Genomic DNA, 61,906 nt, shown 5'->3' with positions numbered 1-61,906 from the left:
CTTATGATTAAGCAGCAGTTTAACTACTTATTGGGAAATTTTTGTTTTTAAATTGCCACTTGAACAGTCCCTTAAAACTAAACAAACTAAACTGCTTCAATAAAATAATTCTATTATAATATCATAATAAGAATTTATTGATTGTTATTTTATCTATTGCGACAAATTAATGAAAAAATAAATCAAATACTTTTTTTAACCAATAGAAGAAAACTGATAATGAATAATGACTACATTGTAGAGGTCGTTTGTAGTGCTGCAGAAGCAATGTGCTTAAAACCAAGTATTGATTACCTTTTGTTCTGTTTAGACTACAATGGCTCCAATGTGGTGGCAACATGGAGGCATCATGTCTAAACCAACATTGACACAGTCTCCCATCCTTCTTGCTCGCCTAGTTCTTGAAGAGAGTAGGACTGCAGGCTTGGTGCTCAGTGAGCTGGAACCTTCTCACGCCTCAGGCCAGCGCTCAGAGACTGTGAGGAGGAGTAGGGGGAGGAAGAAGATGAGATGAAGAAGCACTCTAGTAAACCTCAGAAAAACGGTGAACAATAAACTGCTTGCAGGGGGAAGATAGAAAAAGAAAAACACCGATTCTGCAAGGAGACAAACGTATCTTACATTTTGCGTGCTTTAAAGCAACTCGAACTTGTTAATTGCATACTGTTGCTTGTACGCGAAGAAAAAATGTGTGTGCACTCAGCCCTGTGTTGTTATGGGTGTCATACCAGATGGGGATGACTCCAGGGCAGAAAGAGGACATATGGTGATGTGTGGCATGATTCTGGCGTGATGCTAATATGTCATATGCTGTGATTTATGGCGTTCATGGCCAGACACCTAAGGTAATGTGTGTGTGGTGTGTGTGTTTGTGTGTGTGCGTGCGTCTGTGGGGGCGGTATCATTTCATCAGTTGAGATTTAAATCGAACCCTGCATTAGAGTGGACTGGTTACCTGTATCTATTTTCCACAATAAGATGAGTGGTGTGCACACACACACACACACACACACACACACAAACACAATATATATATATATATATATATATATAAACTCTAAGACATCATATTACATCTTGCGTCTATTTGGTAGTATGCTAATATTTACATTTGATAGATCTTTTTAAGCAAGAGTTGTTTATTTTGTACATATAGTCCACCCTGCAACTAATTGAGGCTTATGTTTCAGTACATACAAAAAAGGAGACGATCATGTTAAAGGGATATACAATTGTGTGTGATTAGACAAAAGACTGACATATTGATTCAGTGAGGAAGTGCAGAGTGAATTAAGGGTGAGGGCATATGTTTGATAGAGTGAAAGTATATGTTCTGCTTAATGGAAAGCGTGTGTTGGACTGCATGTGGGTGAGTGAGAACTGGAGTGTGGAAATAAATCCAATAAGCTTCTCCGTCATGCTCTTGAGCATTTTCTAGATCCTCTGAATGAATAAATACAATTCTTTTGGTTTAGTCACTTTGCCTTTCTCGTTTCTATTTCCCTTGCGTTCTCCAAATGTGCCGCATTGTTGCTTTTGACAACCTCTGGCCTTCTCTGCCCCTCTAATTTTACTTAACCCTGTGCACGTATACAGTCTGAGGTCATCAATGTTTTGTCGCTAAAATTTGTACCCTTGGAGAGCTGAATAATTCATGGATCTTGATTAAAAAAATGATGCTTCATTAGCGCTCACGCATGAGCTACGGCAGTGGTTCTTAAGCTTTTTTTTTATTTGACCACTGCATAATATTAAACATAAAGCGTCTCTTTTGGGATTACAGTAGAGATCTGTTTACAAATTAAATCATTTATTTATTAATAAATATTTGTCCACACAAAAGAATCAACATTAAGTATCGGACCTGATAACTCTAGATAAATATTTGTCCACAGAAAAATATTCAACATAGAGTGTCCTCTTTGGGATCATAGTAGAGCGCTGTTCACAAAATATGTCAATAATTGACAGGTAACGAGAGGTGGCACGTGACAAGTTGGGTCAAACCATTCCAGTGATAGTTAAAATAGTGATACTGAATCACATAAAATTTGTTTTATGAACTTCTATTTTTATTAAACATTTAATTAATTCATTTATTATTTTTAAAGGATTTTTGCATGTTTGTTTGTTTGAAAATCTCAAGTACCCCTGGAGTTCCTTCAAGTACCCTCAGAGGTTCCTGTAAATAATGGCCACGTTTTCCTGTAAAGTGGTGCAGGTAAAAATCAGAAAAAAATGTGATTGTTAATAAATACTGCAACAGACAACTATTAGTGGAATATGAGCCCTGTTCGAAGCATCAGTAAAGCAGAGGAGCTGTTATTGCCAACCGATGCAATGAAGCGGAGCACAAAGCAGGTGCACTTCATTATCATCAATATCCTGAAAGATATAACATCCTCCTCCTAATAGCAAAGTCGCGATCATGTTCCGTCCTCTTTGCAGAAATATCTGCTATAATATGTAGTGCACAAAATTTGCTTCCAGGTGGGGCTGTACATTTAGCTTCATATTGCATGTTCAAATTACAGAAACGCTTAAGACAAGATCATTTATATTTTAGTAGTGGTTCTACTTGAGTTGACTTGGGGAATTTCAAACAACAAAGATAATTAAACCTGCTGTTCTTTCACCTCCTTATTGTACACTTACCGTTCATTCTATCTTCCATCAAGTCATCATCTATTTCGCCTATCAATGTGTCCGCCATGTCCTGTAAAATAAAGCTTCAGGCATCTTGAATCGCGCTCAAATTACACAAACAAGTTCAAGAAAATATTTAGGATGTGCTTTTGTTTCCTGGACCTTCAGTGGGAACTTACCGGTAAATCACCCCCTAATACCACCAGGATAACGTTTCAGTTATTGATACGATACAAATTGCACATCTGTAGCAGTTCAAGAATCAATGTTATCTGATGACATGATAAAATATCTCACCGGAGATGCTGATCATCAAATCATGTATTCAGATCTGTCCATGTATTGCTAACCCTGACTTTGAGATTGTCATGTTTTGTTGGTGTTTGTTTGCTTTTTGTTGTGGGTCAATATCAGGGGTTTCTACTAATTTATGTTCTGGGTTTTTGTCTTGTTCCTGTTTTGATCGTGTTCAAATAAGTAATGTTATTCTGGGCAAATTGGAAATCTGAGTGTTGAAATTAAAAACAGTGCAGTTTAAATTGGATTGAATTGCATTTAAATTACACTGGACAAAACCGTTGCTAAAGATCGAATCTCATCGGGTAGCCCATTATGTCACACGAAAAGCTTAATAAATATCTCAGACTTAACATCAAAGAAAAGAAAATGAAAGTCAAACGTGACTTTTCATAATAATTTATTATTCTACAATCATACACATCACAGTACACATTTTCTGATTGGCGAACTATGGCACAAAACATTCCTCTACATTTCCTTTGCAGTAAATTCACTTGGCATTTAACATGTGAAGATTACAAAAATCCAAGCACATGAGACAGGAATTGACTTAAAAGGTGTGTGGGGGGAATTCAAAATAAAGAGGACAGGAAGTATAATTCATGAGAGGATGTGAGGTTGTAAGGTTCAGGGTATAGAGGGTTACACAAAAGCTAAATTAAAAAAAAAAAAAAGGTGGGAACATAACATTTCCTTTAGCTCGCTAAATTATTATTACAATTCAAAAGCTCGCAATTATGTATTGCAGTAGAATTAATTACTCTTAAAACGTGTAGATTCTCCTATCATAACGGAAGACTTACCCTGTAGACTATATATGTACACAAAAGAAGCACAACATTGCCCTCATATAATAGCCATTGACACATAGACCACACAGCTATCATCAATTCATAAACATATTATAGATGATCAGTTTAGCTCATATAGTACGAGATATAAAAGAGAGAAAACACATGCATGCATAGTATAACTAGAAACTCTAGAAATAACAATAAAGTGTGCTTACAGTATATGTCTGGAATAAGGAAATTGCACGTGGATGACTTTGAACCACCATAAAGAACACAAACAAAAAAATCACTTGTACATAATATGTGCAACTGTACATTAGCTTCTTCTAAGCTTACGAAACTGATAGATTCTAAATCGTACAGCACTTCACATAGTCGATACAAATTCACACACAGTGGTCGGGCCTGATTAAATGCTTACTGCAGCAGGAGTTGATCTCTGTAGCTCAGCGGTTGAGAACAATGCAAAAGTATATCGGAGATTTTGCCATTACAAGTTGTTGCTTAGTTAGAATGGAGAAAATATTATTTCAATGCTTTTGCCATGATGTGATCAGTGAAAACATTGTTGATGCTGCGCTCTATTGTTAAAATATACAAATAGACGTCTTTGCTATCTACTTATTCTTTTAATGGTTTTCTTTATTAAAATAACACATTTTTCTCTTTTTTGTTTTAAAATTATTTCTTTAAACTTAAAAACTCATCTCTCTTTGGACTATATTTTAAAGTAAGATTTTGGCGTTCATTTATTTTTATGCTTACTTTTTTAAATTATTGTATTGGATATTATTATAATTGACAAAAATATATTTTCTAATTTCAGTCTGGTTTACTTTTAAGTTAACACTGCAATTGATGACGATAGATGTCAAACATTGCCCCAGTCCAGAGGAGCCCATACTTTTTTCCTTCAAGATCTTCTTTTCCAACCTATTTTTGGGGAGTAAGGATTGCCATAGAGCTCAAATTATGGGCTGTCAATACACTCGGCAACCCGAAGTAATTAAAATGCATTCTAATCAGCATTAACAACTTCAGCTTAGTCCTTCAAAGGACAGTGACTCCAAAACGTCACCTAGAGACTACGACATGAATGCTAAACCATGCAAAATATTTTACAGTGGATAAATCAACATAGCATGGCCCAACTACTGAAACTTGACTCTTATTGCTTTAATCATTAGGAATATAGGGAAAGCAATATAAACCTCCTAGTTCAGCCAAATAGCATGACGTTGCCACACAACCACCAGCTTCTCACGTCAGTAATAAACAGGTATAAATGATGAAGAAAAACCATGTTCTTAATACTAATAATAAACAAGTGCTCATTAATAGTATACAATATTTAAACATATGTGCACCTGCAGTTGGCTTTTACCTCCATTTTTGGTGCCAATGTTTTTTTTTTTTTCCCCCCAATGTCGCTCGATCTACAAAAACTACCTTCATAATCTACCAGTTGTCGGTGATCAATTCATTGAGCACTCCTGGATGAGTCAAAGGAATCTTTGACATCTACAGCCATTAATGGCAGTGAGTTAAAAAATAGAATTTTCTTTTTCAAAAATCCCAAACATGGCAGGTTTAATGTGTTGTGTTTAAAACAATGATACAAGATACATATGCGCTTATGAGCAAGTGTGAGTATGGGACCTGCAGTGTTTTATAGGAGAAAACATCATTGTTCTCCTTGTTACGCTTGATCTAATAATTCCAAGTCTCAAGCATGCTTGTACAATATGTCAGTATATAAACTACATAGCAGTATAGTGCAGTGCAGGGGGTATGCTGGCATTATACTGTAAAGTGGCGCAAAGCTGGAGGGCGGATTTGCTGAATTTGGAAAAATGTGGCCTTGAACCCTCTCAGATTTTGCATCTTCTAAACGTCACTTAGTCAATATGTGCATATATTTACGCACGCACAGGCAAATGTGTTGGAAGGGAGGAATCAGCAGCCTTGCTGATGTTATTGCTGTTTGCAAAATGGCTCATTTGGGAGTTGTCAAAGCAGCTTCTCAGCCACTGTGTTTGTGTGTCTGTGTGTGGGCCCGATTGGTGACTGCCACAACCTTTTGACATCACGTCATTTGCAGCTCCCCAGTGGGCCTGAACAGAAGCAAGGATTACTGAGCAAATTGAAATAATTAAAGGGGGGGTGGAAGAAAGAAGTGGTGGGGAAAAAATATAACAGGAAAAAATTCTTTCAAAGTGTCCTTAATGGGTATTTTCCTCAGTGATGTGTCAGCACTTCCGCAGTGCCATGAATGACCGCTGAGTGATAATGGACAATGGCGACAAGGAATTCTCAAGAATGAAAAAGTGAATTTGACACAAAACGGCTGTTTTGAGAGAAGCGGTCCTGGCAACATGCAAATGAGCCATTGTTCATCGCGCCCCCTGTACTGATGAATGCTAAGTATGGCTATTGTTACCATGGTCACCAGGGCGTAAGCAACTCACAGCCAAGAAAAAAAACAAAACCTCTCAAAGTGTGTTTTCACGACTGTAGGCAGCACTTCATTACCAAGCTGCTGAATTAAATGGACGCTTTACTTCATTACCCATTTCATCTGTAAAAAGTTAATATTTTGATGTTATCATTGTTGTTATCATTTGATACCTGAAGTATTTTTCTTGCACAATGCATTTAAAAACACATTTTGCCACTTGTTTTCAACTGAAAATAACATCACTTGTGTGCAAGGCCCTGGTAATGGCCAATCACAACTCACCTGTCTTTTGGGATTGGTCATGTGATATTATCAAGCTCAGAGCCTTGAGCGCGTGATGTAATAATTTACAGTTGAGAGCAAGTGGCGATATGTGTTTTCAAAGGTATTAATTGGAGATAAAAAATAATTTAGTCATCAGTTTCTTTTTAGACAAGGTAATGTTTTTCCTGCTGAAAATGGCTAAATAAAAGTACTGTCCCTTTAAGAGGACTGTTTGAACATTACTACCCATTGATTTTGTTACCATGTTTGACCACGGAACTGATCATTTTTATTATCATCAATGGGATTTTTTTTTTTTTTGAGGGGGCGGGCATCCAACATCTTGTAATAATGTACGTTCAACTTTTGAGGTTTCACTGAGAGATGTTGTAACAGTAGAATGTCTGGCTAAGGATGATTTTTTTTTTCATTTTGTCTATCATATTTTTCAGTAGCTCACAGTCTTGAAATAACTGAGCTACTTGCTCGACCTCAATATGACTGTAGCATATTTCTTTAGATCATCTTGTAAAAAAAAAAAAAAAAAAAAATCTATGCTGTAAACCTCTATTTGTATAATTACATAGTGAGAACATATGAACGGGTAAAGGGAACTATTACCCAATTAACGTTTTAAGACTAATAACAGTTTATTACATTCAATATGATACCCCCTCTTCTATAAACTTTCTTTTTTACACAATACGTTGAAAGTCTTTGGTATCCAGTGTATTGTGCAAGTTTTGCTGGCAAATACCATTTCGGTGTTGTCAGCAGTCCGCTTGCCTTCAGTTAGCGGCCTCGTATTCCGGGTTGGTGTAGGAGAAGCCCATAAAGTCATCCTGGTCCAGGTTCATGATGACGAGCTTGTCGGTGGGCGTCAGGTCCACCGGCATCTTGGTGAACTCTTTGTCAAAGTTGCATGTGTCCCGACGGGTTTTCTGCAAGGCAATGTGATGCGGAAGGAGAGCAAATGTGGATGGAAACGTGATTTAACGACGGGATGAGTAGAAATGGATGGAGAAAAAAGTGGATAATTCATTAGGTACACCTGCACCCTTCCAAAAGATTGACTCTGCTGTCAAACCTAACATACCTAATATAATTTTTAGTGGTCCGACAATCTCACACAAATGTTCGCAAGGATGATAAAGCTGCGCTTGTGCCGGTGCACACTAAACTGATGAATTAGTATTCATTCAGACATGATTTTAAAACTCATATTAAGCATGAGCGTTCATTGGCTTGACTTCTTCGGCTTTTAAGCATGTAGCCAGTTCTATTTCAGTCATCTTGAATTTACTTTATATTGGATGTAGAGTAAATTATGAATGAATGTAAAACTAATATATAATATAAGGGGTCCTCTGTGGTTGTGTCGTGGGCGGTGATGAACTAGAGTGCACAGCATGCTTTAGTAAAAATATTTTGGATTGATGGCATTGGGTGGAATCACGGCCCGCCCAGTTAATATGGATCTTGGACATTTATAGCCATCAATCGCATTGAAAGAGTTGAACGTGTTTCCACCAGATAGAATAGAATAGAGTAGAACAGAGTAGAATAGAGTAAAATGTCATTGTGTAGGTGTGCAACAGAATTGGGGATTCGGGTATTTGGATATTGGTTATTTTTTGCCAAACTAAAATTGGGAACATCCTGCGTTAGAGCAGGTATGCAATGGACAGGATGGATGATGTTAATTTCTAATTATTTAGTGATTGACAAAAGACAAAAATCACAACTCCTCCTGCTTGGAACAACTCCTGATGGTGAAAACTAAAGTTTGTATGAGTAGAGCCACATTTTTGCTGTTTTTTGACGAGATTTAAGAGATTAATTAGATAAAGTAATTACAGATCTTGATTAAATTCAATCTATCTTAAAAGTTGGGAAACACTGATGTAAAAAAAAAATGCCTATAGATTACTTGGTTCCAATGCATCTTTTTTTGTTGTTGTTGTAAGAATTAACCCCATTTGGTCATGTGCGTTTTGAACTGCAGCTTTTAAAGGGAAACCTTTTCAGATTTTGCAAAGGTACCTCTAAGTCTAAAGGGAGATGCAATAAGAAACACATTTGCAAGTCACTGAAAATCGTTATTGCGACATTAACTCTGACTGTGCCTTCAGAAAAACTGTAAATAAATGGTTGCTATCTGTATATAGAGTATTAGTGTATATCCTGCAGGGTTATTGTAAAGAATGTGTCAACTCATCAATTTACTGTCATACAGTCTCTATACAGGGAGGACTTTAAAGACACACACGCTCACTCACGCACACGCACAAACACACACATAAAGCTGGCAGCCATGTAGGGCAGCTCCTAATGTGTTCCGTCTGAGCACGCTTGAATGTCGCTTAATGCTGTGAGGCAGAAAGATGGAGATATGAGAGAAGGGAGAAAAAGAGATAAACATCAGTGGCCTTTGGTGGAGATGTGGCGATAGATCCCACATACAAACCACAGGCTCGCAGGATTATTACATCGAAAGTCATCACTCCAAGTCGTCCTTCTACTTCCTGCCTCCCATCACTTTCCAGGAAGCAGAGGATTAGCGGTGAGTGTATGTGTGGGAGGCACCGAGGAGAGGAGGGTGAATGAAAGGCGGGTATCGAACGCTGACCTGTTTTGGGCTGATAAGCGCTGGCTGCTTTGTGCCGAAGCACTGGCTTTCATTTTTTTAGGGCCGCAACATTTGGAATTAATTGTCACATGCGCTGCGCCGCTGCGGCGGCTTAGTGTGTACGCTACCTATTACATGCACGCCAATACAAACTTTAGACAGCGTCCTCTCCTACACTTTTTCTGTTCGAAATTATTTGCATTAAGTGCGGCCGCCTGTCAGTGAAAGGCACAATGACAGCTGCCCCCCCCAGCTGTGTTTTTTTGTCCAATCGGATTCTAGCGTTTAAGTGCTGTCATGTAAACTGTTTCTCAGTTTCTCAGTCCTGATATATATATATATATATATATATATATATATATATATATATATATATATATATATATATATATATATATAAAATGTTGCCTTTCTTTGAGGGGTGCTTGCCAAAATATAATTGAGACGCACTGATGAACGGCATTGAAGATTTTGGGAATTCAATATCTTTGTACACATCTTTGTGCAGTTCCTTGGAACGAGACACTAAACAAAAACTTGCACAATGAGCCACATGCTGCTTCAGTATGTCTCGAGGGAGAAATGCGTTATTACCAAGTCAAATGTCGAAACCTCCTGTGGTAAAAAGAGCTGATTACTAGAAATCGTATACATATAATCACTGTTACTGTTTAATTAACCTTTTGCAAGTTCCCACTTTCTGGAATTAAAACACAAAGGCTTTGAACATGGGCTCTATGGAGAATATTTATAATATTTGGGCTGTGAATTTCAGACAGATGACTAAAAAGATTCCTTTGGTTGTTAAATCCAGCACATCACCGATGTACAGAAATATTGAAAAAAAAAAATCTAAATGGAAGCTAAAGCCTACAAATGAGTAAATGACTTAACTGACCAACAATGGGGCCAAGAAAGAAAATCTGCCTCCCCGAATTGCTTGCTCGAGTATTCTTTAGACCGATTAGCATGTCTGTTTCAAGGTCAGTTTCAAGGTCCCGGCGACCCTAGTGAGGATAAGCAGCTATAGAAAATGGATGGATGAAAAGCAAAAATGAATAGGCCTGGCACAATTTTGCAGTTAGGAACAAAGAGCTGCCCGTATTACCTTAGCATTGAGATTAGAATTGTTCCAGTTTTGTGTGTATCAATGACTACAAAATATGACAGGTTAAAAGCCAATCGAGCAAATCGAGGGCTGTCACTACTGAATCTTTTTATGATTACATCCCATCAAATAATCACATAATCACCCCCCACACACATGTTTCAACAAATGTTGAAATGAGTGGCTATATCTACTCATTAGTTATGATCTTCGAATTGCGATCAGCATTAACATGTGTGTGACTTCCATTGAAAGATGACAAACTACTGTTTAGTTCACACATACATAATATTCTATGTACTTTACACATGTAAAAGTTTCCTTAAAATCACTTAAAGACGACTTCAACAATATTCCATCAGCAAACTTGAGAGTGTAGGTGCCTTAGCTAGGTCAACAACTTCCTGTTTTTCTTCTTCTACTTAGTCTTCCACTTCTTGATGAGCAGACCGAACCTGTTTTTGCGCTTGACTGCTTCCTACTGGTTAAAATTTGAACACCCAAAACTGGGCCACTGTAGATTGTAGTGACAGATTAAATTCTCGGATAATCCAGCCTTACTGCTTTTCGGGAAGTTCTTTCTTTCATTTTTGGAAAGCTCCATGTGTTAATATTGTCTTTAAAGAAAGCCAGCTACCTACTAAACCAGTAAGTGCTTTTAAGTGCCCCAAGATAAGCAATGGAGCCCTATGTCAAGACCAGCTTTGCACGTTTTTTTTTTCTTCTGACATACCACTGTGTTATGCTTTTTCAACCGCAATAATTAAACATTATTTTTTTTCCCCAGCCCTACTTTTTAATGAGTGTCTGTTGCAATAGTCTTATTCAGTGCTTGCATTTATCTTAGATTTGGAAGTGAAACAAAAATAAATATTCCTCTCTGGATAAAGTGCTACTGCAGGTGTCAAGCATATCATTAGACCATATAGCGTTTTAAACAAACAAAATCTACTGAAACAATTCATGTTTTATAGCCATGCTGGTCCACATAGGTATAAAAAAAAAAAAAAACAGTTTACAAATTATGTTGTGTACCCCAACTTTGGTTTGAGAACCAATATGTGGTTATAGTGTGTACTGCAGCCATCGAGAACAGCTAGCGACTAGCTTTAGTGGCTCAGCAGGGCTGTGTGTATGTAGGCCGTGTTGTGCATGTTATTTCCTTGAAGTCATCAAACCTGCGCTTCCCCCATCAAGGAAAGGCTCTTATGATAAGTGGCAGCCATGAAATATGCACAGCCTGTCGTAGCCGCCTGCCTCGCTTGGTTTGCCGCTCCCTTACCCCCCCTCCCTCTCTGTGCCCTCCGTCATTGTTGCATTGCTTCTCCTTCGTCTCGTTCCTTTCCTCTCTCCAGTCCCATCTGTCAGCCTCCATCACTCTAATCTCACCCTTCCACTGCATCTTGCACCAGTTCAATAAATATAGATAGAAAAGGAGCATAAACACTGCAGACCACTATGAAAACACACACGACAACCCCTTGCGCACATCTAACTCTCTTTTTTATTGTAAGCCTTGTCTTGGAAAAATCATAGAAATTTGGCCCACGGACAATATTGTAAAAAGCCTTTTTTTTCCCACATAGTTTGCACACCAAAGAGCTGTTCACATTTGAAGCGCTGTGGACACAAAAACATGAGGAACCCTGATGGGTAACATGGAAATACTGTAAAAGCGCAATGATTAAACAAACTTTTTCATGCAGAAACTCTTTTGTCTATGTGTTTGTGTGTGTCTCCTTGTTATTCAATAATACAAACAAACCTTGTTGAACTTTACAATACTGACCACAGAGTACATATTTCTCTGCATTAAAACCTCTGACACAGTTTCTTTGTGGTATAAAAGCATGGAATGACAATAAATACCAGCAATGGTTGCATTATAGTGCTTTTTAGCTGCATCAAGTGATTGCACATTTATTTACACATTCCTATAAATGGAAGGGGAAGCTGAGCAACTAAATAGTTTTCAGGATTGACAAATATTTTATATGAACTAAAATAATATTTTAAAAAGTCCACCTACCATAATTAAGCTATATTTTGTTACTTCAAACTGACTAGGCACACCACATGGCCAATTGCACAGCCCACATGGATGTGTCTAGTACTCAATTTGAATTCTCTATAACAGTTTTACTACATTAAAACCACTTAAAAAGGAAATATTTGGCAAATGAATACTCAGCTGGAAATGACACGTTAGCAAAAGACATTGAGAAAGACATGAAGAAATTGTGCAAGAGAAATTAATGAAAAATTGGTTCCATTCACATATTAAAAAAAAATTAATATACAGTAGCTAAATATGTAGAGGCCAGTTTGTACATTATTGCGGTGGGTCTCGACTGTTGTCATTCTTGGACCTGTGTTGCAAAATCGCAACCTCCTTTTGTAGCCAAAAATCAGTAAATAAAAAAGACGCGCATTGTAGTTCATAAGTTCAAAGGGCAATTCAGAGCAACAAAAAAAAAGCATGGACATACCTGCATGTGTATATAAAATATGAAGTAAAATGTAATATAAAATTGTCACATATCTCAACAGTTTGCGCCATGCTAGTTTTCTTTGGTGCTGCAAGACACTACATTAACGGGACACTGTGTAAAACCAAACCAACAATATTGTTGATGCCATGATGTCTCCTTGTCTGAAGCTGAGCAGCATTTTGGATATTATAGACTACAATCTAGTTCCTCTCGCTATTTTCTAACTGCATTGCCTGCATTCTTGTAGGTATATTTTAGTTAGTTTAGTCAGTTTGATTTTCTTATTTACGACTGTACTATTATAGTTTAAATTGTTGTATTATTTTTAATGCACACAGCTTTTTTTTTGTAAACTGTAGATTACTTGTCCTTTGAGCAGCAATCCTACAGATGTGAACGTTGCTGAATATAGCAAATTTTGTGTTTATCAAGTGCGCGCCAGGATTCAGAATTGGTCGCCAAAGTGTTCATAATTAGTCTTAGTTATTGCAAGGACATTTTGAACATGTTTAAAATGTTCAAAACATGTTCAAAATAACTTTAGGGATCCATTGTGCAACGTGCATTTATTCATTATTCATAATACCGTTGTTATCCTTTGTAATTATTTCGGCAAAGTTCGGCAAAGTTCTTTAACAACAACCTCACAATTGGCATGCAACATTCACTGGGTTCGTCAGGGTTCGAAATTAGTGGCTGTTGTGTTCGTGATGACACTTATTACCGCAAGGACATTATGAATACGCGCATGTTTCGCTAACATGCACGCTTGTTCGCAATACTGTCATAATTACAAATATGTCTGCAAAGTTCTTTCCATAGATGGCGAATTTAACTTTGACTTCAGCAATGTTCGCAGCTCAGTATAATCTTTTGCTTTTTATGTGTCATTTCTTAACAGAACATTTGCATAAAAACAAACACGTGAGTCGTGTGGCTGAGTTGTTTAACCTCAAGTCTAACTGTAGCCTTAATGTGCATTACAGTAAATACAATGCTTCCATTTTAACAGTGCCGAAAAGAAAAGTCAAATGTGTTGGTATACCTAATGTTGTGGCCAACCAGTTGGAAAGTCTATCAATGAAAACATAGCCTTATTAGCATAATTAGCAGCAGATATGGACAGCGTAAAGCTGTGTGATATGAGGTGTATTTCTCATATGAATGAGTTGGCCCGGGTTAAAAAAAAACAAACTAAAACAACAACAAAAACTAATATGCGTCAGTTCCAGTGAGGTTGTTGGTTCAGTGACAAATGTGACCTTGTGTCCACAAGATTATTGCTAAATTGAACAAAACACAAAGGACAAATAATATTCTGCTTCTGTGACCTGTTGTTACATTCTGTGCTGCTGCAGTTAGAAAAGACACCTTCATTGCACATGCAAACGTCGCACTTAAACCGTCTTTTGGTGAGCGGCGGGGGGAATTTCAGTTCAGTCGCTAGGCAACACAACAAATTGTCACAACACATCAAACCCTCTTTGGTGCTTCCACCTCAGCAAAATGACATGCAAGCGTTCATTCCAACTGCTTTCCTTTTCATTCCTTTTCCACCAGCTGTGGAGCAACAAGTCAGATAGCGCTCCATCAATATGAAGCAAGACGGAGCCTACGGCCGTCCAAACAAACGCAAGCACGGGGGTCAGCCAGGCGTGGCGCTGGGAGGTCAGGCATGCAAAGTGCATTTTCATCCATTCGCTCACATACAGTATATATTATGTAAACAAGTGTCGGAGCCATGCTTGTCAAACGCAAAGAAAAGAGCGGCTAGTCCCCTACGAAAATTTGTGTCTATTCAACACGCCACCCAAAGCATATTTTACCATCATGATCCCTCAAAAGTCATCCTCAACTGTCTCTGTGGGCATGAAGGTAAAATACAGTGTCAAGTCCCACTTATTGATATAGTACTGATATAGAAACTCATGCACGAGAAGGTCAAGCATTCCAATTATAGATAAGAATAAAAATACAGACGCTAAGATTAATATCGACGCGTTAAGGAGCACACCAGAATTGCAAGCCAAACTCAGAGCGTGCCAGAAGAGCCAAGGAAGGCGATAGGGGCGGAAAAAATGAACATAAAAAATGCTCCGAAGGAATGCTGCCGTATGTGCGTGTGTGTATATATATATATATATATATATATATATATATATATATATATATATATATATATATATGCGTGTTCTATTATATGTATGTATGTATGAGTGTTCTATTATATGTATGTACCACATCGTTGATTTACACTGCACAACATTGCAAGATCAAACTGCAGCACAGCCAACTCTTTGTTTTTGGCCAACCGTTCAAATGTTTCTCTTGGTTTTATGAATTTAGAAGGCTTTTAACAAGCAGTGAAATAATAAGAGTGGAAGGAGACATTGGATTTGTTTTGCATTACTTGGAAAAGTAAAATGAATTGATTAATCGGAGGCTAATCAATTAGCATATAAATCAACAACTGTTTTAATAGTCAAGTAATCGTTTAGAGCCTTTGTTTAACATCAAATGATCAAAATCTTCAAATTTCAGCCTCTCGACAGTCAGTACTAATACCGATTGTGTCATCTTCTGTGAAAGCTATCGTTTCCGTTTAAAAAAAAGAGATTTGCATCAATTCCACTTATTTGATGTTTAATTGTTGTTAACCTGTTTTTTCTACTCATTAAACAATACTAAAAAAACAATAATTGGTAAAGAACAGTAACTGAGAAAAACGTGTTTTAATATATTCTTCTTCAAACTGAAATTTTACCAAATATTTGATTAAACCGATAGAACAGCTGACAGAACAATTAATAGAATAATCGATTATAAAAATATTTGATTGTCTGTCCCATAGTAAAATGAAGTTGGAGAAACAAAGAATTTTATTTCGATATAAGTAGAGCTTGTTCTGGTATCTTGGTGACAAGGAACTAAGTTGAAGTGAGTTGAAGAACCTCATTTCAATCGAAGTCGTGAGTGCTACCATCTTGTAATATCTGGAATCAATTATTAACCTTTATTGGAGTGGAAGGCATCAGTGTGGATTTCCACAGTTTTGCTATCTATCTACTAAGCGACTTTATGCATACACTTTTATACACTTTGGTACATCACTGCTTCTGTTCTCCATTTTTGTTTTGACTGTGACATACACTTTGGTGCAATCTCCATTTTGACAGATGATTATTACTTCTTAAACTCATGGCCAATTGCCAAAACAATTTGAATCCGATTTCAGTTAGTTTTTGTCCAGTAAACGTTTACTACCTCTATTTAGACCTTTACATGGAACTGGTTGCTGCAGTGTGAGCGAGAAATGTGTTTATTTGTGTATGTAACACATGATTTTTTGGGGGGTTGAAATGTCGCAAGGTTGATACCTGCACAGACTTGTACCCGTGCACTGTATACAGCAGGTGTGCATGATTATGCGTGTAAGTGTGAATGTATCCCCATGTCCATAAATGAGCTTCAAATCAAGCCTGCTCGGCGGCAGGGGCCGTAGGCACGCTTCCTGGGAAATCTGGGTTGATAAAAGAGAATCCTTGGAACTCGTCCTGGTCCAGGTTCTGAATCACTTCCTCATCGGGAGGGGTCAGCACCGGCGGGTGGCGCGTGAAAAAACGATCAAAGTTCTCAGCGTCCCGTCCACACTGTGGAGGAGGGAGGGGCAGGAGGTTGGGAAAGAACAGGGATGGAGAAGAATGGATGGATAAAGGGGAGGGGAACAAAAGAAGAAGGGAGTGGCGGGTTGAGGTAAGGGAGTGAGATGACATCACTTGAACATGTTTTCAAATAAATGCTCCTACTGTGCTTTATTTACTGCGGATTTGGATCACTCTGGACTACAGGGGTACCTTGACTTACTATTTTCAATTTTTACATAGGACAGCTTGTAATTCAATTCAAATCCACTTTCACCATTGAAATGAATTGAAATGCCGGTAATCCGTTCCCACCAAAACCAGCTCGACATTTTGTTACACACCGTACATTTTTTTTTTGTAAGTAAAGGTACCATTGTACATTTCAAGTGATACAAGATCACTCGGATTAATCCTGGCACAGCTCAGGAACGCAAGTTCCTTTTCTTTTGCAAATATTTGAAACACATTTAACTTCATTTTAAACAGAAGGCCACTTAAATCTCAAACGCCCTGTGGAGATGCACTTTTGAATTCCAAAATTGTTTCACAACATACCAGTGACAAGAGTTATAAAATATGAAAGCTCAATTATTGTGAATTCACAAGAAAAGTTATTATTGGCTACTTTTTACTTCCTCAGCGTGATCATGAGGACCTTCCCAAAAAAAGCATTTAAGCCCAGGAGGTGTGTCGCCCTCTAAGTGCATGAAACAAGTTATTAACTTAAAAATGATACTTTCCCGACAGCATGCCTCATAGGGGCTTTAAGACAAGCAATTTTCTGTGCGTGAGAGTGTGTGTGTGTGTGTCTCCATCACTGCGCTTAGCTTTAATTAAGAAAACAAGGATACGATATCCTCTGACAACGTCACCCGGAGGAAAACTCCAAAACTCATTAAATCTGTGTATCTCTGAAGGCTAAATGAAATGAAGCCACCGTTTTTATAGTTTAGGGAAATATAAGAAATACATAGAGGTCAAACGGGGTTTCTTTTCAGTGCCTTTTAACCTGTTTGGGAAATCAAATGGGGCAATGCTGCCCTATTGAGGGTGCAATTTAGAACATAATCATGTTGTACTCAAAGCATGTCACTAGTTTATGTTTGTATCCAAAGGCACTGAGAATAGACCGGTTATTATTTCAGAAGGTGTCTGTTAAAATGCGCAGTGCACTCCAGGGTAGGTTTCATTTGAGACTAAGCCTGTGAGCATGCAAATCAAAGTTACAGACGTGATACAGTCAAAAACACTGAGAATTGGACAAATAAAAATGTGAGAATGGATGGACGGATGGGTTGATGCATGGACAGATAATGTCCGTGAAGGGAGGCTGGATGGAATGCTGGTCAAACAAATGAAGACGTTTCCACAGTCATAATAAGTGGAAGTGACAAGCCACATCAACCGTTGTGCTGTCAGACTAACCAATCAGTCAGATGCTTGACGTTTCAAAGCTGCTATTCCACACAACCGTAGTTTTATGTGACGCATACGGTTGCATTGTTTGTAAATAACACCAACATCTGCGCCACACTACTACTGTAGCTCCAGTGCATTGAACCTGCAGCGTGGGACTTGGACAACAACAGCTGACAGCACAGAGGCACACTCACCAGCCACTATATTAAGTACACCTTACTAAAGTACAGTATGTTACTCTCAGCACCAAGGTGTTCTTTTGCAGTGGCATTTTTTTTCATGTCTTCTCGTCATACCTTCATACTGGAACTAGTCTGCCAAGAAAACTAATTCAATTACACCTCCCTACTTCAGTCGTGGGCAGATTAAAAGCTCTGATGTGATTGTCATCATGTATCAGTCTTTAAAACAAAAGATGTATTATTCCAGGTATAAAGTCTATTCTTTCTTATGATCGAGATGATGATCGGTTATCAGTTATTTTAAAACTCACTGATGGGCCCCAAAAAATCCTCATTGTGAAGTCTCATTTGGAGACTATATTGTTGTCCTATTAATTATCCGAGTTAATCTTTTCCAGAAGAACTATTTTAAAATTCCCAAATTAAAATGACTTAATCGCTCTATTAAACTTTGACTTTAACACTGTATTTTCTGAATTAATCCTTGGGAAAAGTATGAATTTATGTCCACCGTAAAAAGTACAAGCTCACTCACGGTAATATTTAATTGGTTTTAAGGGTTCCTTGCAAATTGTAAGGGTTCTACAGACCTAAAAACCTTGACAATGTACTCACTTGAGGTACTGTATGTTGACTTTTTCCCCCACAATCTCGCGTCAAACCTTTTGTGTTTGTTTTGAACCCAATAAAGTGGCCAGTGAGTATAAAACCAAGCAGTGCTGTTTCAGAAGCCTTAAAAATAGTATCGACCTCTGCCCACTATCTTAAAAGATAAAAAAAAAAACAACTCTAAACATTTGTGCACGATTCCGCAATCTTCCTAAAAAGAAGGCACTTCCCCAGTATACGAGTAAGAGATATGTTAAACGGACAAGAGAAATTGCTAGACAACAAACATTAGCATTCTCGGTGAATTGCCGCAGGGACAAACTTGACTTTTATAGGACTAGTACACGAAGAAACAAATATGCCCCTCCCCTTTCACGGCTGTAGAAATACATATTCAAATACGCGCGCCGCAGTGACACACACATACACAATCAAAGAGTTAAACACACAAAGACACACAAAAGGGCAAATCGCCCACGCGCAAAGCAGCAGGTCAAGACAGCCACATAAAAACCCAACAAGCCAGAAACACCCTTTACCAGCAGTGGCGCTTCGGGCTTCGTGAGTACGTGCGCTCATAATAATGGCGCGTGTGCGTGAGTCACGATGACATCATCGAGCTGCTAGTTCTGATCCAACAAAATTTATTGTAGTGAGAAAAAAAAAATAAAACAAATTCAAGGTTGTTTTAGGTCACTTTGTCTGACTAGTATCCTCTCACCTTTTCCCCGGAGGACGACTGTCAACTTCGACTGACCTCAGAAATGAGTTGCGCCCACTTTAAGTGTGGTCATTATGTCTTAACTTACCTGTGATTGTCGCATTCAAAAGACAGGAAAGAGACAGAAAGTGTTCAATGACAGAAGAGAGCTAAGAGAAGTCAAATGCCTTCATCCCTTCAACGCTACATCCTTCAGAGCGGCTCAAACTTACAGCTTTGGGTTTGAATGGCGGCTGCACTTCCTTGTTCTCCAATTTCTCCCAGTCCATGTAACGGAAGAAGCTGTGGTCCCTGATGTCTCGTTCCCCCTCCGGAGAGCAGCCTAGTCGTTTGGCTGGATGCTTGGTCATCAACTGGCCGGACCCAAAGAAAGAGAGATTGAGGATTATTAGCTTTCGGCTCTCTTGGCGCATGCAGGATTTGTCTCATGTATTGTTCATTCTTGCTTGTTTGAGCTGTTGACATTCAAGTGTTATTTCTCTCATAACTGTGTCCCCTTAAAATTCCACTTTGGAATCATCCGTTTCATTTAAAAGTACTTCTCTTTCTGTCCATTCCTATTGATCTTCACTGGAAATGGATTCATTCCTTCACATTTGGATTTTCACTTCTTATGAGAACCGTTCCACTTTTTATGACCTCAAGTGAGCAACCACAACTTTAGTTTTTTTTTTTCCTCGTCTTTTACCGCGTCTGCGATCCCGCAGGCAAAATTAAAGAGCATTTATGACGTCTGTCCGGGCAAAAACCTTCAGGAAGGCAACGAGGCCGAACGGTGACATCACTGTGTATGTGTGAGTTTGTGTAGGTGGGGCGTGCCTCCCTGAGGAGCAACAGTCATAGCTCATTACATTAGAACTAAAATAACATTTTTCACGGGTCAGTCAACACACACACACACAAGCAGACGCGCGAGCACAAGCATGCGTGGTGGGCTTACACATACACACATCCTAAATAAACCAAAAAATACAGAAAAAATTGTTTACTCTGGATATTACACACTCTGCTGCTTCCGTCCTCGTTTTTCCTGGACGGCAGACAGATAAAAATGTTCTCAGGCACCACTGCACCTGTGCCTGCAGAATACATTTGTTTATTTATTTATTTATGTATCACATATTTTTGATACTGTTGCTACACGTAAACTGAATTATACAATGAGATTATCATTTTTCTTTACATTATGTTTTTGTATTTAAGACTGACATTGCAAAATAGATGTTCATACACAGCACGTACATTGAGTGAAAAAAGTTTAAGGAGGGAATTCCAATTGTTTTATCCCTTCAAAGTTATTAAAAGTACCATTTCTAGAGCTGCTCATCCTCACAAGGGTCACAGGCTTGCTGGCGCCTATCTAAGCTGGCTTCGGGCAGTGGGCGGGGAACACCCTGAACTGGTTGCCAGCTAATCGCAGGGCACACAGAGACGAACAACCGTTCACGCACCCAATCACACCTAAGGACATTTTAGAACTCTTGCGGGCTCGGGGAGAACACGCAAACTCCACACTGAATCGGGAGCTTTGAACTGTGAGGCGGACGTGCTATTCACTGCCCTACCGAACCGCCCCGGTATTAAAAGTAATCTTTTTAAAACATCCTTTTAACATATTTGAGCACAAAAACTGGCACACATAAAATGTACTGAAAATACTACTACTAATAACAACAACAATAAGAATAATTGGATTTTACATTTATATGGTGAGTATAATCTGTGCCCACTATAATTCAGTTTACCAGAAAGCCTTTATTATATTCACTCATGAGAAGTCACTGCTTTAATGTCGATGTTAAGATCAGCTAACAAATTTTGCTGGCGTCATCAGGAAAAAAAAATCAGATTCTTGCCTGTAACTTCAATAATACAATCATCTGGTTTCTTATAGCGTCACATTTTGAGCAACACTACATGCACTCTTATTTTATTTCCTACGTTAGTGCTGCTCCAATTCATAAAAAGTGAATCTCATGTCACGTGCGGGTGCGAGAGAATGTGCGTGTGCTTCTGAATATGTAGGAACAAATGTATTCAATTAGTCTTTGCTGTAAAGTCATGTGAAGCCGAATATAGTGTACCTACCTAACAGCATGTCGCTATAGAACATACGCGTCTGTTAGCTTCCATGTGTGTGTGTATGTGGTCCGTTGCTAGCTATGAAATATAGATGTTGGCTAGGACCGAATCAGGGAAGTGGAAATATCTCTGATCACTCCTTTTACACACATTGTATATAGACATACACACATGCACGGTGTGGACAAATTTATCATGTGTTATGTTTCAATTTACAGTACAATCAGGAAAATTCTCTGTACTCTTGCTTACAGTGACATAATCTTTGAAATGATGGGTTGTGTGGAGCAGAAAACCTTGCACCTCCGCGCACAGGATTTCGATAAGCAAAATAAAAAACATGACAGGATTCCCGCCACCGAGTTAGCCATCACATTTGCACGTTGTCTTGACTTCTGTGAAACGCGCTACCGACGCAGATTTTTCTTGCAAATGGAAATATCATGTCAGGCTTCAAGTAGTCTTCATGCGCGCGCACATGCATTGCGTTAACCCCGGCGCTGCTGGCGCGGGGCGCGGTGGGATCTGTGGGGGTGGACGGAGGCGAGCTTTCACGCTCCAATGGTGATCCATGACAACCCAGTAATCATCACTAATACATAACATGGCCTGTATACACTACTGTATGTGTGTGTAAATGGGTGTGCATATGTGGGTGTGTCTGCGCGCCGAAGAGTGAACATTGTTGTCGTCAATTTGCTTGCAAAAGCACGGCAAACGTCTTGAATGCCTGCACGGCGGCGAGAATGTATCTGATTCATGCTTGCGCAGTGTGTGGTGATGCGCTCACGAGACACTGCGTTAGGTACACCCACATTATCCGACGACAACTCCTGCAATCAAAATTCTGCCCTTGCTGAATTAATAATGGTGATCAACATTTTCAAGGGTGATTATTTTGGCAAAATATTTTTCTTGTTTCACGAAAGAAGATTCAGGATATGAAAGGCGAAAATTGAAGGTGTGTGAGATTGAACAAGACTATTGTTAAAAGTCTTCAAAACCCGCAATGTCTCCCCTCCACTGTTGGAGCAAACCATTAGAAAATGGGGGACAAAATCTTTAGACACGCTAGCATACATTGGTCAAGCACAACGCACAACTTTTTTGTGAGTTTTTCATTAAAATGTTCATTTCTCTCAGCTGGCAAAGGTTTGACTCTTCCCCCCCACCATACTTTTTGCTTCTCACTCACACTTCTCTTTGCATAGTCACACCTATTATTCCTTACATTACATACTTTGATTTCCATGATTATTATGAACGAATGTAATTTTATGTATTTGTTATTTATGGGCTTGGAACAGATTAGGCTATTTACATGTAAAAAGCGACTCTACTTATGAAAGATTTACGTGACAAAATGACTTCTGGAATGAATCAATTAGAATCAAGTAGATGAACCACTGTACTTCCCTGAAGTTAACTCAGTTTTAAATTGTTTTATCTTTTTTTTTTAACAAAACGGGTGGCAATATTAATCAAAATACCAAAAATTGGCATTGATAATCAGTCAATCCTTAATAAAGATACTATAAAATTGAATAAATCTCTATGCCGCTAGGGCAATCAAACGGGGCCTTATCCTTTGGAAACGGCAGCTTTACTGAAGCTCATAAAAATTGCGGAGGTGTATCTAATGTTATGGCCAGTATGCGTTTCATTAACTAAAAGAGTATCTGAGAGCAGAGTTCAGTTAAATATGCTGAATAGTGATGAAACTCGGGATTACCTGGTCCGTGGCCAAAGCTTGTGTGTGTGTGTGTGCGGCCACAACTTAGAGCAGTCAGTGATGCACAAAGGTCGAAGACGATATAGAAGCTTGTGTATATTGATGTGGCCGACCCGCTTTTACCCGTTGAAAAGTGGTGCGGCCCCGTTAGGCGGCTTCATTTTAAGCGTCCAGTCTATTGTGAAGAGTTCCCACAGCTCAAGCCATTTCATTAGTGCAGTGCAGTGCAGTGCGTGTGTGATAGAGGATGTGTGCAATGAAAGGGAAAAAAAAAAACAGAAAAAAAAAAAAACAATGAGCAGTGCAGGCGGAGAGAAGGACGGGGAAGGAGAGCGCTTATGACAGGGAGATGGAAGCAGGACAGATAGCAAAAGCGAACAATGTTGTTTCACTGCACATAAATGTTCCCTCACAATGCTTTTAATTATGCAGATAATTTTGATGTCCCACTCTCTCGCTCTCTTCATCCGCTTACCTCCTCCCGCCGGTTCCTGCCTGCCTTTCTCAGACAAATGTCATCTGCTGCCAATTGTCTTCTTTTATATATGTGTGTAAAGCGGGGTCAGTGATAGAGATGGCACTGTGGTTTATGTGGACACTCACCCCTTTACAGATAGCCACCGCCTCCTTGGACATCGATTTGGGGTAGGAGACATGGTGCTCCATGATGGACTGAAATAACTCATCTTCGTCCTCGCCGTCGAACGGAGGCTGAATCAAATGCAAAATCGAAAAGTCAAAGGTTATTGCTACCGCCGGTAATTTCCCCAATTTTCAATAATCACCAATTTGACCATGTGACCTCAGTATTGCTAAACCCACATCAGGAGCTCTTTCAAACAAAGTTGTATGCTCATTGAATGATTATTTCATATATCACTCACAATACGGCATATTATGACCCTTAGTATTTTATCATTTTATAACATTGAGTAGTTTTATTTTAGTTCAGTGTTGGGCCATTGGTTTTTTTTTTTACTTTTACTACATTTTATAGTATTGCCACAAACGTGACGGTAAAAATTGTACTTCCCCACGGTGTTACCTTTCCAAATCAGAATCCAGTGAATCTCCAACAACATACACATCTCTCAATGCAAAGCAAATGAGATGTGCAGCATTTGAACAATCTCCTGCTAACAATTATTACTGCCTGAGTGAGGAAAAACTCATTATGGGGTGTAATTTAATAACTCAACTTCTCATTACACACTGTCAAATAATAAAGGCTAGAAAAGCGCGAGTGTTAGTTTTTCTTTTTGGAAACCATGGATACAAATGGCTTTTCACTCTAGTCTTATTAAAATTACATTGTTTTCTTGGACTGAAGCATTCATCTTTTCTTACATAAATGCACACACACCTGTCCAGCCAGCATTTCATAAAGCAGAACGCCAAAGGCCCACCAGTCCACAGATTTCCCATAAGGCTGATATGCTATGATCTAAAACATAAACATATAGCATTATGCTATTGACCGGAAAAGGTGACAGGGTAATAGAGATACAAAGTCATCAATCAATCTTGGTAAAAATACATGTAAATCTCAGTAAAGGCCAACATCCCGCACAAAGAATGACATCACCTCTGGTGCAATATAGTCAGGTGTTCCACAGAAGGTCTTGGTGGTAATGCCATCGTTCATATTTTCTTTGCACATGCCAAAGTCAGCAATTTTGATGTGGCCTTCACTGTCCAGCATCACATTGTCCAGCTTGAGGTCTCTGTGTTAAAATTCAGAATGAAAATAAAACTCATTTATTAAGATCTTAGTAGGAGGAGATCTCACGAGATTGGAATGTCATCATGATAACAAGCGGCCATTGTCTGGAAATCACCTTCTGTTGTCAATTTAAGGCACTTTTATTGTATGGCGCCTATTGCCAGCGTTTAGCGTAGCTTCTAGCAAAAATTAGCCACTTGCTAGCAGTGCTCCATATCCACTTAGAGAGCAGTTGGATTGCTTTTCAAAGGCAGTTTAATCGATGTAAATGACTGCAAACTTTGATCCTGGCAGCCGGACACAGTTGCCATTCCCACTGATCACATTTGAACAAAGCAGGCTGGCGATTTTGTGAATCTATCGTCAATCCATGCACAGCAGCTAACACCAGCTGCACGCATCTTGTTAAACTATTCAGTAAGATCTTAGCTGCATTATTCCACTTTTATGGTTACTTTTGCACACTAATTAATTGTGCTGCGGCTTGCACAGTAAAATGAAAGCATTTTGAAAACTGTAAAATGTATTCAGAGAATAATTTTCCAAATTTTGTGAAAATCTTGTCTTGTGATACAACTCATCTTGTGGGATTTGTTCCTCGTCCCATCACTAGCGCTTTGTAAGACATTTCTTGAATAAATTTGTGAGCATCAAATGACTTCTTTTCACTTTTGCTGTTGTGGTGAACGGGGCAACGATCAATCAGATCCACCGGCTACAGTATGACCTTGCACATAATGATTTTTCAGTCCAACATGTCAGACTGACATGATGACAGATGCAACTTGCCCCCGTAAATGAGTTCAAGACAAAGTTTAATAATGCTGGAGCCATCCATCATTGTTGATAATTACATGACCTTACCGGTCTGTCTTTGGCACAGAATGGCTTCATTCTTTTATGCGGATAATGGTGTTGTGTACTCTTTAAGTAATAAAGTAAAATGCATTTTAAAAATTCCTTTTTCCAAACAAACACTAGGCTGATTAAAGTATTTTAAATGATTAAAAAAAACAATTATTTCCCAAATAAAAGGCAACATTTAGATGTAATGCATTTTATTTAACTGAACAAAAAGTAAATTAAGATTAAGTTATATGTAAAAATACTCTTTTAGAATGAGAATTAAATACTTTACTACAGTATACAGTATTTACACTTTTAATATTTTATGACCCCCCCAAAATACTATATTTAATACACACACTTTTTTGTCTCCACCTCATCAACAAAGGTCTTGGCCTATTTGTCTGATTTGAGCACCCCAGTTGAACCTGTTTTAAGATTGGCATTCCTCAATTTTGTGGTCAGTTAGCCTCCACGGACCATTGCGAATATTATGGATTTCTTGTCTTGTGCCACAGACGTTACCTATAGATGATGCCCTTTTGATGCAGGAAGAACAAACCGATGGCAATCTCTGCAGCGTAGAATCTACAAATGAACACAGAAAACTGCCGTAATTAGAAAAAGGCAGAATGACAGGGTGTGTATGCGTGTGTGTCTGCAGAAAGGTCAGCGCCGTCTCTTCAAGGCCAGCTGATAAGATCAACAGTCTGGACACACTGACCACGGAGTCAAGCGCATATGAGAGGATATTTCTCAGGCCGTGCGCAAATCGACATCTTGTCGGCAAAAGACAGCGGCGGGCATTTCGAGTGTGTGCAAAGCAGTGACGAATATGCACAGTCTATTTAGTGCTTAATCTGTGAACAGAAAGATACCCAGAGGGCCACCGCTGTCGCGCAAAGCTAACGTGACCTTAGTCCTTTAAACAAAAACATGTACAGGGTTTAAGGCGGAATGGAACCAAATACTGTCAGTGGACTAGAGAGAACCCATTGAAGACCTTTAGCTCCACTCATTATGCGCCTCAGCAGTTAGAAGGGCTTGATTGAATAAAATTCCCCATAGCAAGCGCTAAATTGCGTGTTTACTTTCATCATAGTTTACACTTTGTTCCAGATGGCCACAGCAGCCTATTAAAGGACAAAACAGGATGGGCGACAACCCGAGTGGGCAACAAAGGCCAAGTGGGACTGACCCCGATTGCCATGGATGCTCAATGGAATGTATAAACTGTAAAAAAAATAAATAAAAAGCCACAATAGTCACAGTACTGTATATAGACTATATTACAAATAGGAAAACTAACGAAAAGAAACATTGGCTCTAGAAAATGGATTCTTCATTGTCCTCAGGTGTGATTGGGTGCATGAATGCTTGTTCGTCCCTGCAATTGGCTGGCTTCCAGGGCATGCATAGAAGTGGACTAAAAAATAGTATAAAAAAGCAACGTCAATGTAAGGAAAATAGCCTGATCTAGTAAATTAAGATCAGCGTTTTTTAGGGGTGCTTTTGATTATTCCTGCTTGATTGTTTTGGGCACGTCAAGAAATCCTGCCTATACATGATAATAAAAAAAATGACACACCACACCAGTGAACAATGTCTGGTTAATTCCTGGGTACAAGGGTTGGATTTGATTTATCACACTGCACCTGCTTAATTCACATTCCCAAACACTCAAAATGGCAATTTAGCATTTAGCAGACGCAATCCTGGGCGAGCCAGGTTTGAAGATCAGCTTCAACATCTGTTTGAGTGAACAGTCAAATTTTTGCGCACACAAGCCTGAAGTAAATCCGGCCCAAAAGGACTGAATGCCAACGAAGCGCATGAAGGGCAAACGCCAACAAAGCTCTTCGCCTCTCTGACAGCAAGCTTGTTAACTATGTCAGTGTGTTGAGTTGGACTTGACACCACAGATCTTTCCAGCCACATTAATTATTTCCTGCCTTTTTGGAGGTGTTTGAGTTCACTGCTGGATACACTCATTTCTTTGAACTTCTCCACAGTGGTGATGTTCAATGGGGGAGAACAAAATCTTTCACCCCCAGGCTTTAATAGTGTTTCTCATCCCTGCGGACAGCCTTGTTCAGGATGATGTTTTCAAAAATTGTGAGCGTTTGCAAAAGTCAATTATTATTATATTTTTTTTTGGAATCGGCGTGCGCCTGCATCTACTCACACAGCATGAGGCTCCTTAAACTTGCCGACCTGCTGAATCTGGTACATGAGATCGCCGCCATTGATGAACTCCATGACAAAGTACAGGCGATCCTGAAGTGAGAAAGCGGCGTTAGGCAGAGAAAATAAGGTCGAAAAGGGTAAATGAGGAAACGTATCTCAAGGATGAACAATATCGGTGATGGGTCAAACGGCAGTCATGAAAAAAGGAGGATGACACCGCTAGCGAAAATGGACGGATAAAGACTTACTCTTCTACTAAATCACTTCAATTTAAGACGCCATACTCTTCCATTACCGCCAAAAATTGCCAATAAAGATTCCTGTGCGTGAGGTAGTGTGTGGAGCTTTAATGTGTGTCCATGTGTACGTCACTATTATTCTATAAATCTGAGAAACTGTCATTTTTGTGCAGCGCGAGCTTATTGTGCACGCATGTTTTAACAGTGCTTGATCAAAATATACGACGGCACATTACAGCTGACAATAAATATGAGTGTGTTGGAAGTGCATAAGTACCGTATGTAGGGAAGCAGTCTGCTGCGTGAAGAATTAGTGCTGCAGAGGATTAACACATTCGCTTTTGCCGCGCGTGTGTGTGTGCGAGCGTCAACTCGATTTGCCTTGAACAACAACCGCAAATACACTTCCAAGCGCATTATTCTCACTAATCAATGCACATATGAAAGTCTGCACACATATATTAAGCACATAGACGGAAATGGCGCGCTCTCGGAGTTGAGCGCAGTGTTCCTGAGCTATATTTACTCCACTGTTGACTCATCTTTAGTGCAATATTATGGATTATACGTCACAAGATGAGCACGACACCACCGTGAATCTGCTTTGTGTATTAACAACTGTGAGACGTAGTTGAAGACCATCAGTGGTGCTGATGCCTCGCTCTGATTGACTGTTTTATTTGTACGTGGTGCGGCTCCATGCGCGCTTAAAGGGAAAGAAAAGCCCAACATATTCTTACAGTAAGACAAAACAAAAGAGGGCTAATTATCGGATATATTTAAGCACTGAAGAATGCCATTCCACACAACGATACAATTGTACAAAAACCTTCATGAGTTGTTGCTTAGTTGATCATTTGTTTCCACGACACGATAATTCTACTGTATTACATCAGTTGATTACCTTCGTATTTCTTCCTTATTTGCAGGAAACCACCCACGCCTCCAAATAATACAATCCTCCCAAATTATTAAAAAAAAAGACGCAAAACCCTACCATTGTTTGGAATGTAGAATGCAGCTGTGTTAAGAAGGGTGGCTTTCCCGACAGCGCTAATACTCTCTTCTCCACCATGGTGCATTCCACGTCATCATCCTGTATGACTACATCCTTCTTCAGGATTTTGATTGCATACAGATTTTCTGTCCCTTTATGCTCGGCAAGCATCACCTAAAGAAACGAGATGACAGAGTTGAAGCAACGTTTGGAAACATAACATTCTCAATATGAATGTAAACTAGGAGCAGAACGACGGCTCTCTATTCCGAACGCTGAGCCGGGGACTCAAAGAGTCTCCTAAATCAAGGACAGCTCAAAATGCTTTATCAGCATTTAGAGTCTAAAAACTATCCCTTCAAACTCTTCCTCTTATCAGTAAAAACCAATATAAGCATGAACGTGTTTTATCTTTAAAAATGGCAATGAAAGGAAGAATATTAAAGGCACTGCAGTATTTCCATTAACATGGATAACATAGTGTGTGTGTTCCCCAAAAGGCTAATTGAGTTTTGGGCCCTCAATAGTATATTTAATGCAGATGTTTTTCTTTCTCCTTCATTTTAAAACTTTCTAACATGTTCGTTGCATGCGTTAGTATTGGAAAGGAAAAATGCAAGTGAAGCAAAGTTGAAGTTCTTGAAAGCTATGACTGACTTCACACCCACTTGGTACTTCATGATACCTATGAGATCAGAGAATTAGCAGATTTGCTGTTTATGCCTTATAAATATTCAGGTATGATAATACAGGGGGTTTATTAGGCTTTGGATCCTATGGGGAGTGCTGCGCAGATGGACACAGCAGTGTGTGTGAAAGCGTGTGTGTGGGGAGGGCAGCCACAGTTCAAGAATATGCAGTATATGATCTTTAGCATAAAAGTTCAGCGAGCAGTTTCACTTCGGATACGTGCGGCTGATTTTTCACAAAAGCAATGAGTGCGTTCACGTGCGTTTCCATCTGGTGTCAACGGGACTCCGGAGAGATAAAACACGACAAACGCCATCTGGTCAAGGACAAGGATACCACCGTAGAATAAGACAAATTTATTTTCCTTTAACTCATTCAATGCCATGGACGCATTTTCACGTTTTTTTAAGAGTTCGGACATTCAATCCCAGACGCCTAAGTATCAAATCGATACTTAAGTACATTAAGGGCATTAATTTCCAGATACTTAGGTATTGAATCAATACCTAAGTATCTGGGAACGTGAAAATACGTCCCTGGCATCGAATGAGTTAAGTAGAAAAACCGAGCAGGCCCATTGTTTCAATAGATTGATTTGTCCGCTTGGTTTGATGCCAAAAATTGTGCTTGAGGCTTCTTATTTCATGTTCCCACCACTGCGTCTTAAATCAAGGTCATGTGGCTCCAGTATCAATCATAAACTCAACACTGAATGGAGGCGTGTTATTATAGTGTCAACGCGGTTTTATCCAATAAAGTTGTTCAGGGTCATTTGACAGAAAAGCGGTCCTGGGGACACAAACTGTCGTGTGTCGTGAATGATGCCACAGTCAGTGTTCCGTCTGCTGACCTTGCACGGTGGATGCACCCGGGGAAAGCCGGCGAAAACCATAATCTACTGCACTGCGCTGCAGTGCATCATTGCGCAATATGTTATAACACACGGCGCCGTGTTGCATTGGTCGGAACTGTCAGGTGTGATAATATCCGCCGTAGCGGTGTGTCCTCCTGTCTACTAAAGAAGGGCGGGACTGATGGATAGTGTGCCTTATGTTTGCATCATCATTTCATTATAACCTTGTCCCGTCAATGAATTTGTATTACAATTGTTTAATACCATTCACCAATATGACTACCTGACTGTGATTCTCGTTCCAGCCCCCCCCCCCCCAAAACGTATTTGTGGTTTAGTTAACTGATTAAGTGTATTAAAAATGTTTTAAAAAATGGTATTACACCCACATGGCATTTGGACCTCTTGTGGTGTTGCCTGTGAGACAGCACATATTGTGCTTTTCATGAATCCACGCAAGCGTTTGTTCTTGATGCATGTTCGGCATTCCAACAATGCTAGACCCTCGACTCGGCTTTCAGCACTGACACGGCAAAGTGGTGCCTGTTTCCATGGAAACAGGCATCCAAGGTCTAAAACACAGTCAATTGTCCCTCTCTCATTGCGTATCTGTCACTTTCTCCCCGCTGCTATGGCTGTCGCTCCCTTGCAAATTTTCCTCTCTCTCTTTTGCTTTCCTGCCTTGATTCTCATTCATCGGCGTCAGCCGCCACCCCGCCAAGGTGTCCCTCTGCTAGCTCGCTCACCTCGCTCCATTCAGTCTGTTTTTATACAGCCCCTTCTTTAAATTCATTCACGTCGACCACACGCCCGTTTGTCTCTCTCTCTCGTTTCATCGCTCAGCCCGTCACATCATCTTTGGCTCTTTCCTTTCATTCGTCTTTGTCTACCTGCGCTTTATCGCGATTTATTCCTTGGATGTCTTGCTTAAACCTTGCGTTCATCTGCACTTTTCCCTTCCTGTCTTGATACCCACTGCATGAAGAGTTGATGATATGTTGACCATATAGCCTTGAGACATCTCTACATCAAATATGCATCGTATTAATATTTTTCAATGAAAGAGTAGAAAGTACAAGAACATGAAAAGATTCTTTGTGAAATACAGTCCATGAGCCAAGATACTTCACCTTGCCAAAACTGCCCTTTCCCAGCACCATCAGGAACTCAAAGTCTGACAGCTTCATGCGATCTTGGTTGCCGTTGGAGTCGAAGCGGGCGGCGTTGGCGGATTTGCCTTCCGTGTTCTTGCTCGGACCAATTTTCGCCCTCTGGGTAAGGAGGAGAGACAAATGTGGGGACATGATTTTGGGGAATGTCTTCAGATTTAAACAGTCAGTTAGGTCTTTAAGAGGATAAACATAAGTCATTAAAAGATTAGTTGGATCGGCCAGTCATTTAGGTAGCAATTTAAAAGTATTTACTGGAGGAAGAGACACGCAGTTAACCCTCACAATTCCACTTTACATCAAAAAAAGCTTTGCTACAACTAAATAGCACGGAACAAGGGCAAAATGAACAATTATTATTAACTATTTTTTACTCTTTGCAGTCATTGTATTCACAGGTGAAATAACATTTGAATGCGGGGCCTTCCAGCAGCAGTTTCAGTCATTTCTGTGCGAGACAAGCTAAAAAAAATGACGTCTTTTTATGAACGTGTGAAACGCCTCGCCCGTCCCAACTCTTCAGTAGATAAACAGCTCTGTCAGTCTCCATCTGTTCTGACATCATTACCAAACACCCTAATACACATTAAACACAAAGCAGAAAATGCTAGATCGATCATTCCAAAATCTTTAGAGATGATATTCACTTCGACAATAGAATTCAGTCCCCGGTTTTCTGTTTTTTAAGTGATTAACAGATCATCAAAGATGTCGATGAACTTGGTTTTCCATTAGTTGCTGACTAATCATTGCATCGCTACGATAGATCACTTAAAACTGATAGGGTAGTACCTAATGAAGTGACCAGGGTGCATCAGTAACTTTTTCATCTTGATTATTAAAAATTTGCCTGCCAGCTCAACACAACAAAGTGCAACAATTCGCCCCTGTTTGTGTCACTTTTGGGATTGAGTGCAAGTGTTTGCGTGTGTGTGTGAGATATGCCCCTGTCTGGGAATGGCTCTCACAGTGTGGCCAAAGACCATGACCTTCAAGAGATAAAGAGTCAGAAGCTCACAGGAGGGCAACAAGGACAAAAGTGATAAGCAAAAGAGAGAGAGGGAAAACATAATGAGGGGAGGGAACAGAAGGGGGAGTAGCGAGACATGCACAAAATGTATATTGAGCGGGCGGAAAGCGACAATAACGCACCAAGGCATGATTTTGCACCACTCTCCTGAATAACATGCGCAGAGCTTATTGTGCATGGAATAATCTAACGTGACTGGGGAGGTTGATCTCTATAAATCAAATTGGACTGAAAAAAAGAGAAAAGACATTCCATTCTATAATTGAGCAGACATTAAAAGTACACCAGCAATTTATTGATATATTTAGGGCTTCTCAACTTGCCACTGTTCCTTGCACTTGGGTGGCCCGCCATGAAGGAAGAAGACGAGTCGATGGGAATCTAGATGTAGGATTTATAATCTTATCAGAACGCGCACATTGGACTAGTGTGGCATGCAATGAGCTGGATAAATCTGTGAGATAAAGTTATTAGCCAAACTTGCATGCCGGATATACTGTATCTGTAATAATATTAATAATAATACTAAAGTGTGTGTGGGCGCGTGTGTAAGCGGCCTCGAATTTAGGACAGTGAGGAGCATAAATAATTTCATTTTAGATGTTGGATTTGCCATAGCACGTTTTGCTAACACAAGATGGCAAGGGAAATTCTAATAGAGGCCACACTTTGTATGGCCTCAGGGTCTACACACACTACATTACTCAAGCATCAACAACAACATTCGGTAATCACTGAGCATATTCTGATGTTATCCATTCAAATATTTTGCCTCTAAAAAGATAATATTGCTCACCATTGACTAATATTAATAGAGGGGGATTATTTGTCAATCATTACTGTATTGTCCTTATCAAATTAGATTTTTTCATCACTGTCCCACCTGTATCTGATCCATGCTGGGGCATGTCAAAGGGAGTGACCAGTTAGTCAGTCAGCTGTACCAGCTAGTTAGATGCAGGCAGTGGCATACAGGCTAAAAATCTGCCCGCTGGCTGTAGTTCACCGCATTATTTAAATGTCAAAGACAGTGAAGGAGTGTTAAGTTTTTTGTTTTTTTTTCACTGTATTTTCTGCAAAATCTCTGTTTTGAAGTGTGAAATACCAAGTAAAATCGAATAGTATGCAGTGTTTTTACTGGAACTATGAAGTTCAATAATTTGTGAAAAAAAGATTTTGATCTCAGTTTTGACACATTGTTTCAATATGTACAATGAAAAAAAAAAACCACAAAAAATGAAAAGAAAACGATTCACTAAGTGGTCCCATTCTATTGGACCTTTCCCATCCATCCATCCATTTTCTAGAGCCGCTTATTATTACAAGGGTCACAGTCTTGTTGGTGCTTATCCCAGCTGACTTCAGGCAGTGGGCGGGGGACACTGGTTGCCAGCCAATCGCAGGACACTCAGAGATGAACAACTATTCACGTACCCAATCACACCTAGGGACCGTTTAGTATATCCAATACATCTGCCATGCATGTTTTTGGAGTGTGGGAGGAAGCCGCAGAGAACCCACACAGGCTCGGGGAGAACATGCAAACTCTACACAGGATGCTGGATCGAGCTGGAATGGAGTTTTTAGTGAGGTAGCTTTTGAGTGTAAACTTCATTTTTACAAGGGCCAATGCTCACTCCAATCAAACGGCAATTTTTTTTGTCCGATTCAGCAACAAAATGATTATTAATTTAATCAGCAGCCCGACTGTGCAGACTAGGCCCTGAATGATCTCTTCACAGTGGGATTAACACGCTTCCCAGCAACTATGTGACATTTAGTAGTCAGTGTCAACAAGGCTGAGAAGAGGAAGACCAAGCAACATTAGTCTTGTGCCCAACGTGTTAATAAGAAGTCCTTGAGATCAGGCTGGCACATATACACCCATTTGTGCACGCAAACACTCACAAACACACCCCTGCAGTGTGCCAGACTGGATGGTTAAGTGTTTGCCTGCCAACTGCTAACAGCTCTCCCTGAGAGTCTCTCTCACACACACACACACACGCAAACACACACGGCTATAGTAAACAGGCCCACCTCAAATTTCTGCCGTAGCTCCTCATTGCCTTCCTCCCCCTCTGGCGGAACTGGAACGTTGAAATACTCGCCTTCTTCCTGGGAGAGCATCTTAAACCTAAGGACAGAGCATATTTCCACTTAAATCAATTCCCAATTAGTTTATACAATTTAGACATTAACTGCAGCCATTAGGCAAGGCTGCCGACAGTTAGTAGGCTAATTTAAAGTGTGAAAGAATGATCGGCTCATTATTTAGCAATTCCCTCTCCTTCATGGTAATCTTGCAAAGCCTGACAGAGGAGCGAAGACGCTTCTCATTTCACACAATCGATAGAAGACAATTTCACATTTAGTCCATTACTGATGCCACGTTTGACTCCTCAGAACTCACCACCTGACCTCTCTATGCACAGTCAATTACACTGGGGAGGATTTTAGCGCTATGACCTTAACTCTTGTAATATCATTCTAATGTATGCCTTGAATTATTTACACCCGATTGAACTTTTTTCCACTTTCATCTACTGGTGGAATGCCAGTCTTTTTAAGTACTTATTCAACTTGAACTTACATGCCGGGAAACCACTACAATGAGAAGAAAGATGAGAAACATTTCTTTACTGTGACTCACTCGTGGAAATTCACCGTGTTTCCAAGCGCCACGGAATCCATTAAAGGTCAATGCGACAATACTAAGTCTCACTATTGTCTTTCTGAGCGTTATTTCATTGATGCTACTAAGGCAGGTGCATGCTACTGAGCAACATTTAGATGGAAAAAAAAGCATGTTTATGATTGGAATTAGATTATTTTGACCAAATGAGATTCACGGAACCTGTAAACACCTTCAATAGCATATGGATTGAACCTGGCAAGGTTATTTTGCGCTGTATTCGGATGTCACAAAATGGTAGAAATATGGTAGAAATATTTCTAAAATCCACTATGTTACATACATTCTATTAAATTAATTAAATTTTGATATATATATATATATATATATATATATATATATATATATATATATATATATATTATATAATAATAATAAATAATAACAATATTGTAGCAATATAAAATTCAATATAAACTTACACATAGTTTGGCAGACATAGTGGAAAAAAAAAACCTTTACAAAGGTACAGTTATTTGAAGGACACCTCCCAAAGGGGACAATAATAAAGAAAAAGTGATTTTGAGCTTGCGAAAGCATACGCGATGTTCATGTCATTGAAAACTGCCTACAGCGTCTCTAGACCAGCATTTTGCCTCAAATGCTGGCATCTCATTAAAAGCCCTGACAGTAGTGTCAGCTGAAAGACGGGATGAAAGAAGGCTAGAATGGGTGAGGCGTGACTACGGAAGAGAGAAAACAAGCAATAAAGAAGCAGAGGGAGGATGTTTTGGCACCGAGTGTCACCACAATAAGAAGAGGCCCAACCAAAGTAGTTCTCCAACAGCGCACTAATGAACAAGGTCACCTTCATGCTCCCTCCTCTTCCTCCTCCTTCTCACCATCCATCCACTCCCTGTTTTTGTAGCTCTGAGATGCCAAAGGAGAGCGATCCCATGAAGTCGTTGCGGCTGGTCAGGTCCCAATCCCACACCTCCACGGAAAGGCGGCGGTCCTTATCGCACTCCTTCAGGTGGCTTGAAGAGAAACAATGCCCATCAAACAAGGATCAAGGGTACTTTGTGGCCCTGATTCAAATCCTACATAGTTATTTGCCAAGACTTACTCCACATATAGCATGTAGTTGGGTATTGTTCTAAAAAACAAACAAACAAACATACAAAAGCATGTACTTTGTACATGTTCTGTGTACAATTACATTACATTAATATTCTTTCAAGTTTTTATGGAACATGATTTTTGTGTATTCCTGATTATATCATGGAGTTAATTCCCTTTTATAATACTGCTAAAGAATATTGAAAATCTGGAAAAGTTTGCACTGGGTTTTGCAATCACTAAATACTGCAGTTTGAACTAGCTAAAAATGGGATTCACAACAGGTTTCTGCAGGTATTAGCAAATCTAATTAGATCATTTTAATGCCATTGCAGGGAGAATACGTTTCTTTTCAAATTGAGAGCAAATTCATTGGAACATGAAACACAGTTCTTCGTTTGTTTAGTTTTATACAAATGCACATTTTCTTTAGTGACGCAAATGTTACAGTTGCTGAATAAAATCACCATCGATATGACTGCAAATATAGTTCCGAAGTGGAATAAATCAAACATGGATGGCACGGCACCGGTTAGGGGGTACTTGAGTGAACGGATATTTCCGAGTACATTATTGAAAAAAATGTTGACAACCACTATTCTAGACTACCAGCACATTCAAATCGTATCGAATTTGTGTGATGAAATCCTGTTTATGCATGTTTTTTATTTTTAATTTATGCAAAATAATGCCCCAATATACACCCTTAAATGATTCATAATTTAAGACCGTCTTCTTCCAAAGAGTGCGGTGATGACGGTTTATTAAGTACATAACTGGATTCAACGGCAGGAAACAACCCCAAAAGCGAGGTTTTATGAATATAAGACGCCAGATGTTGTTATCTGAGCGCCAGCGGTCACATCCAGTTGGAAAGCGGCACGTAATGTGATGCTTTTAAAAGACTACTGCACTGAGTGAGTGAGAGACTAAATGAGGAACACAAGATGAAAGAGGAGGGAAGCGATCATGTTGGGAGAGAACTGATGGAGGCAGATGAGAAGAAAGGCAAAGATGGAAAAGCAAGCCTAATTAATAGATAAAATAAAATATAAAAAACACGATCAAGGGTGGTGTGAAAAAGAAAAAAAAAAGGAGGGGGTGCTCACAATTTAAAGGTCTCATTCCAGACAGGGTTGAGACAGCACTTAATGGTCTTGGTCTTCTGTTTACTTTCACTGCGTGGATCTGGGATCAGTTTAAGCTTCACGTATGGGTCTGACAGACCGTTGGGATCCATTGGGACAAGATTTCGGGCCTCTTTGACTGCAGGGAAAAGAAGGGAGAAATCCATGTATCGATATCAAAATGGAAGCGTATCAAGATGATAACGCGCAAGTCAATAAGATTCCAAAATGGAGGTGGGTGGGGCAACATTCACATTGTAAATCAGCCATGAAAATGACTTACAAGCCTTTCCAATTACAAATTCTATTTGATTTGGAGAAAGCAAATAACTGAAAACATTTACCATTTACGCTTTTGTCACAGTATCCAAATGCAATCACATGCAACATTAAACATCATTTAACAGTCTGTTTTTTGTGTTTCCCTATTGTCTGGAAAGAAAACAAAGTGGGATTATTGCCATGGATACAGACGTTGAACTTTGTAGCATTGTTTTTATTGCCAACATTCTTTCTCTCATAGAAATTCTGAAAATGTTGCCATCCAAAACTGCACTCTGTTGGTAAAAGTCTCATTGAGGTAGCCTTGACGTTCTAAAGGCATAATCAGTCCAGCATTTACCTGTAAAACATGTTTCATACCTAAAAAGCACATCAAAGTAGTAACAGGTGATTAAAACCAGACAAAACCTTCTCATCGTTAAGCTAGTTTAAATTGATTAAAAAATTAAAGTGTGTGTCTATATATATATTTTTTTTTTAATGGAAGGCCAGAAACGTGAGCATTGCACCAATCAATGATGATGCTGGAGATAAAAGCATGCATTAGCACCTTTGTTTTCTCGAGAGAAATGGGCAACCCCGGTAATCCTTTTTTAGGTGGTAAAATCCCCTTTTCACCATGTTATTAACATGTGGGATGAAATTTTGCAAGATGACGAAATGAAAAAAAGTAGGTAAAATGTTTGTGGTCTGAGATTGCCAAGTATAAATGAGAAATGTTTGTTTACAGCCCTAAATTGATTATATGGGTCCGACATTTGATATTGATGGTTTGACTTATATGTAGAGTTAAATTTATGCAGTTGAAATTGTGTTTTGAACCCCAGGTGCAAATGAATCTGATGGACTGTCAACATGTCCTGGTAACTTAAAACACATTAAATGAATCCTGTGCAAAATGATATTGGGCATTGCTAAAAACAAAAGTCGGTAACACACCAACCATGACCCCTTATTTTTTTTGTTATTCAGTTTAGAAATGAAAAGTTATATCTGGGAGGAGATGCTATAGCGGAACAGATGGTTCTTCATTCACAAAAGACATGACTTTGAGTCTTTGCACCTCAATTCTACTAAGTGGAGCTCTTCAGATAAAAAGAAAGATGACTTTGTATACAGAAGATGTAAGATGGTAAAACCACTTTCAAGAGGAAAAAAAAAAACACATACATGCAAATCATGACTGAGTGATGTCATGATTTCACATGATATCCAAAACAAGGAAGCAAAGGTGTATGATCCTCCTGTATGCGGATAAAACAGAATGTTTAACTAAATCTGAGAACCACAGCACAGGCCCGATAGCCAGCATGAAACCCTCAGCGGAGCGAGCCAATAAATATTAGATGATGCCTGTTAAAGTGACCAGCAAATTCTGGCTATAAAGAGGGTAGCATGCCAAAGAGTCTCAAAGGACTCTTACAGTAAATAGAACACACGTCTTTATATGCTTGTGTGTTGTTTATTTTAATGTGTGTAATGGCAACGTGATTGCCCATATACTGTCGTATAAGTGAGATAATATGTATTTAAGTGTAGTTTAGATAAGAGGATCGCGACAGTGGACTATATTGTAGGTACAATCACATGGGTAACCACCAACAATTGGCCTTTCGCAGATACGCTGTATCATGATAATACTATATATATTTTATCACTGTGGAATAAACAGAGGATTTCCCTTATCAACTCGAGCTTTTATAAAGATAACATCCATTGTTTTTAGGTGTAGAGCTGCACTGGACTATATTGATAGTAAAAATGTGTGTACAATGTGCAAAGAGCAAGCGGTTTTGCAAGGGGTATGTGAGATTCTACCAGGGTTTCTGGGAGGGATATGACTGGCACATCTCTAGTTTCTGGAGGTATCATCAAATCTAATTTAAGGCAATTTAATGAGGTGATGGGAACAGGATACAGTATTTCTCTTTTTGAAAGAAGAGCAAATTAATTGGAACATAACAAAACGTGTATTGATAAGTTACAGCAATGTATTTGCAAAACGTTGTAAGCCTTCATTTTGTTCAATTTTATGAAGAAGCAATCAATGACAATTTCCCAGCATGAGCTACCACTATAAATGTACTCCATGATTAATAAAACACACAGATTGCACAACACTCTGTTAAAGTCTTAATTTTTTCTTTCAAAAATGCCAGGTGGTACTCCGCTGAAAAATATATTTCATAGAGGTTACATGATTGAAAAACGATTGCGAAGCACTGCTTTAAATACTACTCAAAGTCTGCATTTGACTAATCATTCTGATGTCAAATGGGTGTCACGGGCCTCTGAACCCAAGTCATGGCTGCGGTACCAAATGAGGATAACTTCCAACGCCACGATCATAAAAACCGCATTTCCCCTGCTGGTCACTGTGTCCTTGAGCCAAATGCTTGACTGCCCTCTATCTCCGTGGACTTTGCTCTGACATTCACTCTCATCTTGGAGCTCCCCGAGAGGCTAAAGAGTGACCTAAAAGTGATCAATAAAGTGTTACTTTGCACTCATGTCTGCAGCTTTGATTTGAGTTTCACGGCGCTAATGCATTTCTCGATGCGGCAACCGTCGCCAGCAGTCTGCAATGTTTAGGTGCTCGGCCATTTCTGGTGCTTTTCCAGCCTGTTCTCATCTGTACGACGATCGCTCGCAAACTGCAAACAGCTGGTGTGTACTTACTGACCCCTGTGGGTGTAAAAAAATATTGCACCAAAACGCTGCAAAGTGACAAGAAATAAAAGCAGCCAACAAGACATTTTGTTCCATTAAATTGTTATTTCATTTCATATCGCCTTATTCACTTGATTTGGAGTATTGCTCGTATCTGCACATGCGTTCAAGTGTTCAATGTGATCGTAAGATTTTTTTTTCTTTAATAATAGTTCGAAGCAAACCTATCGCAAACCTCTGCTGCCGTCTAGTGGGTTTGCATTAGTTTAACATTTCCGTTAGGTTCACTTGGACGATTGAGTCAGATGAGATATTTTACCAGAGGATTTTCCTGTTTGAAAATAAATAAATAAAGCATAACGCAATAAAACCATCGTGACTGCTTGGGAATTAATTACACTTAATGTGCGTTCTAAACAGGATGACAAGCCTCTTATTTTATCTTATACACTACAATGCTAAAGGAGCCATATTAAGACCACTTTTTCTGTTGGATGTATCATGCAGAAACAATTTTACGATTTGCACTGATTTGCCCTGTGTGGGGCAAAAAAAAAAGGGCAGAACATTGTTTGAATAACCAGAACAATTGCGAAATTTTCAACTACTATAAATCTACCGCTAGGGGGAAGCACAGGACATTCAATGGATGTGTGCAGTTGAGAGCAATACTTACTGGTAACAGTGAGCACATTGGTCTTGATTTCAGCAGTGATGTAAATACGCCCTCTTCTTTCAGTATGGTCTGTTCCACATAGACTCGGCACATTGGCCACACAGCGCTTGTGTATGTTCATCATACAGTCTACAACAGACAACGTGAATTCATTCAGACAGGGCAAAGGTCTATTTGCTATTCTAAAAGGGATTGTGTGCTCAAACATAACCATAAAACATGCATGATTACACTAAATATGCTTTTTCGAATAAAACTACTCTGTACAAGCGAATTTCACAACAAAATATGATCATTATGTACTTGCTCCAGGTCAGCATAATCAAATTATTATTATTACGTACGGTCACATCTCATGCCCTGGTGAATGAGGCCATAGAGCAGAGAGCCACAATGGTCACAGAAAGTTGGACTGGAGTAGGTGTGGATCTTAAACTTGTGCTTCGCCCTTGGATCCTACAGACAGAACAAATTGTCAACATTTAAGATCAGAAGTGAGCATGAACCCACAGACTTTGACTAAATGTTCAAAAATGAATATCATAATGGAACAGTCATCCTTCAGATTTTTAAAAGCAATAGAGTGAAGAAAAGGTGCTGGCACACAAGGGAGAGTTGACAAATATTTTAATCGTTATTGATTGAGATACTGAATGTGAAAATGTTTCAAATAATAATGTGACCAAGACATTTGATTGTTTAAAAATAAAAATGAGCAATTGTCCAAATGTACAATGCAAATACAAGTACTGTAAACTTGGGAACTTGTGTATCATTTCCTCTTTTAACAACACCTGTAAGGCATAACTGGGGCAGAAACTTGCTACGCTATTTCTGTCTGAAGTGTGTGTGTGTGTTCCTGTGTGTGGTACACGTGTGTAAGAGACAGACATCTGCAACCACGGGTCGTCACACCCAGATCTAATTATCTAATGTTTTGGTGGTTGACAAATTTGATAGTCAACAAATTAAAGGGCTATTTCATTAATCGGATCTATTGTATAGCCCCCCCCCCCAAAAAAAAATTAAAAACAACACTACAGAGAAATTGTCAAAGTTCAAACATTTCAAATATCATATATACTCGAGCTGGGAAAAAAAGTCAACCAAGTCAGGTAAGTCGACTTTAAACCTTGCCGGAAGGTGGACTATGGTTTAGGTGTTCACATTTTAACCAGTAGGGAGCAGTCTGCTCGTCAAGAAGACAATGACGACAATGAAAAAGAAGAACACAAAATTATTGTTATTACCAGGCAGCTTTTCTCTCAAATTCATGAATTGTGTTGAATGTGTTGAGGCATCCTCCGAGTTTAAGGCCACTATTGCATGTGTCATTTTCAGTTTAATACACATTGAATAGAGAGTGCATATCTAGGTGGGACATGTCTTTTCTTTTGATATCAATGACATTAAATTGATTTCTTTCCTGCAAAATTGTCTTTAAATGAGATGGCTGCTGCCTGAATTCTACTCAGACTCCACAAGGTTTCTTCACAAGCGTGTATGTGCTTCTTGTTATGCCTAAATGATTGTGCGGCTGCCTGTGATTTCCTTTGCGTGGGCGTGTATGCGCATCTGTGTGTATTTTTGTCTCTGTTGATTCTCATCTCTTCTCAAGGGCGACTGCATCTCCTGCTAGTTTCTTTTTTTTTTTGTTCCTCTGCAAAGTGAAAAAGTGATGTTGCCGCAGTCGTGTTCAAAGAAATAACAGCTGTGCATGCAGCGTAGAAATAGGAGAGAAGATGAAGATGAAAACATTAGGTGCTATATGATGATGATAATGTGTACTTGTGGACTGATGACAAGAGGTCAAAGTTCATATTCCATGTCTACCTGTCAAATGAACTGTTGTGCAAACATGTTCTGCTGGTTCAAGTCAGGTCAAAAATAGTAATACTGACAAAAGCCTTGAAGAGAAGTGCTTTACACATGTACATTTTTTCTATTACTGTACACTCACTTCTCCAAATTGTCCTCACTTTGTTGGTAGAAAACTCAAAGCGAATCTCACAAGTATAGCAATATAGGAATACACACACCTACACACAAACAAGGAAAACAAAACAAAATGTGATGTGTCACGTTATCGCACGAATGGCACCTATTAATATTTCATTTGTGTTAAAGTGGCCGGGACCACGAAGACAAATGGATTTTGCATATAATGTGCTGCTGAGTCTCTAAGCATGAAGTAAACTCATAACATATTCAAACAATATAAGAGTCACTATTCACTAATGAGCGGTACAGTACAAACCACACACTTTGTCGTTTCGCAATGTGCATGCGCTGCTTGTCATTATTTTTTTGGCCGAATACATCTGGACGCGGATGCAGCTTCCTTCGCGTTTTATTATTCTTCAATTGTTGGAAAATACATGCATTACGCAGAGTACATTAATTGACATTTCTTTTTTCTTGCTCACATCATCCACACGCAGCCCCAAGTACCATTAGCAAGCCGAGGACCTTGGATGTAGGTTTCATTAGAGCCTCATCTCATCCCTCGACTTGTCCCGAAGGACAAGTATTCTATTAACCCAGATCTATAATTGACTTCTTCTTTTAAACGTACGTCGTTCTGAGACGGCGGAATTTGAGAGGGGTGAGCTTAAAGTGGGAAACAACGTAACTGATGATGCGCAGTAAATCTTCAACAGCTGCAGCAATCCGCCGTCCTTGACCAACATTTGGCCTTACCGCACACGGACCTCATCGACTCGCGTGGGCTAAGAAGTGATGAATCAATCTAAGCATGTTCCATTTCTGAAATGTTGCCCTGCAAATCAAATATTTACAATTAAATGAGACTTAACATATCTTAGGGTTTTGTACTATGGCCCTGAAGTGCAAATCTCACACACACAAAAAACAAAAATGCCAAGCAAGAGAGAAGCACACAAGAAAACAGAAGCAATCAAGAAAATAGATGCAAAGACAAAAACCAACCAAAACAAACAAACAAAAAATACACAAACAAAACAAAAGAAGCAAACTATAAACAAGAAACCTGCCAAAATTTCCTCAAAAATGATATCCCCAATTTATACTTTAAGATTTATAAACGACAAAATTAAAAATTCTTTAAAAAACATCCAGTACATTGAAAAAATAATGAAAAATGGGGGACCCGCTAAAAAACAAAATATGAGTTTTTTTTTCATTGGGGAAAAGAGAAAAAACATAATTGAATGTGTAAATTAGAGGGCCCTCTGAATTCTCATCACTTTTCCTTCATTTACAGAACACTTATGGGTGCAGAGGGAATTGGGTCGGACACGTCTCCGTCAATTTCATAAACACCATGGCCCGTCCCTTCAACTTTTGCCAAGTAAGATGATGGACATCTCTGGCAAAATAGACAATTATTTTTGATTATTATTATTATATGATTATGAAATGTTCTGAGCCAGAATTTTAATCAAGCAACTACCTGAAGTTGGATGTGCAACTCAGCGGGGGAAACATAGAAATGGAATTCATCTTGTAAACACCAAAGTTACATATTTTATTGTCCATTTGTAAAACTGGAAAACAAACGGAGGACGCGTTTCAAGCATCACGGTTTCATGTGCTCGAAATTTGGACTCTCAGGTGAAAACAACGTTACAGGAACGAGTATTATCACAGCCAATTCGTTTTCCTGAAAAAAAAAAAAATCACATAAATGTTCTTTGATATCTTTTTTTCGGCTTAGTCACGTGATTTATTTATTCATATTTTTTTTACTTTTCTCTTTCCTTGCACAGGCAGAGGAGCAGACTACCCGTTTCCTCGATTTAAATTTGGATCAAGTTTAAAAGGAAACTAGCTTACATTAGCCCTGCGTTGGAAGTGAGGTCACAAGTCCACAAACTCATTAGAAAAATGACATAGTGGGGATGCTAAGGCCCCGTAATTAAGAGCAGCCCACCAACCCCCCGGGGTAGAGTGGCATTTAAATAGAACAGGTAGAGGCAACCGCAGTGGGTGACAGTTGGAGAGCTTTTCAGAGAACGGAGAGTGCTTGATAATAAGCAGATCTGTTAAATGGGGAAAAAAAACAGGTGTTTTGTCACCGATTGACAGTTTTATCACCTGTGAAAACACGTAGGGGAAAAAAAGCAAACAATACAAACGCCAATCAGTCATATACAATAGTTTAAACACATCAAGCCAAATAATGAACAAAATTTCCTCTGGGGTTGATTAAGTGTACTTGTCACACTGAAGGGTCCTCCTGAGGGAGGAAAGGACATGGAACTTAAAAGACCCTTTGGGTCCTTGAAAGGATGACGTTGACGTGATGAAAGCGCTCTGAAGAGAAGGAAAGGGGACGCCATATTGTTCCCATTGGAAGAGCAAATTAAAGAGCCTGTCTGCAATTCAAGAATAGAAAATCAAAGGAAGGAGGCTACCTGTCAGCTCTTTCAAAGCCTCCGCAAGTTCGGATAAAAGTAACACTTAATAGCACTTCCTGTAACAGCGGGTGATGTGGTGAAGGCCATTATTAATAATCTATTATGCCAGCTGGCTTGATTTAGTTTGATGGTAGAGCACTGAAACCTGGTGAATCATTGAACGTCGCTCGCAAGATGTCTCATAACTTTTGCATATTCATTTCTATCAACAACCAGCACTAATGAAACTTCATTTCACATCCAAGCCATTAGAGCTTCTTAAGTCTGCATGGACTTGGATTAAGAGATATTTTAAAACCAAATCTACCAAATCCTTCCTAGCCAATCAAAGGGCAGGAAAATTACCTCAATTGTGCATTCTGACGCCTCCATTCCTCCATAGTGGGAGATGAGACATATTCTAAACATGTTTAAAAAACACTCTGGCATGCAAAGTGACATGTTTTTTTAATGGGCCATATGGCTCATTGCACAAAATGAAATCTTGTGGTAATATACTACAGCATGCTATTTTTCAAACAGTGCTTCTCAATTATATTTTGCAAAGCCCACTCCGAGAAAGGCAAAAATGTTTCGCCCCAACCCCTCACTTGGAACGATGGATAGAAATAAGATCATTATTTATAAAAATTGTATAACTAAGATTGTATGCTCTTTAACATTAACAAATGACAAACGGTAATATAAATCAACTTCACATGCGAATAAATCTCAATCGTGACTTCATCCAGAAACTTTTGATGATCTGAACCATTTGATATTATGAAAAATATTAAATCAATAAATAATACATGTAACTTGATCCATCATATTAATATACATGCATCAATGGCTTAAAAATTTTAACCTCAAGCAAAACACTGTGCGTTTTTTTTTTTCTTCTAAACCACATCATCAATCATTAATCAAAATGTTGCGTTTGAAAGGAAGGCCAAAATAATAAAAAAAAAAAAAAAACTTTGCTTTTTATAAATCCGTGCATAATTCACGCTCACACGTTTGTGAATCATACTCACATCTGAAGCTGGACCTTTATCAGCTCCTGGGCAGGAGAATGTGACAAACTCATGGCAACGTTTGTGCACCACAAAACAGCACACTGTAGGGAGAAAAGATTAATGAGCATTATGCACAAAAAAAATGCCAATACAATGAAAAACAGAAAAACAAATCTTCCACCTTCAATATGACATATCTGTTCTGTTATGTTCTGATTTGTATTTTGTTGGAGTTGGTGTCAAGGTTTTCTGTTTTGTTGTCCTTTCTGTTGTTGTTGTTGTTGTTGTTTTGTGTCTTTTTAAGTTCTGAGTTTATTGGCAGGGTCTTGTAATCTTTTTAAATTCTTGTTTCTGTTCCCCTTTTGTCAGAGTCTTTAGTTTGATTGCGTCCACCTGTCCTCGTTAACCTGCTTCCCTTGTTTGTGCAGATCAGCTCCCTGCACCGATTGTGTCATGCCCAGGTGCTCCTTGTTATCTCGTCAGTCTTGAGTGTATTTAGTTTCCAGTTTTCGCTCAGTTCTTTTTGGCTCATTTTAGAGGTGTCATGGTTTGAATAATCCCGTTTTGGTCGCTGTCACCTCGCTTTCATTGTTTATACATTTAAGGATACAAGGTTATGGCTATGGATATACGTGTAACTTTTTTTTTATAACGACAACAGTGTTACTTGTGTACAACTACTGAGAATGGTTAAACTATACAAAGGTAAAACGTAAAAACAATGGGAAAATATCGGCCATTAGGACCGTTCATTTTTGAAGGCCCATATTCATCTGATTCTATCAGCTGGCCGACTATAAGGGCCACAAGATCTGCGTCAAAGTTTATTTTTTAGTAAATGTCATGGACCACTAACATAATGGGACACCAGCGGACCAGACTTTGGACACCCTTGCAGTATACAAGCGCAAAAGGCTCCTCCTGAGAACAAGAGTGATGATGCGTGATGCTGTTAAAGCTGCCATGTAGCTCAATTATGAAATGGCTTCCAGTGGGAAATGTACAGAGGGTTCTGTCTTATTAACACCCACACACTCTTATTGTCAGTCGTGCACCACTGAGCCATTGTCAGCCGCTCTGGATAAGTGCTTCTTACATGTGGCTGCGATGCAATAAAATGTGAGGTGCAACAAAATGACCTAGATTTAATATCTGCTATCAGTAAAAGTCACATAGGCAAATAACACTTTTTATACTTTTTACCATTTTTAATAGGTACAAAGCAAATTTGCGGATGGGTTGACAGCAGCTAATGGTGCAGGAACACTTGAAAGTCTCACCGCACAGCTGCCATCCAGCCCGCTGTGCCCATCAAAGTAATCAATGTCACAACTACTGGCAGGCGTGATGAGGCCAGTTGGCTGAAAATAAGCTTGCACACTGACAGGAGCAACAACATACTATATTGATTCCAATCATTTATTTGGGGAAATATTGTGCATCTGACAAAGCTTTTTTTTTATCTTTCACATTTTTGTTTGTAGAAGTCTTAGGCTGTAACTTTTTTGTTGTTGTTTTTAAAAAATAATTCAGCAGTTACTCTCCTGTCACTGCATTCTTAAGTAGTTTTTCCATTTAATACTTTCATTACATTCCTAGGTCAAGTAATAATTTGGAGGACTTGAGAACTTTTTCCTGCTACTATTTATTTTACTAATTAGCCCATCTACAAATCACACATAAACACAAAATTGATTGCACTTTACAGTACATGCACTGTAAATACAATTTGTAAAATTAGCCAACCAAAAAAAAGTTCTTTCAGGTCCTGTCCTGCTGAAAACGACTCCAACCCCACATCACTCATTTTGGAGGCCAGACACATAAAAAAAATAATCACAATAAACCTGTATGCGGTTTTCTTTCACCTCTCACGCTAAATTTTCAGACCATCTCTATTCCGCGTTTAAAGGTAAAGTTGACTCCTGCGAGATTTCTGTGACCAGACCCGGTTTACAGAGTGAACCGTCTGAATTAGGGACAAGGTTTGTAATAGTTTTAACTAGTGATTTATTTTGTAAATTCATCCAGTAAGGCTTAATAATGGCACCACAAAGGTCACGTCCTCCAAGCATGAATCTCTCCTGTTCAGAACTTCAAGAGTGATGCCAAACCTGCACTGATGAAAGGATATCAAAGTTTTTTCTTCATCTGGCTCCATCACACACACGTGCACACACACACAGCAACGTGCACCTCAATGGTACTTCACTCCCACGCAATATCCTCCTCTTTGGTCACACCTCCCCCTCACTGATATGATACAACACACGTATCAGACCACCCACTCATCCCAGTCATATCGCAGATTGAATACACAAAGCGAGGGTGGAAAGAGGCAAGGAGGTAGGGAGGGAAATGGAGAGTGCTGTACTCACATATTGCTTGGAGGCAACTGCTCTTTTGGAGTACCACTTGTGCCAAATCCTTTACCAAAACACAGATTGTATTGCAAAAAATAGAATTGCGCACTATGCAATGAAGTCACCCCGGGGCCAAAACAAACAAAATCTCATTATATAAATATTCCATAAGAGAGATGCCGAGAGCACGTTTTTGTTTTGTCAAAAAACAAAAGCTACGTTCTGCACTCTAGTTCAAATGCAAATGGTGCCTCAGTTGCAACTTTGCTTCATAAATGTGCATCAAACCCAATTAATAATCTCCCAGCATGTGTTTATAGGAAGACAGACGCATTGTGTTTCTGAATAACTTGATTTCCTGACCCCCTAGGCAATGTGCCCTCGAATTTTCGAGGCATCTCAGCATTCACACTGACTCCCTAAGAAGACCTTGGACCACGGTGAGCAACATCAGACATGCACACCGTAACCAAACAAAGATCACACCGTTCCAAAATCTGAGAAAATGACATGATGTAAGGTATGTTACAAATAAATTAAAACCACGTAAACTGCGTATTAAAATAAATTGGATAGAGATTTGTACTACAAGTAAAATGAATCAGACAATCAGATTACGGATGAAATATTTTTGTGTCACTTTTATGTGTTGAATTGGCCCGAATAGTTTTGAATTATTCAGAAACCTCTGAGTACATACATGGGAATTTTAAAGGAGAGCCAATGGGATTTAATCAGGTCACTGCAGAGAAAAGGAGGCATACGATGTACCTGTAGCTCTCGGAAAGCGTTACCTTGCTGGCTGCGCGAAATTGTTTCTCAGACAGCAGGGTGCTCCGTGTTCCCCTGACAGCTTCCAATAAGAGGGACGAATTAAGCTTTTCACAATAAGGCGGAGCAGTATTGATCCCGCTCCTTAACTGGAAGGTCAAAGTGTTTGTTGGTCTTCCATTTCTAACTTTGTTCACTTTTGGAGTCGTTTATAAAGGACACTTCACGGGAGGGAAGATAACAGGCGTGAGGTAAAAATGTTCATGGTAAATTTTTCAATTCATCATGCGCAATTTCCTCACCATACAACAACTGTGTTGTTTTTTCCCTAGCAATATTTCTGAGAAATGTCTCGAGTTTGCACAGCCCTCATCAAAATTCACTTTCTATTATATTACATAATACCCAGCGTGTCAATCAATATTGAAGGTTTGTTGTGCTTAGAGCGAGCAGAGCGAGTTGTCCTCAGCTAACCGAGCACCCCATCAACTCAACTGCACAACTTTTCCCATAATCCTCATTATTTAAATTGTATAAACGCCAGCAAAAAATGCTATTACTTTGTGACCGCTTGACCAATTATATAGTAAAGCTTTAGAATGCTCTTTAAAACAAAACCGTCTTTCACTGTTTCCCTCTTTCAAAGCCCCCCCCCCATCATATTTATTTTCTTTGTTTCCTTTCTCTCATCTCCACAGCTCTCTCATATATTCTCTTTATAAAATGTTGGCATAACACCAATGTTGCACAGCTTTTTCCACTAATGAGCTGCCAGAATGTGTGTGTGTTTGTGCATGTGAATGAGAGAGATGCGATGACACGGAGCCCGGTGATGGCCCAGATTTAGATGTCACGTCAATGCAAAACACACCAGCTCATGTAGATACAGTATAGATTGCTACTGTACCTTACTAACTGCTTAGCTGTTTGAATTCGAACTCGCTGGAAAAATTAGTCTATCATCTTTCAAATATGCAGAACCAGATTTTGCAAATGATGATGCAAATAGAAGTTATAATCGTATCTAGCAGAGCTAAAGTATATAAGTAAGTAATCATTTCAAAGACTTACACCAAACCAACAACAAAAAAGAAAACCCATGTGGTATGAAAATATGCAATACAATTAAGACAAAAAAGGATAAATACATGGTTAAAAAAAGACTTTTACCATATGTTGTTATTGTCTGTAAGAGCAGACTAGAATATTATGAAAATATTTTGGGGGAAAATGACAAATTAACTGCATTGCACATTCCAAATCATGCAGCATATAACTGGTAACAATTCATGTTTGGAAACGTTACCACATGACTAAACCGAGCCGTGAATGTTGGCTGAAGTTGGCTTGTGCATAGTGCAAGTTGAATGTGTACATGTTCACATGGAGCTTTTCTTTGGGCTGGGATTCAATAAGAGGCTCGATGTTTTGACATACATATATTGTATACACACACATAAGCATATATGTATATATACATATATATACACACATATATAAATACTGTACATACATGTACATAAATAAGTATAGATATACTGTATATTATAGAGATAGTGGAGACATTACAGTATATACAAGCTAACACACACACATCAGCGTTTTCAGAAAGCGAGCGAAGAGCCAAAACAGACTGTTGCTCGTGTTTTTGTGCTCTTCTGACTGTCTCGCTGAAGAAAAACACCCTGGTGAGCAAGGTGGGAAGACAGCGATACAAGCGGACAAGGGGCAGGGTGATAAACAGAAGGTAGAAAGTCAATAGTCCAAACAAAATACACCATTCTCCCTGGGTCTGTGTGCGTGTGTGTACGGCCTTATATAAAGGGGTTGGACAGCCTACGCCACAGTATAAATACCCACAATGCTTGTGAAGATGGGAGAAGGGTCAGAGTGAGTCAGCACACCCCTATCAATCCTCCTCTTTCCATCCCTCTATTGAATCCATCAAGCCTCTCTTCATCCGTCCATCGCATCTTCTGACACCACTTGGCAGGCCAACTGCGACCTCTGCACGGTGGTGATCATAGGAAACGCAAGAACGGTGGATAAAAGAAAATCAATAGCAAACGCACCGTTTCCGACGGCAAGCCTTTGAGGGTTCGAAAGGAGCTGTGTCTTGCTTAGATGAAAGTGATTTATGTCCGCGGAAGACTTTCATATTGTGCTCTATTTGCACCTAAAGTGGCTGTGCTGTGTTTTGAATTCCACAACTGTCCATTGAAAAGAGTTGGTTCATTTCTATCCCGCCTTGACATGCAGTTATATTGCTTTATGTAATTTCTAATTAGATTGAAGAGTAATAATTCAAGATGAAGTCTTTGATTTGGTTTACCCACTGTCCACTAAATCTACTTCACAAACACAATAATGGGCATAAATCCCTCAAAACAAAATCAAGCAGTTTAAATATTAGCCCTTTTTTTCCCCAAAATGTATTTATTTGATTTATTAAGATTGAACCTGTTTGAATGTTTTAAAGCACACAAACACCATTGTCCATTTTGCCACTAGGTGGCGCACCAAGACAAAAAAATTGAGCCATCATTCAAGACAATCTTTGTATACATTTTCATCAAGTACTGCACTGCTGTGGTATGCCGTTTCCAATTTGTAATGATTAAACCACTATTTTTTGTCAATCTTTTTCAATTGCTGTGTTGAGGCATTCTTTCATCCTTGCTGCCATTGCATGAATTTCGATATAATGTCAGTGGTGCAAACACGGTAGCAGCAGAGCTTCAAGGCAGATGAGGTAAGTGGACCCGTATTTAAGGTCAACCTACCCGACTTGGTCGACTTTTTCCCACAGCCCTCGTGAAATCCTTTGATTTTTAGATGATATACATGGTCCCTTTTCTTTTTGTTCCATTTCAGCTTGAGCTCAGCGCAAGATGTGAAAGAATATTGGCAGAAGATGGTTTTACGTGGTCGAGCCAACACCTCCGCCATCATTCATCCCTTCCTCCCATCTTCCTCTCATTCAACAACTTTCATTGACGCCATCTCGTCCTTCTCTCTTTCAAGCACTGTGGTGTTTTATATCCTGCAATGTGATGAAGCACATTTTCAAATCTAAAGAGATTTGGATAATAGCGACATCAACTTAAAATTTGCATTTTAATTCAACTGAAGCACCTTTGTGTAACTGTTTATAGAGAGACTATCAATAAAATGTATAGACTGTTCAAAATCTGGATTCGATTTGTTGTGTAAAGAGTATGGAAACGAAGTGTGAGTTTCCCATTCCTGCACTACTGAGAGAACAATCCATTTACAGCAGAAACTGTAGAGCCATAATGTCCAACATGAGATTACATTGGGATTACTTTGTTTTTAATCATTTTTGTGCATTGGTGGAAAAAAAAAATCAATACACCTGAAAGGCTTCATCATATTTTTCCTCTTTAGTCCATGGACATTGACAGACCCAGAACACACATACACACAGAACAAAATCAATACTTTATGTGGAATGTCACATGGCCAAACCCAGAAAACAGGTTAACAATCTACACAAGCACACACCACAACTACAGAACAAACACGCACAGGTTGAGAAGAGGCAGCATGCATCAGCTCAGGCTTTCCGCTTTCTGTTCTCCTTCTGTTTGTGAGAGTGTGGAGGGCTCTTAGTTTCCTCTTAAAACAGCAGTACTCCAGCCTCCACAATGTGACCTGAACAGTCGGCTACTGAACACGTCCAGCCAAAAACACACACACACACAGACGCACACACACCTCTTACACCATATATCAACTTTGGACCACTCGCTTGCCCTCCTCCCTCACACTTGCCTCACAACTGCCACTTTGTCTTTTTACTCCCCCGCAAAACTCTACCTGTGCTTTGGAACAATGAGACAAGAAAATTAGAAGTGAGGATTGGAAAGAATAATCAGTAGAAGAGTACAGAATATGCCTATACCACTACTGGCTCGTCTTTTGACAAAAAGAGAGCGTAATAATCCCCGATGCGCTATTACTTAATTTACCAAAGTGCTTATGAATCCAGAGAGTGAATTTATGGTGCAGGTGCATAATTCTGTAGTCAGTTCATATCCCTGACAAATGTCAATAATTTGGCTTTGGCGCAGGATAAACAACAGAAAAAATAACTGGAAGTAAAAAAGAAAAAAAAAACAGAAAATACAGGAGTGTGAGGGCTCTCGTGTTTGTGTGTCTACTGTATATAGTAAAGTGCGCTGAAGCTTGGCAAAGCAGGACAATGTCTACAACAGTTGGCTCGATGCTTGGCAACGGACCAGCGCTGTCTGTCTGTGTTGGTCTTTTAACGTGTGCGGTTTCGCGCGCTCACATCATATCGCTCGCTGCACAAGGCAAAAATGCTACAAGGTGAAAACATTGACTCACGCTGAGGATACTGAGGGGTTATAATCATGCTAATAATATCTTATAATTGAATACAAATGGTCAACATTCAATGAAAATGAGACTTTCAATTCTTCTGCTAGTTCTCAAAATATAGAACAAAAGAGGCCAAAAAGGTTGATCTGCTACTGGTTGCAAGGCAAATGATAAATGAAGAGGCAGATATGGGAAGAAAAAAAAAAGTGGTACAGGATGACTGCTCTCTGCCCCTGTTGCTAGGTTACCAACTGTGTATGAAAGGGTTAAAGCGTCTCAGGAGCAACAGTGACATAGTTAGCTGCTCTCCATCAGACTAGCAAACACAAATCTTGAGTTGACAAAACATGACGAAAATAGCTCAAGTTTCAAAGTAACGCCACATGTCCCAATTTGCTGCTATGGGTTTGGCAACATAATACTCATCATTGGTAATTCGAACAACAATTATGCGTATATAGTTCCATGAACCTTCCAAATTTCAGAAATTTTGCTGGGGGGGGGGGGGTATAATCCCGGATGCGCACCTTTATTCATTCTGCGATGAAATTGTTTCTGAGGGCATGCCAACGATGAAAAAACAAAAGGGGCTGAAAACAACTTCTTTGGTGGACCTAATGGAAAACTTTTTATGTTTTCATTACATCTTCTCATCACACTGAAGCGCAAGAGCTCGGGAAAGCCCCGAGAAACAATTTATATTCTGCCCTTTGGGTCACGGAGTTCAGTAGAACACAGTTGATTTTTCCCAATCATGTTTTCTGTCATTTTGATCACCTTTGTAGCTTTTGAATGATTGCGGTTTTCCTTCCATTTTCTCTTCACACCTACACACTCGGTCTCCCCTCCTCCATAAATCCATCCAGCCAGGCATCCATCCATCTATCCCATTTGGTGTTGTTCTCAGTGGAACACTTAGGCTATTTATAAAAGCATCAAAGCCCACAGCTTCTAACACATTGCCTCGAGAGAGAAGAGGGGGAGATGGAGTGCGAGATGGAGAGGGAATCGGGAGAGAAGGAATGAAGCTGGGGGACATTGAGAAGATACCCAAAGATCGAGGCACACAAGCAGCGAAGTTATGATGGAGAAGCGGCGGTAATCGCAAAGGGAGAAAACGCTAAATCTGGGGAAACCGAGAAAAGGGAAACTAAAGAGAACCCATCCGCTCCCTTTTGCTTTGGGAACTCATCAGTGCACAGGTGCGTAGGAGGCGTGTTTTTAGACCCGGCGCCCACGCAGGTTGCAGCTGCAGAAGCACCTGAGATATGAGAGGCACTGCCAATAGACACCAACTGTTTGCAAATGTTCACTTAGTCATTTGAACCCGGACGGGCTCGTGAAGCCATATTTGAAGAATCCAGAGGAAGTGCGGGCACCGTGCCCGCCAGCAACTCCGTGGTTAACAGCAAACACAAGAGACGGGCGATTAAACTTCAAAGACAACCTGAGTCAGAAAGAAGTAGCGGCAGACCTTCGAAATGAAAAATACAAAAAAAAAATCGTCTGAAAGACGCTAATGGCTGAAGCAAACAACACATTTGTGGGCTTGTTTTAAGCACGTCTCCACTCACGCATTTATCTCCTCATTTCTATACCACTTCTTGCCTGTCCATTATCTCCTCTGCCGGAAAAAAAAAAAAAAATCTCATCCACCAACTTCCGGCTCGAGTGTCATTGCGGCATTCACCTCTCTCACTCATTTCCCACCAGCTGCCTCGCCGGACTTGCTCTATTTTTGTCAATATACTGTGTAATTGTCATTTGCCTGCGGAAACCACTGGCTTCGCTCACAAAGCAAGATTTCCAAGAACATTCTCATAAATGACCCGGTATTTGTCAAAAAGATACAAAAAAATGCATCATATTATGTTACACTGTGAAGGGATTTCATTTACAGTAGGGCGGTGTATGAAATAGTACACTGAATACATTATGGAAATTTGACTGCAGTATGTGATGCATTTATCTTTAAATGAAGCATCCTTTGTTTTCCCAGCACTCTAATCCAAACCTCAAGATATACATTATTACATACGTATATTTCCAACAGGGCACATGTTTCTTTTGATCTTCTGAATTTCCTTTTCATTTGCTTCCTACACAATGCCAGATCTCAGCATTATCATCCATATTTCTTTTGTAATTGAAGTGTATCATCAATATATTGTTAGCAGGGCCCGACTAATTAAATCAAATGATTATGGCCCCTTTAAACATCATACAAAAAAAATATATCCAACCATTTACAGCAGTTGTATACAGGTAAGACTGGTTTCATAATTTATTTCACATAATATAATATATATCATGAAATTTATTCACTCAAACTGTGGACCTGTTATTCAAAACAAAGCAAATATTCACATTTGTAAGCAATGATAAGGTGAGCAATGCAAGAATGCTGTGCAAAGAAAAAACCTGGATAGCCTGAAGTCTGTTTGTTCCAAAATAAATAAATGAATAAAAATGTATTGTGCAACAAAATTAAGCATAAATGTGTTATGGCATTAACTTTATTCATTGCACACAATGCATTTTGTGAACCCTGTTTGTCTTTTTAAATGTATAGTTCTACAAATGTAATCATAAATGTGTCAAATATGACAAGCGTTCCACTACAAAACTAACATTATCCAGCGTTTGAAGTCCTTTGGAATTGTGTCACATTTCAAAATAGTACAAAATTAAATACTCTTGTAAGAAAAATTTGCTTTAATTTTACAATTACATGTAACACTATCAGTGGTTGATTTAGAAATATTCATAACCTGTAATATCATACAAAGTTCACTTTTTTTTTAAGTTGAATTAACACAAAAAACACCCCACCACCCCAACACACACACACACACACACACACACACGTGCGTCCCTCTTAAGCTCTTAAAAGAGAACATTTGTCCATTAATGCAGGGTAGGAACAGTGTAGGGCACTCGACAGCCTGTTATACACTGAAACTCATTGTTAACGCAGTCATTTAAAATTTCACACAATAAAGCACACACACACAACTGATCGAAGCATGCGGTCACTCGATATGGTCTCACAGTTTGTAATGGCATAAAGCACATGTACTCGGCACATGACACAATGGGCCCGATTTCCAAGGATTCCAAATAGCAAGCGCTAAATTGCATGTTTTTTTTTTTCAACTTCCTGGTTGAATTTGATGAAAAGAAGTCTCTTGCTCCAATTGTTTGATTTTAAATCTTAAAAGTTAAGCTACATTGCCTTTGCAAAGTCACTACGTATAATATATCTCTATTATTATGTGGGCGCACCAAACGTAATGGAGGATGGAATCCGAGTTGCGGCTGCCCAAAAGCAGTGTCAAAGGTACTGTTACTTTTCGAAGCAACGAGTATTGTTGACAGCGGATCTATTTCTCAGAGGAGCCTCTGCGTGAACCTTACGATTGCACGTAATGAATAAACCAACGGGCTATCAAATCTCTCCAATTTTGTTGTGTCTACACGTAAATTGAGGCGAGGACCTTATTCTCACTCCCTGACCTCAATGCACATTGCAGGCATGCCAGATACTTGTTTACAGTAGCAACAATACTTAGAAAGAGAACGAATCAGCAACAGTAGACACGCGATACAAAACACAACCGATCTCACCGTGCTGCATTTTGCAAACGGTGACATTACAAAATGTTGTTCTCATTTGAATTCAATTTCACGTGGGGATTTTTTTTTGACCAGTTGGGGTATTAGAAAAGGCTTCCAAAGTGACAAAGTTCCGCTGCTGCAGATATGCCGCAATGAGACGGCAGATTTTCTTCACTGTACTGTAATGTTTCATTATTTCCTCTTAACTGTCCAGTCATTGTCTTCAGTCCGCGCACCAAAGTCGATTTGCAAACTATGATGCCTACTCTGGTCGTGATGATCGTGTTCCCATTTGATCAGCACGAAAGTCATTTTTTACCTTAAAAAAAGCCTCCCTTGACCTGTTTCGATTGGAGGCAAAGATTTGTCCGATTTAAAACGAAGACTTAAGCTCCAAAGGGAACTAGTCCAAGTCATTCATAGAAAACTATCCAGTTACAGTATATCCCTCTATCTCCTTCCATCCCAATCTCCAGCGTACCATATTCCCCTCCAAGCAAAGCCAGACCCTCCTGCAGCGCAGCGGATGCATTCCTAAAGGACACTATTGACGTAGCACATATTCATCCAGGCTAATTATCAGCTATCACACTGTTGTGCGGAACAGCGCCTCTTCCATCTTACGGCATATAGGCATATAGTTGTGTTCCACAGTTGCTAGGAGACACCAAAACCCTTGAATACATCCAGTTGATGATTCAATAAAATAATATATACAAAAGAAAAAAAGGCATCAGAGGAGGGCGTATGCGTTGTCGGCCAACAATGCATTTGTTCATCATTTGTGGTCATAAAAGACCCCCTGATTGATAAGATGATTTTGCCATGATTTTGTACTATTTTTGTCATGTTTAAACTAGCGGGGGACCATAGAACATATTTGAAAGAAATCTTTGGTGCTAGCTTCCACCTTAGGTTGCACCAATTACACAAGATCACAAGATTCTATCAGTTATTTGTGGTTGAATGAGAGCTGCAAAATATGGTGACCTTTATGCTTCTGCATTGAAGGAAGTAACCGGTGGGCGCAGGTTCTTACGAGTTTCAGAAGAAAGATTGTTTATAACTACAAACCATAATTTCATGCAAGCAGTTTTTTTTAATTAAAATCAAGTTTTCAATGAATATAGACAAGTCACTAAATCGAATGCCAATCGAATTCCGTTAACAATTAAAAGGCTTTTCCCCTATTTTCTGCACATCTTGCTCTTAAAGTTTCACTGTCCTGAAATCAACAGAGTACCTCAGTTGTCAAGTGGTGAATTTAGCAGTTTCTCTTCCTTCCCTACACATTAGTAAAACTACACCTACAGTTTGATCCTCTGTGTGACTTAATAATCACATCCAGCCTCCACATCCAGACTTGCGCCTCCACCAGCATACTGTTCACACACATTCCATGCTTACTTGTCTATCTGAAAATGCATTTGTGAAAACTGTGTGAAATTATGAGATGGCGGGGGGTGTCTCTTACCTTGACATTGGAAACCCTGCTTGCCAAAACCCCTGTGAAAAGAAACACACACAATCACACAGATTAGATGGATGGATGGATGGATGGATGGATGGATGGATGAGATAGCTAGATAGATAGATAGATAGATAGATAGATAGATAGATAGATAGATAGATAGATAGATAGATAGATAGATAGATAGATAGATAGATAGATAGATAGATAGATAGATAGATAGATAGATAGATAGATAGATAGAGTCCACAACCATTCACACAGGCACGCTTTTTTCTAGGTCGAATGATGTGTCCATTATCAAATTAAAAAGCTATCAACGAGGTTTGCATAATTGTAGTTTGGGGAGTACCACACAACAAAGCTAAAAATAAATGTGGCAAATTAGGACAAACTATAGACAGAAAAGCATTTAAAAACTTGAGTGCAACCCTGGTGGGCTAAGGACACAAACAATCGGAGAGGGAAAGCAAAGGAAGTTGTGTCAGCAGCTCAATATATGGGCTGTTTGATTATTTTTGTGAAATAGCAGCTTTTTCAAATGTTGTTTTTGTCAAAAAAGAAGTTTACCATTCAAAACAGGTGTGTTGAAAGGGATACTAAACGTATTTAGACATTTAAATTTCCAATCATTTCAGAGCTCAGCTTGCGAATGTCACATGACCAAACAGAAAACAGGTGAACCATGATTGGTCCTTAATTGAGTCTTGAGCACAAGCTGTCAAAATGACTATAAACTTTAGTTATTTTATGTAAAAAGATCATTAATTAAACTAATTGATTACTCATTTATTTTGCATGTAAAATATTAGCTTTAAATACATTTTTTTTTCCACTTGCTGTCAACCGGAAATGATATCACTTAGGTGACCAATCACGGCTCATATGAATGTCACATGACCACACCCTGAAAACTAGGTGAGCCTTGATTGGTCATTACCAGATCCATTTCAGTCCAGAGCAAGTGGGAAATTTGTTTTTAAGAATATTAATTGTATGTGAACATAGTAATCACAGCCAACATGTTATCTGTTTGAAATATGTTTTAACCAGTGCAAAAAATTTGGGGGTTAAAAAAAAAAAAAGACTTAAAATGTGCCATCAATGACAGGTTTATTAAGTTTTAGAACCTTTCAAACTTTGTTTGAAAAAAGTAATCAAAACAAAGTGTCCTCTTCGAAATAGAAATAATTCCACAGAAAAATATTCAACGTAAAGTGCCCTTTTTTGGATTACAGTAGAGATCTGTTCACAAAAATAAATCATTAACTTAATTATCTATAAATATTTGTTCATAAACTCAACAACTTGTTGAGTTTTTTTGTACACAAAAAAATATATTCAACATAAACTGTCTTCTTTTGGGATCATAGAAATATGCTCACAAAAATAAATCATTAACTTGACAGGTAACGAGAGGCGGCACGGACAAGTTGTGACAAATCATTCTAGTATGGGGGAGTATCTGAGTTTTTAAATAACTAAAATTAATAACTTACTGAAAGTAAAATGTTTTTGAACTCATATTTTTAAAGGATTTTTGCATATTAGTTTATTTAACATCTCGAGTACCCTCTGGAGTTCCTTCAAATACCCCCATTTGAGAACCAATGTCTTAGATAGTAGTAGCAATAATTTTTTTGCACACATTTGGCCACAGACATACTTGGACATCAACAAGTGCAAGCCTAAAATGGAATTTGGTGATCAGCTCCTTTTTTTTTTTTTTTTTTTACTTTTAGTCACGTTATCACCTAACTTGAACTGACATCTAGTGAACGCAATCGAGTTGTTCTTTCATAAGTGGTTCATCGCTCACCAGATGAAGTCGGTGCAGTGGCTGCAGAAGGTGGGCTGCTTGAAGAAGCGCGCGATGAATTTGTGGTCCTTCACCTCGTGGACGTTTTTCTGACGGAGGGCTCCTTGGCGGGCGAAGCCCCTCATGGGCTGCCGGGGTCCGTCCTCGCCGTCGCTGTTTGCCGCTGCGCCGTCAGCCATGCTACCTGAGCTTGAACTTCAAACTGTCGCCGCAAGTTTGCGCCGCACAAAATTAATGCTCACAGGTGTGTTGAAAAAAAAAGTCCTTGTTTTTGTCTCTTTTTTTTTACGGTTGCTTGACTTTGCGCGAGTCAGAAAGCAAATAAAAGAGCGACTTGCTGGAGCAGAATTTTTAATTGTTTGTAAGACTCAACGTAAAGTGGAGATGACGAGCCGAGAAGTCGCTCGCACACAAGGCTTCCTCTTTTGCCTCCCTGCGCGGGCACGACGAGTGACGGGCGCGCGCGCCTGACAGAGCGAGGGAGAGAGAGAGAGAGAGAGAGAGAGAGAGAGAGATACTGAACCTTCCCGAACACATTCGTACTACAGTTAATTAGTATTATACAGAAATAAGTGTTCCCTCGTTTATCGCGTGGCTACGTTTCTTATAGCCATAGTACCCGTAAAGATTTCAGGTTTTTTTTGTTGTTGTTGTTTTTTTTTTTTTGCTTTTGTCCACTTTTTGCGTTCTGTTTCTTTTGTTACAAAACATAAATGCATAAAATAGATTTATTTGTGTCTGGTCTTTCTTTGAAAGAGGCAAACCTGCAATTGATGTG

At 39.2% G+C, this 61,906-nt stretch overlaps 1 protein-coding gene across 2 annotated transcripts; it reads right to left on the bottom strand.

The window, feature by feature from the left end:
• Positions 1-3,326: 3,326 nt before the first annotated feature.
• prkcbb (protein kinase C, beta b) lies at positions 3,327-61,541 on the bottom strand. Of its 2 annotated transcripts, none has more exons than XM_088436451.1 (17): positions 61,129-61,541; positions 59,313-59,344; positions 46,740-46,822; positions 41,668-41,779; positions 41,324-41,452; positions 37,678-37,834; positions 36,352-36,486; positions 34,855-34,951; positions 31,746-31,886; positions 29,073-29,246; positions 27,835-27,926; positions 26,175-26,237; positions 24,666-24,804; positions 24,444-24,524; positions 23,684-23,791; positions 19,479-19,619; positions 3,327-7,403 (listed from the first exon to the last, which is right to left on the bottom strand). In XM_088436451.1, exons 1-17 carry the CDS (start codon positions 61,305-61,307, stop codon positions 7,251-7,253), a joined length of 2,016 nt encoding a protein of 671 aa, XP_088292577.1. In that variant the 5' UTR covers positions 61,308-61,541; the 3' UTR covers positions 3,327-7,250. The 2 variants fall into 2 exon arrangements, with proteins under 2 accessions (XP_088292577.1, XP_088292576.1); XM_088436450.1 differs by lacking the exon at positions 3,327-7,403 and adding an exon at positions 11,681-16,341.
• Between the last annotated feature and the right edge of the window lie 365 nt (positions 61,542-61,906).

Source organism: Hippichthys cyanospilos, chromosome 16, assembly GCF_059441005.1.
Source record: "Hippichthys cyanospilos isolate Australia breed blue-spotted pipefish chromosome 16, RoL_Hcya_1.0, whole genome shotgun sequence".
In the NCBI taxonomy this organism is placed as follows: Eukaryota; Metazoa; Chordata; class Actinopteri; order Syngnathiformes; family Syngnathidae; genus Hippichthys; species Hippichthys cyanospilos.
The sequence above is the reverse complement of the archived record's forward strand: the minus strand, read 5'-3'. Positions and strand labels throughout refer to the sequence as shown.

Coding starts and splice junctions, on each gene's coding strand:
- prkcbb (XM_088436450.1), bottom strand. CDS start 61,307: ATGGCTGACGGCGCAGCGGCAAACAGCGACGGCGAGGACGGACCCCGG. Junction 41,780..46,739: donor ATAAAGGTCCAGCTTCAGAT/GTGAGTATGATT, acceptor TTCTGTCTGTAG/GATCCAAGGGCGAAGCACAA. Junction 37,835..41,323: donor CAATGTGCTCACTGTTACCA/GTAAGTATTGCT, acceptor TTTTCCCTGCAG/TCAAAGAGGCCCGAAATCTT.